This window comes from Bos indicus, chromosome 16 (assembly GCF_029378745.1).
Source record: "Bos indicus isolate NIAB-ARS_2022 breed Sahiwal x Tharparkar chromosome 16, NIAB-ARS_B.indTharparkar_mat_pri_1.0, whole genome shotgun sequence".
Taxonomy (NCBI): domain Eukaryota; kingdom Metazoa; phylum Chordata; class Mammalia; order Artiodactyla; family Bovidae; genus Bos; species Bos indicus.
The window spans coordinates 60,214,351-60,286,439 of NC_091775.1; the positions used below are offsets into that span (position 1 = coordinate 60,214,351).

Below are 72,089 nucleotides of genomic sequence, written 5' to 3' on the forward strand. Positions count from 1 at the left end.
GATTCCTAGAATGTCGACATTCACTCTTGCCATCTCTTGTTTGACTACTTCCAATTTGCCTTGATTCATGGACCTGACATTCCAGGTTCCTATGCAATATTGCTCTTTACAGCATCGGACCTTGCTTCTATCACCAGTCACATCCATAACTGGGTATTGTTTTTGCTTTGGCTCCATCCCTTCATTCTTTCTGGAGTTATTTCTCCACTGATCTCCAGTAGCATATTGGGCACCTACTGACCTGGGGAGTTCCTCTTTCAGTATCCTATCATTTTGCCTTTTCATACTGTTCATGGGGTTCTCAAGGCAAGAATACTGAAGTGGTTTGCCATTCCCTTCTCCAGTGGGCCACATTCTGCCAGACCTCTCCACCATGACCCGCCTGTCTTGGGTGGCCCCACAGGGCATGGCTTAGTTTCACTGAGTTAGACGAGAGTCTGTGGTCCATTTTTCTGTGATTATGGTTTCAGTGTGTCTGCCCTCTGATGCCCGCTTGCAACACCTACCATCTTACTTGGGTTTTTCTTACCTTGGACGTGGGGTATCTCTTCATGGCTGCTCAAGCAAAGTGCAGCCACTGCTCCTTACCTTGGACGAGGGGTATCTCCTCACCACTGCCCCTCCTGACCTTGAACGTGGAATAGCTTCTCTAGGCCCTCCTGCACCCGCGCAGCCACCACTCCTTGGATGTCGGGTAGCTCCTCGCGGCCGCCGCCCCTGACCTCAGACGTGGGGTAGCTCCTTTAGGCTGTGCTTGTCTATAGGGTCGCAAAAAGTCCGGACATGACAGAAGCGACCTGGCGCGCATAGACACCACTATTTTTGCCTGTGGCAGCTCTGCCCCAGTGAGAGTTGAGCATGAAGGTGACGCAGCTGCTTGGCTTGCGGGGACCCTGGCAGTTCCAAGTGTGAAGGGACACGGACTCCCTCCACCGCAGGAGTTATGGCCCTGTCAGAGTCTCTTTTTGAGCCTCTTGCAGCTGGCAATCAGAAGACCTCTTTGGTCAGTCTTTCTCTGTAGCTCCACCCATTCAGGCACTTAGAGGGCTCCCTTGCCTGGAGTCCTTCTCTCTTGTTCAGCACATCAGGCACCTAGAGGGCATCCCCTGGCTGGCACCCTACTCTGTAGTTCAGTGCGTCAGGCCTTTGATGGGCCAGCCTCTCTGTTGTTCAGCTGCCTGAAGCTAGCGTGTGGGGAGAGAGAGGCTATGGTGATAGCTCCACCCCCTACATGTGACACAGTAGTATCGCCTTGCTTCCATGGCTGCCTGGCTTTCCTCCACAGGCATTTCCCACCACAGTCTCCTCCCTCTCATCCTCTCGATCCATCTCTCTGCAGTCAACAGCAGCCCTCGACCTGGGATTGCTCCACAATCCCTAAACTCCAGCTCCCAGCCGCTGCGCCTTCCAAGGAACCTGCATACCTGTCCAGGGTATGCATGGCTGCAGCAGTGACTGTCTGATTCTCATTCTATTTAGGCTGCCACAGATCAGTTGTTTCACTCTCAGCCTTAAATATTTCTCCTCTGACTCAGACAATTGCCCTGATGTGGGGATCGGACGCCTGCTTCAGCTCCCCTACCCACTAAGGGCAGGTCCGGTCCTACGAACACTCCTGTTTTTCCCCCTAGTTCTTTAGTCCTACCGAGTTTTGCGTGGTTCTATATATTCTCTTCTGCTGGTCAGGTACTGCTGTCTGTTTTCAGCTGGTGTTCTGCATGTACTTCTGTGTCTGAAGGTATATTCCTGATGTATCCATGGAGAGAGATGTACTCCACGTCCACCTACTCCTCCACCATCTTGCTCTCCCCAATTCTCATTTGATGTCCCTCCTCTCAAAAAACCTCTCAGGAAACTAGGAGTCATCTCAACATTTCTCTCTTCCTCCTGCACAGCTCTCATCCTTTCCTTTCTCTCCTTCCCCATCATCACCAACGTAGTCCAAGGTTACCATCCCATCTCATTGGGACTTTCACAGACTCCTAATTGATCTCCTCCTCTCCAATCCTTTCTGCCCATTATAGACTATGCCATTCTGGGCATTCCATCCCTTCCCAACCCTTGCTTAGAACCCTTCAATGGAATCCCACTGGCTGTAGTGTGAAGGCAAAACACCCAGAACTGACCCACCAGCACTGCCTAACCTGGTCCCCCCTGAAGCCTCATCCCACAACACTCGCCTTCATTTCTTAGGCTCCAGTACCACTAGCTTTTGTTCAACCCCTTTCACTCACCATGCTTTCTTTCACCACAGGGTCCTAACATATTCTTGTCTTCCCTGATTTTTCTCATTATTGATTTATTTGGCTGCACCAGGTCTTAGTTGCAGCACTCACCAACTTCAACTTGCCGAGTTGACCTTCAGCTTGGCACATGGAATCTTTAGTTGCAGCATGTGGGATCTAGTTCCCTGACCAGAGATTGAACCCAAGCCCCCTGCACTTGGAGCATCTTAGCCACAAGATCATCAGGGAAGTCCCTGTCTCATTCTTTTCAATAACAGCTACCAGTCAATCCTAAAGGAAATCATCCCTGAACATCCATTAGAAGGACTGTTGCTGAAGCTCCAATAGTTTGGCCACATCATTCAAAGAGCCAACTCACTGGAAAAGACCTTGATAGTGGGAAAGATTGAAGGGGAAAGGAGAATGGGGCAGCAGAGGATGAAATGGTTAAATAGCATCACTGACTCAGTGGACATGAATGTGAGTAAATTCCAGGAGATAGTGAAGGGCAGAGGAGCCTAGCATGCTACAGTCCATGAGGTCCCAAAGAGTTGACCATGACATAGCAACTGAACAAGTGCATAATGAGGATGTACATCATATACAACCATTTCCTTCCCTTGCATGACCTGTATAAACAGTAAACATTTTGAAAAATCACTGCTCTTGATCCAGTTATACAATCTTGGAAGGCAAATAAGAGAAAGAAATAATAATGTGAATTTTTCTTAGTTTACTTAGTTTGGGTTTTAAATAAAAGTGATTTTGTCTAAATACTATTATTTTCCTTTACTTGCCAAAGAGCAAATCTTTTGTTGTCTTTACCATAGTTCCAGCATCAGTTCTTCAGTGCTCAGCCATCTTTACAGTCCAAAGAATTCCTAAAGGACTTCTGAATATTCATTGGAAGGACTGATGCTGAAGCTGAAGCTCTAATACTTTGGCCACCTGATGCTAAGAGCCAACTCATAGGAAAAGATCCTGATGCTGTGAAGGATTGAGGGCAGGAGAAGGGGGTGACAGAGCATGAGATGGTTGGATGGCATCACTGACTCAATAGACATGAATTTGAGCAAACTCCAGGAGAGAGTGAAGGTCAGGGAAACTGGTGTACTGCAGTCCCTGTGGTCGCAAGGAGTCAGACACGACTTAGCGACTGAACAACAACCACCATAGTTCCAACAGAAAAGATAGCTTTCTATAGCCAGGCAGACTGCAGAGGAAGGAGCAGGGACAAATACACGGGTGATATGCAGACAGGATTACCCCACAGCTAACAGCACAAAATCCCACTTCTGTTGTCGAAAGAAGTGTGTGCAGGTGGATAGACCCACAGTTAGAGAAAAAGAAGAGGGAGCTGTGTGGGAGTGATTTCTTCAGCAGCCAGCCTACAATGGGGAACTGGGAAAAGTCTGTGAATATAGAATAAATGCTGTCACTTGGAGCTGCACTGATTCTTTTTTCAGACTAACTAATGGCTCAGATGGTGGAACAACCAAACGATGACTAAAATGTGAGTCAAATGCTTTCAAATCAAATCATTCCAATGAAGCAGGAACACAGGCAAGCAGAGAACAGGTCATTAGAGGTTCTAACCAATACTTGTTAAACCTGAAGAAACTCACTCTCCTTAATGACTGCCTCTTTCAATCTAAGTCATTTTGACATTAGTGAGCTGGGGACAATCGATCTTTATTACTAGTGACATCTGATCAGCTCTGAACAGTGGGAAAGGGAGCTGCCTGGGGGAGGGGGAGAGGTTGTACAGTCTTCTCAATCTTAATTTGTCTTCCTTCTCTCCTGGGGTCTATCCAGCATGTCTTTCAATTATCCCAAAGGGTATCAGAAAATTTTAAAATAGGTGTCTTGATATTTTTGAAAACTAACTTTCATTTAAATACAAAATTAGCTCATGTTAAGAAGTAAGTGTGGGGAGAATGCAGGCGAAGAGAGCCTTGTCATTCAATGGAACCACAGAGCATGCAGCCCCCAGAGACTGAAATGGGCAGCCAGGCATGGAAGAAGTTTGAGCTCTGGCTCTCATGGCAGCTCCACATGGGCCCACAACAGACACATGGTGGGTCCCTGATCTCATCCCCCTCCCCCTTCCTTCTGCTAATTTCTCGGTTTTAAATTCTCTCCCTAAATGTTCACTTTCTATTTCATAATTCAGTTTTTCCAAAAGCTTTTTGGTGAGGAAACCCTGTGAAGATGGGTGTTTTTGAATGGCCTGGATATTTATCAGAAAACAAAGCCTCTTTCCAATTTTCTGTTTCTTGTGTTGAATTTCTTATTTTACATCTTTCAAGCAATTTGTCTGTTTCATCTAGTTGTCAATTCACTGCTTGGTTTAATGATCATATCATACCTGCTTGTAAGCGTACTTCAACAGCATCTTATATGGTTTTCTGTTTTCTTTAACTTCTGACAAATGGTTAGAAAAAGAAAACAAAGCTTCTTACCACGCGTATTGGAACTGGAGCTCATCAAAAACAAGTAGAAGTACTTCCATTCCAGTGGTATCGGGTGTGTGTTTTTGCCCCCATCTTACTTCCCTCCTTTTGAGTGGCAATAAGGAGGACTGGAGAACAATGTTTATAACCAAAAAAGAAAGGACCTCTCCACACAGACCAGGACTCAGGCAGAGACAGGAGCATCCTTCAACCTAAGCCAGTCACTCTCCTTACTCTCTGCTCTCTTCTCTGAATAAAGTCACTCAGTTGTGAGGGTAATATATTCTTTTATTTTTTATTTTGGTAAAATATATGCAATATGAAATTGGCCCTTTTAGCCATTTTTAAGTGAACAGGTCAGTAGCATTAACTATGTTTACATTGTTTTGCAGCCACTGTTCATCTCCAAAACTTTCTCATCTTCCCAAACTGGAACTTTAGACCCATTAAACAATAACTCCCCATTTCCTCCCCTCCACCCCAGGCCCTGGCAAGCACAATTTTACTTTCTGTTTCTAGGAATCTGACATTTCTAGGTACTTCACATAAGTGGAATTAAACAGTATTTGGCCTCTTGGGACTGGCTTACTTCAATTTGCACAATGTTCTCAGGGTTCATCCATGTTCTGAATGTGTCAGAATTTCCTTCTTTCTCAAGGTTGAATAGTACTCCACTGTATGTATATACATTGGTCTGTTGGTGAACATCTGGGCTGTTCCCAAGGTAACATGTTCTTAATCCCACAACTTAAGACTTTCAGATCATTCAAATTCAATTCAGTTCAAGGGTAACTCACTGTGCTAGGTGTGTGTGGTACAAAGGTGACTCAGACATGGTACCTGCTCTCTAGGAACTTATGCTATCTTGGGAAGGGAAGAAAGAAAGAACTCAAGTAACTAGCAAGTGCTAATCACCTACTGTGTGCCGGTGCTTTGCCCAATCACTGCATGTATTGCTCAGAATAACTTCGTGAGGTGGAGACTGTAACATCCACTTTTCAGGAGAAAATGAAAGCTTGAAGACCTTAACTAACCACCTCCAACGTGTTGAGACTGAGACTCAAACCCACCTCTTGAATTCAGAATCCTGTGTTCATTCCTTTAGACATGCCACTCCTGCTGGTACAAGGCAGAATGTGACACAGCCTGAGGGAGGTGCTATAGGAAAGTAGAGAAGAGATGGCCACGCACCTGAGGGGGCAAGCTCGTGGCAGAGGTAGGTCTCAGAGGCCAGGAAGGCTTATGTTTAACAAAGATAAGGGAGAAGAGGAAATAGCTTGAGAAGAGGAAGGTGGAGGAGACAAGCAATCTCAGTGTACACTGAGAGACCAACGCTGCTGTCCAATATGGGCAGAGAGGGGCAAAATCCTGGTCGTGGTGAAATGCTCGCTCAAGGAGTCCGAACACCACCATGGAGACAATGGTGAGCCATTGTAGGGTTCTGAGACAACACACAATTGTAGCTGCACTTTGGGAAGGTCACCAAGGCAGTAACATATAACAAGAATGGAGAGGGAGGGGGTAGATTAAAGGTAGGAAAGTTAGGAGGTCACTGGAATTAGCAGATATGACATGATTAGTCAGAATGGAAAACAGGATGTGGTGTGTAAGACTTCTTAGAGGTGGAGATGACAGAACTTGGCCATGGATGCGTTATGAATAGGTGATCATACATCTTGGGACACCTGTTCTCCTGGTGTAATTACTAACAGCATCCTTTCACTCTCAACTGTGTCCAAGTCTGGACAATAAAGTACATGATCACACTATCTAGGAATAAGAAAACAGAATAAAAGATGACTCTAAAAGATCTTGAAACTGGATTAATAAGGAAGGTGGTAATATGGGAAAAAAAACATGGATGGGAAATCAGGTTTCTTTGGAAAGATGATGAGTTTGGGTTTAGACATGCTGAGTTTGCTGAAGTGAAAATTTATTTAAGGGAGAGAAGCACCTTGCCTGTGGATTTACGCTGTGTGACATGAAGGAAGGCATCATTGACCTAAAAAGAAAATCCAAAAATATGTGGTCAGACTTGCAACTATGCATATTTCAACAAAGATTTGTTACTGGATCAATTCTTAAAATAGCTCAAGTATTATCATGTCTCCAACAAAATGTAGGTAACTATCTAATGCAATATTAACTAAGTAACTGATCACCACAAACTCAAAGGAAAACAATGAGGATAATCTAACCTCAGAATTTTTCTGTCTAAACTATAATTTTTAATATTATCAGATAAATAACATCAGGTTAAAACTCTTCAGGCCTGCCCATACTCTACTGTAATATTTCTGAATATTCTAGCTTTTGAAAAGAATGGAGCCACTGCCAGAAGGATCAATAATGTAATTTTTTACAATTTTTTTTCTTTTTCTTTTTCTTTTTAATTACCTTGTTTCCAGTGCAACTGAAATTACAATCTCTCTGAAATCCTTTTTTAGAAATACAAAGATATAAAACATAAATTAAAAATTAGCCACAGTAATCAAGATTGTGACAGTGGTGTAAGAATAAACAAACAGGTCAATGGAACTATTACAGAACCAAAAAATAGACCCACACAAATACAGTCAGCTGATCTTTGACAAAGGAGCAAAAGCGATTCAATGGAGAAAGAATATTCTTAAAAAAAAAAAAAAGGTGCTAGAACAAATGAACATCCAATGCAAAAAAAATTAATCAAGACACTGTCCTTATGTCTTTCACCAAATTAACTCACAGTGAATCTTACACATAAATGTAAAAAGCAAACCTATAAAACTTCCAGAAGAAAACAAGAAAAAAAATCTAAGGCACCTTATGCTTGGCAATGAGTTTTTTAATATAACATCAAAGCATAATCTAGGAAAATAAAAATTGGTAGGACTGCCCTGATGGTACAGTGGATTAGAATCTGCCTGCCCATGCAGGAGATTACAGGTTCAATCCCTGGTCTGGGAAGATTCCACACGCCGTGCAGCAACTAAGCCTGTGTGCCACAACTACTGAGCCCAAGCTCTAGAGCCCGTCAGCTCCAACTAGAGCTACTACAGCCCATACTCCAAAACAAGAGGAGCCACCACATGAGAAGTCCCTGCACTGCGACGAGAGAGTAGCTCCCCAGCCCTCTACAACCAGAGAAAGTCCTCAAACAGCGAAAAAGACCCAATAAATAAATAAAATGAATTAAGTTTTTAAAAATTGGTAAGTTGGACATCATTAAAACTAAAAACTGCTGTCTGCAAAAGACACTTCAAAGAATAAAAATATAAAACACAGCCTGGGATAAAAGTATTTGCAAAATGTATATCTGATAAAGAACTTTTATCTAAAATCCACAAAGAATTCTTAAACCTCAACAATAAGAAAACAAACAACCCCATTTAAGAATGTGCAAAAGGTCTAGGCAGACATTTTACTAAAGAAGACATACAGACAGTAAGTAAGCCTACGAAAGACATTCATCATATGTCATTAGAGAATTAAAACAACAGTGAGATCCTACTACACACCTGTTGGAACGTCTAAAATTCAAAACTAAGCATCAAATGCTGATAACAATGTGGAGCAATGGCAACTTTCATTCATCATTGGTGGGAATCGTAGTTGCAAAATGATATAGCTACTTTGGAAGATAGTTCAGCAGTTTCTTATAAAACTAAACATATTCTTACCATATGATCCAGTAATTGTGTTCCTAAGTATTTACCCAAATGAGTTGAAAACTTATATCTACACAAAAACCTACACAAGAGTGTTTATAGCAGCTTTGTTTATATTTGCCAAAACTTGAGAGCAACCAAGATGTCCCTCTGAAGGGGAATGGGCAAACAAGCTGTAGTATATCCATACCACGTAATATTATTCAGTGATAAGAAGAAATGAGCTATCAAGTCATGAAAAGTCATGGAGGAAACTTAACAAGATATAAGATGAACTTACAAAAATTATTAATATTTCTCTATATCAAAAATAATCAACTAGAAAACACAACAGAAAATATTGTTCTCAAGAGCAACAAAAACAAAAAGTACTTGTAATTAACATAACTCAGGCAATCCAGAAGACTTTAAGGAGAAAAACTTTAAATTCTATTTAAAAACAGGAATGATCTGAATAACTAGCAAAATGTCCCTGTTTACAAATTACAGAACTTAAAACTGTAAAACTATCACTTCTCCCCCAAATTAATCTGTAAAGTCAACACAGTTCCATTCAAAAGTTCAGCTAGAATTTTGAGGAACTTAAGAAATTTATTTCAAAATTTTTCTAAAAGGATAAAGATTCACAAATATCTAAGTCATATTTGAAAAAGAAGAACAGGTGGAAGAGTTACTCTTCCAGATACTGAAACATACTTCAAAGCTATAAATATAAAACAGTGAAATACTATTACAGGAATAAACATGTGAACCAGGAAACAGAATGGAAAGCAGAGTGCAGACACACACATGTGTACCTGGGAACTTAAAATAAGACAAAGGCAGTATCACAAATCAATAGAGAAACAATGAACTACTGAGTCTGATAAAGCAAGCTCATTATAAGGAGAAAAATTAAAATTGATTACCTAATTTATATCTAAATCAAAGGTAATTTCAGATGGATTTAAATCCTTAAATGTGAAATGAAAGTACAAAGTTAAAAAAGAAAAATAGAGAAGAAAATCACTGTGAACCAGGGATGACAAAGGACTTATGAAATAGCTCCAAATAGCACTAATCACAAGGCAAAACATTGATGTGTTTGCTTATATTAAATGCAAACAAAGGTGACACACACTTGACAACTCTGGAAGGACAGACTTTCTCAAAGCCTCAACATTGTCGTTTTAGTCAATTCTTTTGCAACTCTAGGGACTGTAGCCCGCCAGGCTCCTCTGTCCATGGGAATTCCCAGGCAAGAAAACTGGAGCGGGTTGCTACTTCCTTCTCCAGGGGATCTTCCTGACCCAAGAATTGAACCCACATCTCCTGCTTGGTAGGTGGATTCTTAACCACTGAGCCACCTGGGAAGCCCCCAAACTAACACGTAGAACCTTGTTAATCACATTGTGGTTCAGGACCACAGGCTTCTGCATCATCTGGGAGCTTATTAGAAATGCACAGCCTTAAGCCCCACCCCACTCTTATTGAATTATAATGTGTATCTTAACATGATTCCTGTGCACATTAAAGTTTGAGAACCATAGGTTATACAGGAACTTTTGCAAATTAGTAAGAAAGAGCAATCTCCCATAGAAAACTTCCAAAGGGCTAAATTACAGTTCAAAGAATTGAAGACCTGAAAGGCTTGCAAATATACAAAGAGATGCTAAAAATAATTAGAAACCAGGGAAATGCAAATTAAAATGGTAAAATACCACTTTATGCTTATAAATTTGAATAAGCCATCAGAAAGCTGGAAAGAAAGTGAAAGTCAAAGTTGCTCAGTCATGTTCGACTCTTCGCAACCCCGTGGACTATACAGTCCATGGAATTCTCCAGGCCATAATACTGGAGTGGGTAGCCATTCCCTTCTCCAGCGGATCTTCCCAACCCAGGGATCGAAATCAAGGTCTCCCGCATTGCGGGTGGATTCTTTACCAGCTGAGCCACCATGCTATATACCGACGGGTGGTAAATAAATAAAAACATTCTCATGCATTGCTGGTAGAGGCATAGACAGGGCAAGTCATTCTGGAGAACAGTTGGCAGTCAGATAAAATAGGCATACACCCTATGACCCAACTACTTTATTCCTGGGAGAATACTCCCCTAGCAACACTTGCACAAGTCCTAACAGTCACCCATGAGACTGTTCATTATAGCACCAATCACAGGGGCAGGCAATCACATCAATTTTATCTTTAGGAAAGGGATCTGTAAACCATGGTAGATGCAGAGACTACTATGCAGCAATGAAGGGTAATGAACTGGACATAGGAACAGCAATGTGAGGCGATCTTTAAAAGACAGCACTGGGACTTCCCTGGTGGTCCAGTGGCTAAGACTACACTTCCCCATGCAGGGGGCCCAGATTTGATTTCTGGTCAGGAAACTAGAGATCAAAGATCCCAAGGGCCACAACTCAGACCTGGAGCAGCCAAATAAATCAATATTTTTTTTAAAAGATGGCACTGCATGAAAAAATAAAAAACAGAATAAGATCTACCGCACATTTACATCACTTGAAAATAGATTAGCACACAAAATGATTCTGTGTGCTTTACAGAGAAATTTAAATCCAAAGATAAGCATCAAATACATTATAAAGACTGACTCTGAGGGGAGGAAAGGAAGATAAGGGAGTAAGTAAATAGAGACAGCCATAAATATACAGACATAAAAGCCAAAGAGGGGCCTTGTGTGGTCCAACAATGAAAATGTGCTTTGAAAGAGGATTTTGATTAACCAAGCCTTTCCCCTTGAAATCCTCCCCCAAAAGCATAAGAAAAATAACTAAATAAAAATAAGCACAGAAGCAAATCAATCGTGGCAATCTCCCCGCAGCATGAAATGCCTGGTTTCTCAGGAACATGTGTCTTTCAGGGCTTTGTGCCTTACAGAGACCTTCCCAATCTGTGCAGATTTAGATGTACTCAGAGGAGGTGGGAGATGTCTAAGACAGATGTCTGAAACACTCATCTTCACCCTGTCAATAACTCAAAGATACGTCTCCAGGTGACTCACAGCTGCATCACTCTCCCTGTCAGTTAGAAGTCGCTTGTTCCCGGAGATCTGTCACAGGCCAACAACAGAAAATACTTGGGGAAAAAAACATAACTGAAGAGAGTGGTATTTCTCTTCAGCTGGCATCCTAGACACATGAGGAATCCTCTGCAAATGAATGTTAACATAAAAAGAGAGCTGTCCCTTCAAATGTTAAAACTTACTTTCAATCTGTCTGCATATAAATCTTCATAAAAATGTAGCACATTTATCTAACTTCTTTAGAAGATAATATGGGGGATGGAAGAAAATAGAACCTTTTTGTTCCATGACTTGGGAATCTCGTAATTCTGAATATCCATTATTCTGCCTTTTGTTTTTTAGATGCTCTGTTAACTCTATGTCCAGATGCTACCTCTGTTGTGACAGCTGCTTCTAAAAATAACCCAGCTCTGTCCCTTTCTACCTTTCGATTTCTATCTGGGCTAGGAAAATAGACAACTGGTGGTGTTGAAACTAGATATTTAATGAGTGATAAGACTCTCAGTCAGAGACTAGGAAGTGAAGCACACGGCTTTAGACCAGAGTCTTTTGATAGATAATTCAGATAGCTGGGGACATCCCTGCCCCACCCCCCAACCTCTTCTGTATCCTACAGGCTGTGTCACAGAGAGAGAGGCTGCTCCATACTGATGCCTAGATAGACACACAGACTGTATCCAGCACCCTGGTTCTCTGCCCTGCCGTGGCTGAAGTCAATTACATTTGTCTCTGGAGATAAGCAACCTGGAATGTAGGGGCAGGGTGAGAACCTGTTTTAGGTTCTGCTGTTGGAATTTTTAATTAGCTCATTAGACAGGAGTAATCAGAGTAACCTGTGTGTGTGTGTTTGTGCTAAGTCACTTCAGTTGTGTCCAACTCTGTGTGACCTTATGGACTGTAGCCTGCCAGGCTTCTCTGTCCATGGGATTCTCCAGGGAGGAATACTGGAGTGGGCAGCCATGCCTTCCTTCAGGGGATCTTCCTGACTCAGGGATAGAACCCAGGTCTCTTAAGTCTCCTGCATTGGCAGGCGAGTTCTTTACCACTAGCACCACCTGGGAACCCCAGTCAGCGTAACCTACAGTTCCCTAAATATATTATGCTGATTCATGTTTCCCATTAGAAAGCAGCTCTTCCTCCCAACACAGCACTGTCCTGAGACTGTCCCAACTAAAAAAAAAAAATTCCTTAAGTCTTACAGAATGTACCCAGCAAACATTTGATGAATAAAACAAACTCATGAATGAATAAGTATATCGGGGACTGAGTGGGATTGTTTTTAAAAGGTAGAAATGTTTAGTCAATGATACACTGTCATAGTTGAATTATATTTATCAGACCACTGCTCTGATAGAAGCGAACCTGAATCTTCTTTTACAAGTCAGTCAGTGCATTTCACCAGAAAAGATACAGCTGGCAAAGGAGCATATGAAAAGATATTCAGGATCACTATTCATTAGAGAAATGCAAATTAAACCGAGAATCAAATACCACACTACGCACCCACTGAACGGATGGATTTAAAGACAACAGCTGACAACACTAAGTTCTGGCAGGGGCAAAGCAACGTTCCTGCATTGTTGGGGGACATGCAAAATATTACAACCACTTGGATAAACAGTTTTATAGTTATTAAAAGGTAAACATATCATATCAGACCAGTACAATGCTTGTACTGAAATGTCCACACAGACAGTCGTTGCCATTTCCTTCTCTAGGGGATCTTCCCAATCCAGGAGTTGAACCCAAGTCTCCTGCATTGGCAGGCGGATTCTCTACCACTGAGCCACCTGGGAAGGCCGTATATTGAAGCACCAGTTTCTAATCCAGAATATACGAAAAGAAAGAAAATCTATGTACTATGGGCTTTGAAAGAAATGCAATAGTAGCAACCTTGCCTTCAAAATCATGGGCTGTAGAGCCTGTAACAGAATTGCTTCTCAGCAGCTGAGGTATAGAGAGCAAAATACTGATTTGTCTAGCTTGCCCTTCCTTGAGGAGCATAAGCACATTATATTTAGAATTCTGCATAGATTGCTTTTAAACTGACGTTCTTTTTTTTTAATTGAGATATAGTTGATTTACAACATGTTAGTTTCTGATGTACAGCAAAGTGACTCAGTTATGAACGCGTGCTAAGTCGCTTCAGTCACGTCTGATTCTTTGCAACCCTGTGGACTATATAGCTCACAAGTCTCCTCTGTCCAAGGGATTCTCCAGGCAAGAATACCGGAGTGAGTTGCCATTTCCTTCTCCAGGGGATCTTCCCGACCCAGGGTCAAACCTGTGTCACTTATGTCTCCTGCATTGGCAGCCGGGTTCTATTAACACTAGCACCACCTGGGGAGCCCCCATTCAGTTAAAGATATATATTTTTTCATAGTCTTTTCCATTATGGTTTATTACAGAACATTGAATGTAGTTACCTGTACTATATACATATATATATATATATACACACACACATATATATCAGAACTTTGTTGTTTATCCATTTTACATATAACAGTTTGCATCTATTTATCTCAAACTCCCAATCCATTCCTCCTCACCCCTTCCCCAAATGGGGGGATGTTCTGTTCTCTATCAGAGAGTCTTAAATTGGTATTACTATTTAATGATGTTATCTAGCCACCACTGTAGACTGGGAGGGGCAGTCGGGGGATCTGCTGCTCAATAAATAAAGCCAATTAAATGTGTAAATTAAAAAAAAAAAAAAGGTTAAGCATAACACTTACCACATGACCTAGAAATCGCAGTCATAAAGTAAATAAAAATGTTCAGTTCAGTTCAGTTGTGTCTGACTCTTTGAGACCCCGTGGACTGCAGCATGCCAGGCCTCCCTGTCCATCCCCAACTCCCAGAGTTTACTCAAACTCTGTCCATCAAGTCGGTGATGTCATCCAACCATCTCATCCTCTGTTGTCCCCTTCTTCTCCACCTTCAATCTTTCCCAGCATCCAGGTCTTTTCAAATGAGTCAGTTCAGTTCAAAGGAACTTTCTGGAGTGACAGACATGATCTGCATCTTGACTGCAGGGCGGTGCTTACATGACTGTATGTTTGTCAAAGCTAGACAAAGTTTTACTATATGCTTCCCCGGTGGCTCAGCTGGTAAAAGAACCCACCTATAATGAGGGAGACCTGGCTTTGATCCCTGGGTTGGAAAGATCCCCTGCAGAAGGAGGATCCCCACTCCAGTACTCTGGCCTGGAGAATTCCACGGACTGTACAGTCCATGGGATCAAAAACAGTCGGACGTGACTGAGCGACTTTCACTACTACATGCAGTTCAGTTCGGTCGCTGAGTCATGTCCGACTCTTTGAGACCCCCGCACGCCAGGCTTCTCTGTCCATCACCAGCTCCCAGAGCTTACTCAAACTCATGTCCATTGAGTCGGTGATGCCATCCAACCATCTCATCCTCTGTCGTCCCCTTCTCCTTCCACCTTCAATCTTTCCCAGCATCAGGGTCTTTTCCAATGAGTCAGTTCTTTGCATCAGGTGACCAAAGTATTGGAGCTTCAGCATCAGTCCTTCCAATGAATATTCAGGACTGATTTCCTTTAAGATGGACTGGTTGGATCTCCTTGCAGTCCAGGCAACTCTCAGCACGACAGTTCAGAAGCATCAATTCTTCAGCACTCAGCTTTCTTTAGAGTCCAACTCTCACATCTATACATGACTACTGGAAAAAACCATAGCTTTGATGAGATGGACCTTTGTTGGCAAAGTAATGTCTCTGCTTTTTAATATGCTGTCTAGGTTGGTCATAGCTTTTCTTCCAAGGAGCAAGCATCTTTTAATTTCATGGCTGCAGTCACCATCTGCAGTGATTTTGGAGCCCAAAAAAGTAAAATCTCTGATTGTTTCCATTGTTTCCCCATCTATTTGCCATGAAGTGATGGGACCAGATGCCATGATCTTAATTTTTTGAATGTTGAGTTGTAAGCTAGCTTTTTCACTCTCCTCTTTCACTTTCATCAAGAGACTCTTTAGTTCTTCTTCGCTTTCTGCCATGAGGGCGATATCATCTGCATATCTGAGGTTACTGATATTTCTCCCGGCAACCTTGATTCCACCTTGTGCTTCATCCAGCCCGTCATTTCGCATGATATACTCTGCATGTAAATTAAATAAGCAAGGTGACAATATACAGCCTTGACATGCTTCTTTCCCAGTTTGGAATCAGTCCATTGTTCCAAGTATGGTTCTAACTGTTGCTTCTTGACCTGCATACAGATTTCTCAGGCAGCAGTTAAGGTGGTCTGGTATTCCTATCTCTTTCAGAATTTTCCACAGTTTGTTGTGATCTACATAGTCAAAGGCTTTGGCATAGTCAATAAAGCAGAAGTAGATGTTTTTATGGAACTCTCTTGCTTTTTCAATGATCCAACAGATGTTGGCAATTTGATCTCTGGTTCCTCTGCCTTTTCTAAAACCAGCTTGACTGTTGAAGCCTGACTTGGAGAATTTTGAATATGCAATTTTGGATTTTGAATATGCAACTATACCTCAATAAACCTGACTTTTAAAAAAAAAAGTCAAGCCATATATTATTAAACACAAAAATAAATAAATTTTCAATATCAAGTGTCAGCCTGGGTTCCCTAGAAAATCCAGCCTGATCAAAACATATGTTCTAATGCTGCACTGCAGTGCTGGCGGGGCAGGATGAGGGAAACGGGTGAATCAAGGAAGGAGGAAGAGGAAGCACAAGCTGAGTGTTACCAGTCCTGAACTGCTCAGAGCTTCAGGGGCAGATGCAGCTGGCTGTCGTCCACATGGGTCCTCTCCGGAGAGGCAGTATAAGACCCAAGGCACATAGAAACGGCCATCAGGAAAAGAGGAAAGGCAAGCGATTTATCTCCAGTCTCTTACTTGTCCCAGCTTGTCCAGTTGCGGGGGAGTCCCCACACACTTCTGGACGGTGTTACCCAGAGCCCCGCATCTGGTTTTTGGAGAAGCTAGAGCTTCAGCAGCTCCCTGATGAACAAAGCAGCGACCTTGCCTAGGATTAGCCCTATACTTAGGGAAAGTATGAGACAGTCAACAGCGTCAGGAGACAGACCCTAGGGATGGGCCCTGGGCTGCATTATTGCAGGGACAAGAGAAGTGTGATAAGTGGCCAAGGCCTAGGGCAGGGGGCTGGCTGATGTGAGGGGCCCATAAACTGGGTCTAGAGCAATGGACTAAAATAATACACATCCTATCAAAACAGAGTAATTTAATTCTTTAGAATATTCCACAGATACACTGAGGAAACCTCAAACAATTTCTAGCCATTAAATCTGTTCATGGAGTGATCTCACCCAACCTTCACAAAACAACAAGTTCAGATCCGTGAAGTATTGTGTCAGGTCGAGATGTGTGTGGGCGGCTCCCTACAGAAAAGAAATTCAGCACATCCAAATAATGCCACCCTCTGAGCAGATCACAGTGCTAATTCATGATCCACCCATCATGGTACAGACATAACAGTTCAGAAAACAACAAATTCTAGTAAAAATTCAAAATCTGAAGACTGTGTCTCTAATCCTGTCCTCTAAAGTGTCAACGGGCTTCCCAGGTGGCGCTAGTGGTAAAGAACCTGCCTGCCAATGCAGGAGACAAATAAGAGACGCTGGTTGGATCCCTGGGTTGGGAAGGTCCCCTGGAGAAGAGCATGGCAGTGTTCTTGCCTGGAGAATCCCATGGACCAGAGGGGCCGGAGGCCTACAGTCCACAGGGTCGCAAAGAGTCTGACATGACTGAAGCGACTTATGCACAAAGAGTCGATGCAAAGTGTTACAGTTTAGGGACTGAAAACGCTCAACTCAGTTATTTTACAATGACTACACGTTTTCCTTTAAACATGTTTGCTATGTGCTTTTATGTGTATTATCTTCTTTAATCGTCAACCCTAGGAGACTGTGTCAGGGGAAACACTGCCTGCAACCACCCACCCTGGCCAGGCAGTGCCAGATGTAGTAACCATTTGTGTGAGTTATTTTACAACAGGAAGTCCTGGTATGGAACACGGAACTAACAAGCCACCACCCACCAGAAGAATCCGGGAAAGGTCAAAAGGAGGTGTCCTACGACCTCCCAGAATCCTCTTCCCTGACATCCATCTTGGCTGAGCAATGTGTGCATCACCAGGAAAGACCTGAGTCAGAATGATTGGCCACAGATAACCGGGAAACTAAGCCCATCGCCAAAAAACCCAAGACTGCAAGCCATGAGGCAGAGCAGTTCTTCTGGGTTCCCTTATCCTCCTGCTCTCCATCTAAGCACCCTTTCCCAATAAAGTCTCTTGTTTTGTCAGCACCTGTATCTCCTCAGACAATTAATTTCTGAGTGTTAGGCAAGAGCCCACTTTTGGGGCCTGGAAGGGGCCCCCCTTCCTGCAACAGTTGGGTATGTTACTGCCCTCCCAACAGATGAGGGAACTAAATCACAAAGATGTAAATCACACAGCCAGTTAAGTTGCAGTGCCAGGGTGTGAGTTCTGGCAGTCTGACCCTAGAGCCCCATACTCTCAATCATTCATACTTGTACCTGATACTGTGTACCCGGCAGAATCCGGAGACACAGAGGTACAGCAGCACATGGTCCCTGCCTCCATGGAGTTTATGGACTACGGGAATGACAAACATGGAACCAGTAATTACAAGTAGGTAAAGGAGAAGCACAGAAGGTTACAGATGTTCATACCTCATGCCTACTAAAAAGGCTATGATACAAAATATGAGACCATGTTGAAACAGACTAGAAGCTGGGACCCTTTGCTGTGGTGCTTACAACCTGGACAAATGTCCCCTCAAGCAACAGAACACGAAGAAACTGGAAGGGACTAAAAATAACTGCATGGGCACTTCCCTGGTGCTCTAGTGGTTAAGACTCCATGCTCCCAGTGCAGGGGGTTCAGGCTCAATTCCTGGTCGAGGAACTAGATCTCACATACTGCAACTTAAAGATCCTGCGTGCTTCAACTAAGAATTTGCACACCACAATAAGAGTTCACATACCATAACGAAAGAACCTGCTTGCTGCAACAGACTGAAGATCCTGTGTGACACAACTAAGACACAGAGCGGGCAAATATTCTTTTAAAAAGTCAAATAACTGCACACACGTGCAGTTGGGGCAAATTATGAACAACATGATACAAAAAGACGAAAAACCTACTTCTGAGGTGTTGGGGGCAAAAGCCGGGGGCTGCGGCATGATCTCTGCAAACGGCACCACCAAGGAGGTGGGCACACCACCTAAGGCCCTCTCCAGCCCGACCCTACCCTCAGCCCATTTGAGGGCCCAGTTTGCCCCACTTCAGGGAGTGAGCAAGGGAAACTACTCCTTTTTTTGCTGTCTCTGCAAAGCCTTGCCTGATTTCTTCCTCTGGCCTCTTATCAACTTCTATTGATTAAGGAGTACAAGAACTCTGGTCAGGAACAATATTAATATCAACTATCAAGGTCAAACCAATAGTCTACATATTCAGGAGAAAATATAAGATGGGAAGCACCAATATCTCTGGTATTATAGAAATACAAGTACAACAGTCATGTTCCAAGCCCAAGCAGGTTCTGACAAATGTGTCCAATATGTTGACTGATTTACATGAAAAAAATATTATTACAAAAGCTTTAAAGTTCAGTGAAATTAATTATAATTTCATTTAATCTTCATTTTAAAAATTCACAACTCCTGGTCACTTTAACAGTAAGTTTGTTCACATAGATGCCTGCATGACAGATGGATAAACTTCATACTCTAGGATACGGTTTCTAAGAAGAAATTTTCTGATTTAAGGACAGAGTCTGACCTGACCTTAAGGAGCTCTGATTCAAGACTCAGAGACATACCTGAACTAGATTCCAGGTCTATCATTACTACATGTCATTGGACAGGTTTCTTACCATTTACAAGTTCTGATTTCTTCATCTGTAGCATGTGATAAAAGATTGTTCATATTTCAAAGGTTTGTTGTGAAGACTGATTAGAAAATGCCTGTAAAGTGCTTAGCACAGCTCTTGACCCATAATAAACACCTACTGTCTGTGAGCTGCCATTATTACTAGTATTCTAAATAGCTTGCATACTGAAAGAAGAAGAAAGGGAAGAAATAGTAAATGGACAGAGTGTGAATGAGATGCTTGAAATGTGTTAGGGAACATGGCCTCGGACAACAGTTAATCACAGAAAAGTCAGCAGAGTGGGAAGAACTAGAAAAATCCTACATGCAGAGTCCTCATTGCAGAGTAGGCAAATGGAAGCTGAGAACTGTTAATAATTAGGTAATCTATGTTTAAGAGAAGAGAGAACTTCAGTGTGGGTAATTAAAACAATAATCACCTCTAGCTTTCTTTCATGCCTGAGCAGTACCTAGAACATGTCAAAGCAGAGAAGAAACAGCTCAAACTAGCACATGTTTCCACTTGGCTACTGCCTAATTGTTCTTATCCTCTATCAGCAGGTGTATATGAGCCTCAGGTAAAGCAAACCTCAGTTTACGAGTCACATAATAAAAGAGGAAAGGGACACAGAAATTCTCTAAACTGATGGTTTTCAAGTTTTTAAGCCACAGAACCTTTTCCAAAAAGAAAAGCATGAACACAAGAAATAAAATATGCAGTACTGAGGTCCCGGGGCTTCCCTGATAGCTCAATGGGTAAAGAATCTGCGTTCAACACAGGAGACCCCATTTGATTCCTGGTTTGGGAAGATCCGCTGGAGAAGGGATAGCCTACACACTCCAGGATTCTTGGGCTTCCCTTGTGGTTCAGCTGGTAAAGAATCCGCCTACAGTGTGGGAGACGTGGGTTTGATCCCTGGGTTAGGAAAATCCCCTTGAGAAGGGAAAGGCTACCCACTCCAGTATTCTGGCCTGGAGAATTCCATAGACAGTATGGGGTCACAAAGAGTCGGACACAACTGAGCGACTTTCACTTTCACTTCACTTCACTGAGGTCCCAGCAGAGATGGAGCCCCAGAGCCGAGCAGCTCACTCTCATTCAGAATGTGGCTCAGAAGTATAAACTGAAAGCCATAGATACTAACCCTCAGCATTTTTTTGGCCATGACATGTGGCTCATGGGATCTTAGTTCCCCCACCAGGGATTGAACCTGGCCCCCAGCAGTGAAAGCACCGAATCCTAACCACTGGACCACAAGGGAATGCCTACTCCTCAACTTTACACATGTGGAAAGTAAAGATCAGAAAAGTGAGGGGACTTCCACAAAATTGCAAATAGATGGGGACAAAGCTGGAAACAGAATCCAATCAGTTTTCTGATGGCCAATAAGTTTCTCTTTTTACCACTGAAGATTACCTTCTTGACTGACATACCAAAAAGATGAGGAAGAAAGTAAACCACGTTTGAGAAGAATGTGTCTCATCTCATCTTAGGAAAACCATAAAAATGGAAGGTGGAGAGAATGAAACCTGGCACCTGGGGCTCCATTAATCTGCATATGAACAAACCATCGCCTCCACCAGTGGCTGACTAGAGTTACCAAAACAGTCGTTTGAAGAGTAAAACATATTAAGGGGAAAAAAAAGAAAAGAAAACTCCATGAATCCCCTAGTAGTCCAGTGGCTCAGCACTTGCACTGTCAGGGCCCAGGTTCGATCCCTGGCTGGGGAGCTAAAGTTCCACAAGTCATGCAGCACTGTCCAAAAAGAAAAACCCTGCACAGTGAATATCTAACAGATTTGCATTTACAACTACATTGCATATGCATGCACATAATTACACTTTGGAGGACGCTGAAGCCACATTAATGGGACTGTAATGTAGTGAAAAAAGGGCTTGAATAGCCAACAAAATTAACTACAGTGACTAATGGATGAATTACAGTCATTTGATACCGAGTATGATTTGCTGTTCTGTTCACAGAACTCCAGCTTAGATCATCTGGTTGTACTTTAAGAGTCTGCATTCTAAAACCAAAGGTCAAATGAAGGGCTTCCTTTTTAAACTCGTATGCTGTGCAGTTCAGAGTTCATATCAACACCAGTAAATCATTTTCTAAAGTACTATCACAACCCTCTGTTTAAGACACCAGCAATGTAGACAGAGCCCTCAAAATCCAGCTCCTTCATGGCCTTCACAGTTTCAGTTTCCCTCTGATTTACTAAGCCTGAGTATATAACTACACAACCTACAAGACAGAGAGAAATCCTATGATCCTGCAGCCTGTGAGACCCCATTGTGTTTTCATCCTTTAATTCCATATTAGGAAGATTTATAATTTCTAGAGAGAAACCGGGGCTTCCCAGGTGGCTCAGGTGGTAAAGAATCTGCCTGCAATGCAGAAGACCGGGGTTCAATCCCTCAGTTGGGAATATCCACCCCCTGGAGGAGGGCATGGCAACCTACTCCAGTATTCTTGCCTGGAGAATCCCATAGACAGAGGAGCCTGGTGGGTTACAGTCCATAGCGTCACAAAGAGTCAGACAGGACTAAAGTGACTTAGCACACACGCATGCAGAGAGAAACTATCCCATAGTTTGACACATATTTCCTGGCCTTAGCTATATCACTGGGAAAGATTGAAGGCAGGAGGAGAAGGGGATGACAGAGGATGAGATGGCTGGATGGTAACACCGACTTGATGGACATACATTTGAGCAAGCTCTGGGAGTTGGTGATGGACGGGGAAGCCTGGCGTGCTGCAGTCTATGGGGTCGCAAACAGTCGGACATGACTGAACAACTGAACTGACTGACTAGCTATATCATATTCCTTAAGAGTGTCTCAGGGGTTTCCCAGGTGGGGCAGTGGTAAAGAATCACCTGCCAATGCAGGAGACACAAGAGATGTGGGTTCAACTGTTGGATCAGGAAGATCCCCTGGAGGAGGAAATGGCACCCTACACCTGTATTCTTGCCTGGAAAATTTCATGGACAGAAGAGCCTGGTGGCCTACAGTCCAAGGGGGGTCGCAAAGTCAAACACGACTCAACAACTGAACACAAGAGCATCTCACCTCTTCCAGTTCAAAAACCTCTCCAATGTGTGGCTGGATGCGCCCTTCTTGGCAGTACTGAAGTGCTGAGGACAGGCTTCTGGAGAAGACGGGAAAGTTCTGCTGCCGGTATCTGCCCCAGTACAGCCCCATGGCACTAACATTCTTCAGCAGCAGCAGATTGGCTGGTACAGAAGCAATGGTTCCTCCAGCGAAACCTACCACTACGATCCTGCCCTCATACGCCAGGCTGAGGGGAAAAGGAGGAAAAAACAAAGATTATAAAAGACAATGCACATTCACAGCCACCAGGATGGCTACTATTAAAAATAAAAGAGAAAATAAGTGTTAGCAAGGATCTAGAGAAGTGGACCCCTCAAGGAACATTGCTGAGATTGTAAAATGGTGCAAATGTTATGGAAAACAGCATGGAGATTCCTCAAAAACTCAAAACCAGAACTACCATATAACCCAGCAATCTCACTTCTGAGTCTATATCCAAAAGAACTGAAAGCAGAGTCTTGAAGAGGTATTTGAAGAGCCAAGTTCACAGTAGCACTATCTATAAAAGCCAAGAGGTGGAAACAATCCAAATGTCTATCCACTGATGGACTGGTAAACAGAAGGTGTTATATACATACAGTAGAGTATTATTTAGCCTTAAAAAGGAAGGAAACTCTGTCCCATTTTAAGACACAGATGAGCCTTAAGGTCATTACGGTAAGTGAAACAAGCCACTTACAGAAAAATGAATATTGTATTATTCTGCTTATCTGGGGTATCTAAAGAGTCAGATTCACAGAAACAAAGTAGAATAGCGATTACCAAGGGCTGGGGAGAAGGGGAGAAGAGAGTTACTTAATGGGTACAGAATTTCAGGTTTGCAAGAAGAAAGTCATGAAGACCTGTTTCACAATGTAAATATATTTAACACCACTGAACTCTACATTTTATAGCAGTTAATATAGCAAGCCTTTTGTTATATACTTTTTACCACACTAAAAAACAGTATGAGGGAAGAAAAAGCAATGGACAGTAATTAAGAGAGGCAGAAAATAGAATAGAGCTTATGGGAGTTGGCGGGCAGTTGTTTAATGGGTACAGAGTTTGTATTGGAGATGGTTACACAATATTGGAGATGGTGAACCAGTTTAACTGTACACTTAAAATGGTTAAAATGTTAAATACTAGGTTACCTGTATTTTACCACAATTAACAAAAAAAAAGCAACATGCATTAAATTCCCAGTTGGGAATTCCTCTTGACCTTGCAAACTAGCAGGGGGGAACCATTCTGCACCAGTTTGGATTTCTCAGTAGGAAAAGATAAAAAATAAGCCATAAGCAAGAAAGACAGTAAGGAGCAGAGGAACTAACCAGTCTTGTAAGGGGACCACACGGATCCCTTCTGTGGGCAAGCTGCTCTCTTTGCTTCTTCTCCTTAAGCTAAGATAAAGCACAAAACTATGCTTGCCAGGATGACATGAGAAATGAAGCTAATACTATCAGAGCACTGCAGACTTCCTGGTTGAAACGGAATGAGAATTAGTATAGATACAACAGTCCCATGAACTCTCCAGTGATTTTTTTTTTTTTTAAATAAAACAAGTCAAGAAGACACCTACACTGGTGGTAGCTTCAGAAACCAGTAAGATCAAAAGAGACTCTCCCTTGGTGCATAGTGAACTGGGGGTCTGCCACCCCAGTAATTCTAACATCCAAACAATGATCTCCTCAAGAATTACCCAAAGAGGAGAGTTTGGGGGAGAATGGATACAGGTATATACATGGCTGAGTCCCTTTGCCATCTACCTGAAACTATCACATTGCTAATCAGCTATACTCCAATGCAAAATAAAAAGTTTAATTAAAAATAAAAAGAATTACCCATACCATGTATATAAAGTAGCTAGTGGGTGCAGGCAGAGCTGAATTTAACACATGTATAATTTCTAAAGCATTTGATATTGCCAACTAGAGAGTCTGCAGTTTTTTGTTTTTTGTTTTTTTTGGATATTTTCCAGTTGGCTATTTTGTTTTTGCTATATTTAAGCATTTCCTGATTTTCCCTCTGCTTCTATTCCTTTTCACCCACCCACTCAGCTGTTCCCGTTGATGCCAGTGCCTACAGGAAAAGTGAGCAGCAAAAACAAGAAAGCAGCAAGGCCGGAAGGAAGCCAGAGGTCTGGGAAGGTTTCAGCAGAGCCCCCGGTCTAGCCCACCCAGGAGGACCACCTCACCTACCTGCGGAGAGCCTCCAGGAAGATGTCTCCTCCCACCATGTCAATGACCACGTTCACCCCGCCACTGCCCACCAGCTTCCCCACAGCCTCCTTAAGGCTGCCCCGACTGTAGTTCACGCTGGACTGTGCCCCACTCTGCATCGCCAGCTGACACTTTTCATCACTTCCAGCTGCAGCTATTACCTACATGAAGAACACAACACTTCAGATGGTCCAGAATACATAGCAAGGGGCTCACCTGACCCGCCCAGCCTCCAAACAAAGGGTGCTGATCAAGGAAACCAATATGACCTCTGTCTTAGCACCAGCCTCAATCCAACACAGCAGGCCCATCACACAGCATCAATGTGCTGGCCTCTCCATGCCCCACTGACAACCGGGTCCACATTTCCAGGAACCCTGGAAGCTCAATGGGTCTAGCTAAGAAATAATTCAGGAGACACAACGTCTTCTTCAAATGAAAATTAAAACCACTATTTATTGCTGTGCATAGTCGTTCAGTCATGTCTGACTCTCTGCAACGCCATGGACTGTAGCCCACCAGGCTCTTCTGTCCATGGGAATTCTCCAGGCAAGAATACTGGAGTGGGCCGCCATGCCTCCTCCAGAGGATCTTCCCAACCCAGGGATTGAACCCAGGTCTCCCACATTGAAGGTGGATTCTTTACCATCTGAGCCACCAGGGGAAGCCCATCATTTACTGAGTACCCATTATGAGTCAAGTAGTAAGGATACAACCTAAATACCAAGCTTGGAGCCAAGAAAGCATGATCCAGCAGTATGATGGGGAAAGCACAGAGGGCTCTGAAGTGCAAGCTAGAGGCACCTAACCTAGAGCTAGAAGATCAGAAAGGGCTTCTCGGGGTAAAACATGATTCGGTGGAAACAGCTTAAACTCAGACAGACCTGAGTTCAAATCCTGGCTCTGTTACTAACTAGCTGTGTTACTTAAAGCAAATTACTTAGTAAGATCTAATATTTACATAGTGCTTACTCTGTGCCAGACACTATTCTAAATGCCTTACATATATTAATAACTCATTTCACTTTAATAGCCCAATAATATACACACTATTATCATCCCCATTTTGAAGATGAAGAGACAGGCCAAAGAAGTCAAGTATCTTGCCCAAGGTCACACAACTCATGGGAGGCAGAACTGGGATCCAAACTCAGGTAATTCATCTCTAGAGTTTATGCTTTCAACATCTGTCTGCATTACCTGCCAACTTCTCTAAGTTTCAGTTACCCCCATCCATAAACTAAGATATATTTTTAAAATTAAAAGGAATAAGCACTTGGGAAACAAAGTGTTAGATCAATTGAATCTATTGTTAAACACAGGCAATTATTTATTCTATTTAAACCTAATAAGAACATTATGGGGGACTTACAGTTAGTCCCATTCTGAAGATGGAGACATTGACCCAGAGAGGTTAAGTACTTAAGCCAGGATTATTCATGTAGCAGGTGGTAGAACAACTATTCAAATCCAATGCTACTGATACTGAAGCCCACTCCTTCGAGCTGGGAGAAAGCCATGCCTACGGCCTGCCAAAGAGGACATAAATGGCTGTGGGCCATACTGTGAGGAGGTCTGAGGTTTGGAAGTCTTCAGAAAAGCTTCAGACACTGAAGCACTGCCTCCATGAATGGAAGTTGCTCAGTCGTGTCCGACTCTTTGCAACCCCATGGACTGTAGCCCGCCAGATTCCTCCATCCATGGGATTTTCTAGGCAAGAATACTGGAGTGGGTTGCCATTTCCTTCTCCAGGGGATCTTCCAGACCCGGGGATCAAACTCAGGTCTCCCGCATTTCGGGCAGATGCTTTACCATCTGAGCCACCAGGGAATCCCTCAACATTGCCTAGAGGTGCCTGTTCACTGGGCAGCCCCCACCACCCCAAGTACTTTGGCTTCAAGGTGACATTCAGAATGTGCATTCAAACACCCAAGAACATCTGTGCCCTTAAAAGAGTCCAGACTCACCCTTAACTATTTGAAGCTAAAAGTTACCCTCAAATGCTCCCCAGTGGAACCCTCAAACGGCTGCCCTGCACAGCAGCACCCACACACAGTGGGCACACAGTGGACACACAGTGGGCACACAGTGGGCACACACCAGACTAGGGCTGGGCACCTGACTCCAACTCCAGGATTCCTTGTAAGTCCCAAGGAGGCTTGCTGTGAATCATTTCTTTCCAGGTGCCTCACTTTCTTTATCTGTGAAATAGGGATAATAAACACTTCCATTCCCCATCTCCCATGGGTTCTGTGAGGACTAGGGTAAGATAATTGCTGTGCAGGCAATGTGAAAGCAACCTGAGACACTGTGAATGGAAGGTGTTATCAAAATGACATGTTCTGAGCAGTGACATGATGACATTATTTTTTTGTTTGTTTGCTTTTGCTTAAAACCATTATTCCTGCTAAAGAAAATACAAGCATGCATGCTCAGTCACTAAGTCGAGCATGGCTGTTTTGCAGCCCCATGGACTGTAGCCCACCAGGCTCCTCTGTCCATGGGATTTTCCAGGCAAGAATACTGGAGTGGGTTGCCATTTCCTCCTCCAGGGGATCTTCCTGACCCAGAGATCGAATCCACATCTCCTGGGATTAAATATTGGAATTAAAGCAAAATTTTGTATTTAATTTCTTGTATCTATTTAAAACAAACAGTACAGTCTTGTCTTCCCAGAAATGTAAAATAGTCAGTGTTTCTAAACAATGAGACTAATTTTGGTCTCCCACTTAAGAGAGGTGCTATAAGCCCTTATTTTGAGTGTGAATGTGTTAATATCCCATGAGGAGCCTCCTGGTATCTGAGACTAGTTTCAGAACTCACATGTCCTTCCCAAAAGAGAGTCAATGTGAGAAGAGAGCTGCCACCTGGAGAAATTCCAGATCAGTCCAATTATCACCAAACCAGGACAGTATGTTTGTGCCTCTAGGCTCCAGAGGAAGCTCACACTCAGCACATCCAACACTGAGCTCACCACTTCCTCCGAGGCTCTCAGTCCCAGCAAATGGCAAATCTCTAAGTGCATCTAGTTTGCGCCTTCCCACTCAATGTCTGATAATACCAGGATCCCTTTGTAAAGGATCCTCCCCAACACACTATGCCTCAGACTGGTACATGACACATGTGATCTCAATATGCCCACAACCACACGATGAGAAAAGCACTATCATACAAATGAGGTGACTGAAGCTGTTAAGCTAGAGACAGAGCGAGAACTTGCACCTAGGTCAGGCTAACTCCAGGGCTTCCCTGGTGGCTCAGATGGTAAAGAATCTGCCTGCAATGTGGGGATCCCTGGGTTGGGAAGATTCCCTGGAGCAGGGCATGGCAACCCACTCCAGTCTTCTTGCCTGGAGAATCCCCAGAAACAGAGGAGCCTGGCAGGCTACAGTCCATGAGGTCAGACAGACCTCATGCAGAGTGAGACACGACTGAGCAACTAAACACAACGCAGCAGGCCAACTTCAAGGTCCTTGTTCCTTCAACTATTTTAGGATGCTCTCCCGTTACCAAATTCTCTATTTTCTTCTGCTTTGGTATCTTTCTGATCATCACCTCCAGTGCCCTCTTTCAAGGATCATCACCTCGGGCCTCAATTGCTTCAAGAATCTGCCCTACTGCCTCCAGACTACACCTGACCCCCTGACCTTGTCCCATCCCTCATCCCCATCATTACCAAAGTGAACTCTGCAAAAATGCAAAGATGATCATGTCATTCCTCTGCGAAATCTTCAATAGCTCCTGACAGCTTCCAAGAAGTGTTCAGATTCCTCAGTGCCTCATGATCCTATCCCTTCCACCTCTCTAGAGTCACCCCCCACCATTGCCCACATCCTTTGCTCCACAGATGCTATTTGCCATTCCCTGAAGGAATCATGTTAGTACCTGTGTCTCTGTCTTCCCATGGCTTAAATGGCTTTCCCTTCCCTTCTCTTCTTCCACTATTCAACTGTAAATGTCAGCATAAATGTCCACCTTCTCCAAGAAATTCTTCTTCTCTGCCACTTAACTGGGTCTTTCTTTCATGTATTTATTTATTCACTTAAGAAATAATTATTTAGGGAATTTTCTGATAGTCCAGTGGCTAAGACCACACACTCCCAAAGCAGAGAGCCCAGGTTTGATTCCTGGTCAAGGGACTAGACCCCACAAGCCACAACTAAGAGTTACTCATGTCACAACTATAGGATACAATGAAGACTGAAGAGCCCACATGCTGCAACTAAGACCCAGCATAGCCAAATAAATAAATAAATTTACAAAATAATAATAATAATTATTGAATGCCTACGATGGTCTCGGCACCATGCTAGGTGCTGCAATTATAATAATGGATCAAACCGATACTGGTCCTGCCTTGAGGGGGGATTACAGTCCAGTGGGAAGGAGACATTGATCCAACAGGGCTAATCACACTATGAAAGAGAGTTACAGGACGCTCAGAGACCACATAGAGATAGTCCCATGGAGGGGAGGGACAGAGAATACTCCCCTGAAAAAGCAACATCTGAGTTTAAATTTGAAGTTCAGGGGAAGACAGTTTAGAGCATTACAGGTAGAAGGAATAGAATCTTCAGAAGCTGTGAGGCGAGTTGAATCTTACCAAGGTCTAATAACTGGAAGCACAAGAGACTTACTCCTCAGTCCCCTCACTAGTCTGCAAGCAAATAGATGGCAAGACTCTACTCCAGGCTACTTAACGTTCCCAGTACCTCACACCTGATTTTTTTATAAATAAAGGAATATATTCCATGTTTGAAAGCAGGAGGTATGATATTTTTTAATGGAGACTCGAACTTGCAAATACCTTGGCCTGAAGAATGTTTGTTGCCACATCTATCACGGCGAGGCCTGTGGCTCCAGCTGCTGCCGTCACTAAAACAGTTTCTCTGTGCAGGGAAAGAGGAGTGTTACTCAAGAAACCAAAAGTCATCCAGCAATATGATTTCATGAACGTTCTGAAGATGGGACATTTTAAAGCAAGACGAGAACTGAGAGTTCATCACATGAGTTTAACCCCCTCGTGTCCAGGTACACGTCCATGAACGCTCTCCAGCCTCCTGGGCCGTGTCATATATGTAGATCAGTGCTAATCTGGTCCAGTCCTGAAGAATTCCCAGGTGAGGGTCCTTAATCTCTCTAGGTAGCCTCTTCCTCATTTCATTGGTAGCCTTCCTTTGCGCTACCACTCCAATTTCTGCTTCTTAAATTCTGTCCTAAAATCACTCCCATACTAAACATTGCCAACTTTCAGAAGTTGATGATCACGTAGCAGTCGCCGCTCTTCTAAGCCCATCTCCCTGGAGCAATTCTGAGCTCTCAGAAAAGAGCAAGAAGCTGTGGGAATGCTCCCGGTGAAGTGAGAAATTCAGCACCTCTGAGCTTGAAATACCTATTAAGTATACCCAGCCAAGCCTCACAGAGGCAAATACCACTGTGTGTGCGCTGGGCTCAGTCACTCAGTGCTCAGGCCTGTCTCACTCTTTGTGAGACACAAAGGGACTCCAGTCTACAGACCCCATGGACTGTAAACTGCCAGGCTCCTCTGTCCATGAGACTTTTCAGAATACTGGAGTGGACTGCCATTTCCTTCTCCAAGGGATCTTCCCCACCCCAAGATCAAACCCGTGTCCACTGCATTGGCAGGTGGATTCTTTACCAACACACCACCTGCCTATGGTATTTGTGATCTGTGATGCCCAGCCAAGCCTCACAGAAACAAATGCCACAGACTTCCACTAAAACCAGAGTGAAATGAGTTGAAATAAACCAGCTCTCTAAAATGTAAGGTTTTCTAGGAAGTGATCTCCAGAGGGGTCAGACTTGAGAGAAAGATTTCTCCAAATTCATATTGGCCAAGTCTACCGTCCCCTCTCAGGCAAAAGGGTATCCCCACTGTCACCAGGCTCCAATCTTGGGCCACTCGTTTCCTTTGGCTTTTCCTTAGATAGCTGTGAGGGTCAGGGAGGGCTTCCCACGTGGCCCTAGTGGTAAAGAACCTGCCTGCCAATGCAGGTGATGTAAGAGACTCCGGTGTGATCCCTGGGTTGGGAAGATCCCCTAGAGGAAGGCATGGCAATCCACTCCAGTATTCTTACCTGGAGGATCCCATGGACAGAGGAACCTGGTGGGCTATAGCCCATAGGGTCGCAAAGAGTCGGGCATGACCGAAGGGACTTAGAATGTACACAGGGTCAGGGAAGGAAACAGAGGGCCACGGTCTTGGTGGACATTTCTGGTACTAGAAGAGGTACCATCTATCCCTCTGTCGTTGACATAGTCCTCACCCAGGCTGGGTACAGGCCCGATGCTCCAGGGCGAAAATAGCAGTGCCATACGACACGGGCAGAGCAGCAGCTTCTCGGAGGGACACTTTTTCTGGAATCTGCCACAGGTTCTATAAAAGAGATAACAGTGACTTACAGATTAAGCACTGTACCTCTTCATAAAGGCTGCTCAATACATATTATGACTTGACTTGCAAAGGGCAACACATGTCAGGAACCAAGCCCAGTCAAGACCAAGCAAGTGATGGTCAATTTCAAGACTTGGGCACATCAGCTTTCAAAAATCCTAAAGCTGGCATCTGGATCAGGAAGGAACCAATATGCACAGGCTATAACACATGCCACTGCGGTATTAATATAATTAAGTGAACAACAAGGTACAAAAATTTTGCCTTAAATAAAGCTGTTTAAAAAAAAAAGTGTGTACTAGCCACCACTAGGGGGCACCATTCACATCCTGGACAGCCACACCCCTACACCAGCCTGCTACCTCCCAGGAGGATTGTCTTTCACAAGCTTGGTGCGGAGAAGAAGCTCATTACATCCAGGCTTCAAACCAGTTTTTCTACCAAAACCACCTAACTATGGTCCAGTTGGACAGCCAGTCGATTGTTCCAGGCCTCAGAAAACAAAACGCCCTTCTTCATTAAACCACTCAACACAAACAAAGCTCTATGCAATGGTTGTCACACCAAAACAAGCAAACCAAAAAAAAGGGTTTAGCATTTGAAAGAAAGAAGTGCTTGGCTGAGAAACAAGATATAACCAAAAGAATACAAAAAAAGAAAGGAGAAGGACTGAGGGATAGGTGAAAATGAAAGACAGCAGAAAAAGAATCTCCAAGGATGAATATTGAGGAGTAGGGCTACCTTGTGGTCAGTGATGCATTCTTCAGCCATACCACTAAAGCCAGGCAGGCCAATGACTCGATCTCCCTGGAGGGAAAATGCCATTAAGGGTATGTTCAAATGTACGCTCTTGCCATTCGACCCCTTCCCAAATTAATCCAAAAAAGAAAGAAAATTGTTCTTTCTGATCCAGTAAGACAGTGGAGAAGGCAATGGCAACCCACTCCAGTACTCTTGCCTGGAAAATCCCATGGATGGAGGAGCCTGGTAGGCTGCAGTCCATGGGGTCCCTAAGAGTCAGACAGGACTAAGCGACTTCACTTTCACTTTTCTCTTTCATGCATTGGAGGAGGAAATGGCAACCCACTCCAGTGTTCTTGCCTGGAGAACCCCAGGGACAGTGGGGCCTGGTGGGCTGCTGTCTATGGGGTCACACAGAGTCGGACATGACTGAAGTGACTTAGCAGCAGCAGCAGCAAGACACAGCTTCCCTTAATTATCTATTCAGTTTTACTACTTAGTAAATAATTCAGCTGTTTTCACACAACCCCCATCAGGCGGCCAAACCAGTTTGAGCACATTTTGGACGATGACTTAACCAAGAAAGGAAAAAACTGATATGAATTAGAATCCCAGTATTCATTTCTCTCACAAAATACTGAAACTTGAGAATTCTCTATCCTTTCAGTAACTAAAACCCAGGTGCTGCCTTTCATTAGTAATAAAAAGTTTAACTAAGCCAGGACAGGCTTCCTTCCCTCAATTCAAAATTCGTTTCTCCCCGCTCTGCCTTTGGTGTCTGCTGGCAAAGTCCAGGAAAAGCAAGACCCTCTGGCTACAAACTATTTCTCATAGTTACCCACACATCAGTTCCCTAGATTCAACTAATTTACCTCTTTCACCGTGCTGACATCTGTGCCTGTCTCCAGTACCATCCCAGAAAACTCCATTCCTAAAACAAATTTTAAAAATCAGGTTATCTGTAAAGCCCAGCACCAGAGAGATAAGAAAACTCTGATCGACAGGGTGTCCTATGAGCTTTCTGGAGCCAAAAGGGTTTGTGTTCTGCCCCCTACCCCATCCAGGAAGAAGAATAGGAGTGTTATACCCAACACACAGGAAAGTGAATTAAGATTTCATGATACAACTTGAAAAGCTATAGCAGTTCCATTCTTACCATGACACAAATGAAAATTTCAAGAATGGGCAAAAAAATAGAGAATCATGAGTATACAAGTACTTTTGACCATGATCTCTGGGGCCTTGGGCTCCTCCAGCACCCCCATGATAATATTCATCATATGGTATTTATCTGTTCCCAGGTCTCCTCTTCTGGACTATGAGGCCCCTCAAGGACATGAACTATATTCATGCATACAGCACTTGGTTCAGTTGGATGAACTGGTGTTGTCTGCTCTTTCCTCCTCCACCTCCAAAATTTCTGAGTTTAATGATCATACATTTCCCACTTGAGCTGCCAGAAGAAAAACTCAATTGAGTAAGACCTCTTCCCCCTCAACCAGCATGTCAGCAAATACAAACAGAGGGAACCGGTTCCAACTGTTGAGGCAAAACCAAATGCCCTAAGGCCAAAACACTGCAACTGTTTTGCAATCACTGTATCCTTAGTGGTGTCTATCTGTATAAAATATACATGTACTGTATATTTACAGTATATAACTGTATATTACTTATGTATATATATAGATACACACCAAACTATACTTATATCTCTTTTAATAAATTTCACCAACAAAAATGAGTCATTGGTCCACATACTCGGGATCTAAATGTAATCAGATTGAGTATAATGCAAGTCAGAGAGCAGCCCACTAAGAAATGGATAAACTCTATATCTTCTTTCTGATCCTTTGATATTAGGTTTCTTGGGGAATGCATTTGTGAGGACTGAGAGTTGTAGCTGCAACCAGATGTTTATGATCCTTCATTGAAAAATTAAAATTGAGGAACTATCAAGGAATGAAAGAGAATGACTATGGCCATTGATGATTCTGATCAGGATTCTGGTGAGCATAATAATACATAAAATTTTATTTGTTCATTTATGCCTTTTCAAAGTATTTATTAAGGGGTGGATGAAGTTAGTGAAGGGGATTAAGAGGTACAAGTCTCTAGTTAGAAAACAATAAAACCACAGAGATGTAATATACAGCAGAAGGAAATAGTAATATTGTAATAACTCTGTATGGGACACATGGTTACTAGACTTATTGTAGTGTCATTTCATAATGTATGCAAATGTCACGTCACTGGTACACCTGAAACTAACATAACATTGCTTGTCAACTGTATTTCAATCGATCAATCCATCAAGTATTTATTGAGTATTTAGTATGAGCCAGATACAAGAGTACTAATGGGGCCAGGGTGGGCAGGCAGGATAATGTTGAACAAGACAGTCATAGAACCTTCCCTCACAGCACTAGAATCACTAGAATCTAGTGATTCTAATTAGCAGTGAGGCTGAGATGTCTTTTTTTTTTTTTGGCCACACCACACAGCATGTGGGATCTTAGTTTCCCAACCAGGGATCAAACCTGCATTGGAAGCATGGAGTCTTAACCCCCGGACCACCAGGGAAGTACCGCAGCTGACATATCTGAATCACCACTGATAGCAGGCAAACACCACCATGGAACTACTCATGAAGCACATGGATCTTTTTTTTTTTTTTACCAATTATGATTTTTTTTGAACTTTTTGTTTTGTGGTATAGCTGATTAACAATGTTGTGAAAGCTTCAGGTGAACAGCAGAGCAACTCAGATACACCCATACATGTACCCATTCTCCCCCAAACCCCACTCCCATCCAGGCTGCCACATAACATTGAGCAGAGTTCCACATGCTGTAAAGTTGGTCCTCGTTGGTTATCCATTTTAAATATAGCAGTGTGTACATGCCTCATGCGAAGAGTTGACTCATTGGAAAAGACTCTGATGTTGGGAGGGATTGGGGGCAGGAGAAGGGGACGACAGAGGATGAGATGGCTGGATGGCATCACTGACTCGATGGATGTGAGTCTGAGTGAACTCTGGGAGTTGGTGATGGACAGGGAGGCCTGGCGTGCTGCGATTCATGGGGTCGCAAAGGGTCGGACACAACTGAGCAACTGATCTGATCTGATCTGATCTGACATGTCCATCAGGCAGCTCTTTTAAAAGTCTCTATATCTTCTCTTTTTGAAGCAATCACTTTGCCCTTTCATACTCACCGGGTGTGAAGGGAAGTTGATGCCTCTCCTGATACTGACCCTGACAGGCCAAAATATCAGCAAAGTTAATCCCACAGAAATGAACATTAACTCTGACCTGCAAAGGAAATAGAGCAACAAGGCAGATCAGTACACATCTTTGGAGACAAATTCATTCAATTATATGGTAATATTTACTGAATGTCCACTATATGCTAGGTACTGAACTAAGTACTGTGCACAATCACAAGACAAAATGGACAAGGAGCTAAGAGTATAGTACAGAAGACAGACATTAACCAGATAATTAGGAAAGTTTATGGGCTAAACTACAACTCCTACACGAAATGTTAGATAGAAATATATGGTGCTATGAAAGCACATAATGGGGAGATTTGACCTTTGAGGGAAGTAAGAACTGTGAGGAGTTAACTATTCAAAGTGGGGAGGGGGAGCCTGGCACAGACAAAAGCAGTGGCCTGTGCAAAGGCCCAGTGTATGCTTAGTTGCTCAGTCGTGTCCGACTCTTTGCGGCCCGGCAGACTGCAGCCCACCAGGCTCCTCTGTCCCTGGGACTTTTCAGGCTAGAATACTGGAGTGGGTTGCCACTTCCTTCTCCAGGGGATCTTCCCAACCCAAGGATAGATAGAACAATGGAAGCCATTAAAAGATTTTAAGCAGAGGGTAATATGATCAGCTGTTGTGGGATTCAGGAATTCTAGAAGCGAGAACTAGACTCCCCAGCTTATGTGTTTCATGACAGAGAGAGAGCAGAGGCAGCCCTGTAGCAGTTTCTGTAGCCCTTGTTAATCAGTGGTTCTCAAAGTGTGGTCCCCAGACTACCAGATTCAGTGTCACCTGGCAACTTGTTAGATGTTCAGATTCTCAGCCCCTGACCTACTGAATCAGAAACTTTAGAGGACCAGCAACCTGTTTTGACAAGATAAGTCTGATGCAGCCTGAAGTTAAAGAACTACTGTCACATACCAACCCAACTCAACAGGGCTTGGAATCATGGGAGGAAATGAAGGCTGAGACAGAATCGGTGACATTCATTTATCTGTTTACATTTCCTATATCATACAGAGGTGACCATATTGATGAGAAGATATTTTATGAACAAAATGCATTCATTCAACAATATTTTAAGCATCAGCCACATGCCAGGCACCATTCCAGACTATGGAGATTTAATGATGGATAAACTCACATAGTCCCAACTCTCATGAGCTAATTCCTGACACAACAGTCTGGGCAAATAACAGAACGAAGAAGCCCAGCTCTCAACCTGTTTGTGTGCTCTCTCAATGACTGTCTCAAACATTGTGTGCTGACACGCATAGCACATATAAATTCCTGAAGCCACTCTACCTTAACTCAACATGGATGTCTTTCAGCATGTGAATCCCAGGAAGCAGGGCTGGCTGCTAGCCTACAGTCACCCAAATTATCCATTTAGTCCCAGGGTCTGCATTAGTGATACTTTGGGACTGCAGCCACATTTCTTCCCCTCCCAGGGGTCTCCAACCCTGAGACTCACTGTCCGTTTCACCTTGTCAGACGGTCTCATTCTCCACACCAGATGAGTGTCACCAGGGTGATCGAAAGGCAAAGCCAAAGTGACCACCACATTTTCCACCTCCCTAAATGTGGGTAGATGCCCACAACACTAACATAATCCCACCCACCCCAAATCACTGCAGTACACCAGAGGAGGGCACAAGGCACATTATCATGGAAATAGGGCTGGCTGAGGGGAGGAGGGAGGGCAGATAATTAGATGCCGCAACTGAAGGAGGGGAAGCAAAGAATGGAGTCCATTTATCTGTGTTAAATCAATAACGTGCAGGCGGTTATGCAAAGTCGTGTGCAAATCAGAATTCTCTGTTTCTTTTTTTTTTAGAATTCTCTGTTTCTGAGGCAACAGCTCTGGGGCCTTCTACGTTTGTGTTTGGGGGAACAAGCTTCCCTTTGCATGGGCTTTTGTGACCCTGGAAAGGGCCCATCAAGAAGACCAGCAGAAAGTTGTGCTCCAGTCTCACGGGCGCCCCCTAGCTGAGCACTCGGGAACTCAGTCCGAAAGGGAACTAGCAGGTCATGAGTGGTGGCCTCAGGGAAGGGGTCGTCCAGGGGCCCGGCCAGTCACCTACCTCGTGCGGCTGGACAGGGCGAGGGGTCACCTCCTCAATGACCAGGGGCCGCTTCAACTCGGCGCACAGCGCGGCGCGGTAGTTTCGGCCGCAGCCCTGCCAGGCCGTTCTGCAAAGCGGAACAAGGGTCGGGTTACTGGGGCCGAAACTGGGGCCGCCCTTAGGGGTCTGGGGATGAGTCAGGTCGCACCTGCAGAGCCATGCCCGAGACAGGAACCGTCCCCACGCCGCCGCCATGGCCCAGAGCAAGTGTCGCCAGAGGGGAGAGGTCCGAGTGCGGCAGTAAGAGCCGGCCGCCGCCTGCCCCGCCCCGGTGACCGGAAGAGCGCGAGGGCGCCGGGCGATAGGCCCGGGGACGTGTGACATGAACTGACCCAGGCAGGCGGCAACAGCCCGGACCGCGCCACCGGCCAGCTTCTCCCGCGCGCCGGAGCCCCCTGGTCCCCCGGGGACCGCCCCCCCTCCCCGCCCCCCGAGGTGGAGCCCGCGGCGGGGCGTGTAGGGAGGGTGGAGGGAAAAAAAGAGTAGATAGAACTAGATTCCCGGAGATTAACGTTTGTTATCGTTTTTTGTCGCCAATTCGGGAGACTTTTAACCCACACTTGAGGTTCTTGTATAAAGAACAAACTCGTGGTTAATAGTGGAAGTGAGGGGAGGGGCAAGATAGGGGAAGGGGAATATGAGGCACAAACTACTAGGTATAAAATAAATGAGAACAAAGATGTAATGTACAGCACAGGGAATACCGCCAATATTTTATAACTTTGGGGTAATTATTGATTTTTATCAAAATACTCCTTTCCAAAAGTATTTTCTGTTCATAGACTATTTCTTGACTGCTTCAAAAGGACATTTGACGCTGTTGACCTCACATCTTTTGATATAAACTCTTCCCTTAACTTCTTATAATAACTCTAAAAAATATTGAATGATTATATTGTACACCTGTAACTGATATAACTTTGCAAATCCACTATACTTCAACAAAACAAGGTATAAATAAACAACTACGGTCCGTGAGGGTGAACCTCTGCATGTGCAAAATCCTAAATGCATAAAGGCTTTATGGCTGCCTTTAACATCTTACTAGGATTTGAGAGGGTAACAGGCAGGAAAGCTGGGGGTCTCCAAACGGAGGAAATAGGCTGCAAGTGTCAGACATTTTTTGTTTCTCTCTTAAGGTGCAGGAGGTAACCAACAAGTGTTAGATGTTTTCCCCTTCTCTACACAAATTTAAAAAGAGGTTTCTCTTAAAATTCTGTGTTGCCATGATGACACCTGGTTCCACCTGAACTTAACTTTTCTCAAACCTTGAGCTAACCAATGCATTTTTCTTATGGAAATGTTTGTCTTCAGTTCAGTCCCTTATGTTTGTCTTAAGCTATGTTAATGAATTATGTATTTACCCTCAGTTCAGTTCAGTTCAGTTGTTCAGTAGTGTTTGACTCTTTGCGGCCCCATGGACTGCAGCATGCCAGGCTTCCCTGTCCATCACCAACTCCCAGAGCTTGCTCAAAGTTATGTCCATCAAGTCAGTGATGCCATACAACCATCTCATCCTTTGTCGTCCCATTCCCCTCCTGCCTTCAATTTTTCCCAGCATCAGGGTCTTTTCAAATAAGCTGTCTAGGTTGGTCATAGCTTTTCTTTTAATTTCATGGCTGCAGTCACCATCTGCAGTGATTTTGGAGCCCAAGAAAATAAAGTCTCTCACTGTTTCCATTGTTTCCCCATCTATTTGCCATGAAATGGTGGGACCAGATGCCATGATCTTAGTTTTCTGAATGTTGAGTTTTAAGCCAACTTTTTCACTCTCCTCTTTCACTTTCACCAAGAGGCTCTCTAGTTCTTCTTTGCTTTCTGCCGTAAGGTTGGTGTTATCTGCATATCTGAGGTTATTGCTATTTCTCCCAGCAATATTGATTCCAGCTTGTGCTTCATCCAACCCAGCATTTTGCATGATGTACTCTGCATATAAGTTAAATAAGTAGGGTGACAATATATAGCTTTGACGTACTCCTTCCCAACTTGGAACCAGTCTATTGTTCCATGTCCAATTCTAACTGTTGCTTCTTGACCTGCACACAGATTTCTCAGGAGGCCAGGTAATCTGGTATTCCCATCTCTTTAAGAATTTTCCACAGCTCTTTGTAATCCACACAAAGGCTTTGGCATAGTGAATAAAGCAGATGTTTTTCTGGAACTCTCTTGCTTTTTTGATGATCCAACAGATGTTGGCAATTTGATCTCTGGTTCGTCTGCCTTTTCTAAATCCAGCTTGAACATCTGGAAGTTCACGGTTCACATACTGTTGAAGCCTGGCTTAGAGGATTTTGAGCATTACTTTGGTAGTCTGGTGAATTCTCTGGCAGTTCAAATGGTTAGGACTCTGTGCTTCTACTGCAGAAGGTCTAGATTGATCCCTGGTAGGAGAATTAATATCATGCAAGCCTAGAAGCCAAAAAACAAAAATAAACTCCTCAAAAAGGACATCTGGTCAAAGAGCATATAGCCTCTGAGGTTCAAGCCCAACTCTACCACCTATTTGTGTGTTTTTGGCAATTCTCAATTCTGTGGAGTCCAGTTCCTCCCCTCAAAAGTGAAAGCATCAGGCAAAATAATCCCTAAATTGCTCAATTCTCTATTTGACGGAAACAATAGTCCAAGGTAGCACAGAATTATGGAATGACCAGGAATGGAATAAAGGAAAACTAAAAAGCAAAAATGAAGTAGCAATGAACTTCTAAAATTATGGCCTAAAGAAAGGCTTTGGTAGGAAAAGAATTTAAGAAAAGTGAAGGTCACTGTTCTCTTAAGAGCACTGGCAAGGGGCGGGGCAGGGGTGGTGGTGAAATTGGTAGTCATTTTAGCCCCACCTCCCTCAGGGGCAAACTAAGCAGAAGAGGAACAAGGACTGGAGGGTGAGAAAGTGGAAGACATTATCTTCCACGAAATACTTTGTAAACTCTTAGTCATTATGTACATAAACCAAACCACAAGAAGTAGAGAATTACCAACATTATCATCATCATAATGGAATTCTGGGACTTCCCTGGTGGCTCAGTGGTAAAGAATCCACCTGCCAGTGCAGGAGACACAGGCTCCATCCCTGGGTCAGGAAGATCCCACATGCCCGCAGAGCAGCTAAGCCTGTGTGCCACAACTACTGCGCCTGTGCTCTAGAGCCGACGAGCCTGCAACTGCTGAAGCCCACACACCCTAGAGCCGGTGCTCTGCAACAAGAGATGTCACCACAGCGAGCACCGCTGCAAAGAGTAACCCCCCATCTCCGCAACTAGAGAAAAGCCCAAGCAGCAACAAAGATCCAGTTCAACCAGAAACAAAACAATTTTTTTAAGCAGTCAACATTCTGGTTACCAAATAACAGTGAGCAACAAGAAATCTCAAGTTCATGAAATGTAAAATGAGGATTGATTTGGGGATGAAATGAGTTTACATGTGGAAAATATTTTGTAAAATATTAACTATTTATCAAGTGAAGTAAGAGTCACTTAGTTGTGTCTGACTCTTTCCAACCCCATGGGCTGTAGCCTGCCAGGCTCTTCTGTCCATGGATTTCCCAGGCAAGAATACTGCAGTCGGTTGCCATTTCCTTCTCCAGGGGACTTTCCCGACCCAGGGATCAAACCAGGTCTCCTGCCTCGGAGGCAGATTCTTTACCATCTGAGCCACCAAGGAAGTTCCCGTAAGTATTTATACAAGATATAAAGTGAGCAATTTTGTATTGAATTATAGTTGATTTACATAAAGCAAGCAAAGTTTAATTGAGCTCCTTGAAAGAACACCCATTTCTTAATCTCCTTTATGTTTGTACTTTGCACAATGCAACTTTTAGGCACCTAATACACGCTTATCACTGAATTGTTGAATGAGTATTCCAGTTTAGTTCAGTTGCTCAGTTGCATCTGACTCTTTGCAACCCCACGGACTGCAGCACGCCAGGCTTCCCTGTCCATCAACAACTCCCGGAGCTTGCTCAAGCTCATGTCCGTTGAGTCAGTGATGCCATCCAACCATCTCATCCTCTGTCATCCCCTTCTCCTCCCACCTTCAATCTTTCCCAGCATCAGGGTCTTTTCAAATGAGAGTTCTTCAAATCAGGTGGCCAAAGTATTGGAGTTTCAGCTTCAGCATCAGTCCTTCCCATGAATATTCAGGACTGATTTCCTTTAGGATTGACAGGTTGGTTCTCCTTGCAGTCCAAGGGACTCTCAAGACTCTTCTCCAACACCACAGTTCAAAAGCATCAATGCTTCAGCACTCAGCTTTCTTTACAATCCAACTCTCACATCCATACATGACTACTGGAAAAACCATAGTTTTGACTAGATGGACCTTTGTTGGCAAAGTAATGTCTCTGCTTTCTAATAAGCTGTCTAGGTTTGTCATAACTTTTCTTTCAAGGAGCAAGCATCTTTTAATTTCATGGCCGCAGTCACCACCTGCAGTGATTTTGGAGCCCCCAAAAATAAAGTCTCTCACTGTTACATAGTATCAATTTTTCAGATAATTGGAAGTGTCTTTAAGCATCAGGTTTTTTATTTTTTATTAAGTATTCTTATGGAAATTTTTCTATTGTCATTTTCATAATATCCTTGTCATCCTCAGGGAAAATGAAAATCAGTGAGTTTGAAGAAATCTACCAATACTTCATTCTACATTCATAACAGTATCTGAAAAAAATAGCAGACATCCCTTTTAGAAGAGTCTTGGAAGGAAATGAAAGTATCTCAGGTAATTGAGGGGATTTTAAGCACTTATATGCAAAATAACTTTCATTTTTCCAAAGAACTTCAAAGGTAAGCGATAAGACATTTAATAGTAGTTGCTACAGTGGCAAAAGAAGTATTTCGTTTACCCATCAATGTGCTGCCACCACACAGTACTATCTAGTTTTTGTTATCATTTTTGGTCATTTTGTTTTCTGTGGGGGTAAGTTATGAAAGTGGAGAAGGAGATGGCAAGTCACTCCAGCATTCTTGCTTGGGAAATCCCATAGACAAAGGAGCCTGGTAGGCTACAGTTTATGGGGTCACAAGAGTCGGACACGACTTAGCCACCAAACCACCACCACCAAGGTAGGAAAGAGGGGAGGAAGAATAAAATTTGAGTCCTGGGGGAGAACAAGCAGCTAAATCTGGACTAATCAGTCCTCTGAGAAGAAAGAGAACGCATCTCTAATTGCCCTATAAACCAGTTTGAGGGCTCATTAGGAAGTAAAAGAGTAACAGATGACTCTTCCTTCTGGTACAACTCACTTGAAGAGATAATATTTAACACCCAGAAGCTGCTGGAAGGCTGAGGGTAGAGAGATGAATACACAAACAGCTATGCTTTCACAGAATAGTAGAAAAGCAATGTATAAACAACATTAACATCATACAGGACTACACTGAACATGTAAAAGAAGCTCACAGGGTTAAAAGGCTTTATCCAATAGTTTGTCAGCATCTTGAGAATAGTCTGTGTGTCTCAGTAACCCAGTTTACTACCGCATCTAACACAAAGTAGATACTCGGGACATGAGGAAGGAAAAAAGACTGATGCCCCACAAGCTGTGTAAGAGAGCTACCAGCACTTTACTGTTCAAAGCCACATCCAAAAATGTTAAAGGGTCTTACACATACTTTCCTGTTTAAGGACGCATCTGCCTGATACACATAATCTGATCCTTTTTTTCTGACTAGTGCAGTATTGCCGTTAGAGATACGTTATTATCTTCTACCAAAAAGATGTCTCCCAAGAGTCTTGAGCTTTGTTGTAGTTTGCCTTTTCACTGGATTCCCCCAGACTGCTCTTTCTGACTGTTGCAGTTGGGGTTAACTTTTATCAACCTCAGAGACGGACTTTGGTTATTGATATATGTGGGCCATATTAACCTTCTAGTCTATTCCAAGAATTCTGTAAGATTTGTGACATAATTTATCAGCTTCATGGAACCGAAATTCATGGAATAATAGAATTTCAGAGCTGGGGTGGCTCATCAAAATGATCTAAGCAATGGGGCCTCCCGTGGTCTAGTGGTTGAGAATCCACCTTGCAATGCATGGCACACGGGTTGGATCTATTGTCAAGGAAGATCCCACATGCCACAGAGCAACTAATCCCGTGTGCCACATCTACTGAGTCTGCGCTCTGGAGCCAGAGAGCCACAGCTACTGAAACCTGAGCACCACAGAGCCCATGCTCCACAAGAGAAGTCTCTGCAACAAGAAGCCCGCGCAAAACAAGGAAGAGTAGCCCTTGCTCACCGCAATTAGAGAAAGTCCAATCACAGTGAGGAAGACTCAGCACAGCTAAAAATAAACAAGTTTCTTAGAAAGATGATTTTAAAAACTGCTTCATCTACAAGTGAGAAAGTGAAGACTCGAAGAGGGACTGGCCCAAGGTCACACTGCACATCACTGGCTCAAGTAGCATTAGGATCTGTTAGGACCTGGCTTTCCTGATTTCTTATTCAATGCCCTTTCTATCAAGCTCTTTGGATTTAACACAATACAATACACATAATAATATTTCACATTTTCATAATACTTCATAGGTTTCAAATCACTGTCATCCAAATTGCTTTATCCTGCCAGTGATGCAAGTGATAATAGTGATTGCTACAACCAGCACTTACTGGTGACTTAGAACAAACCAGTCACTAAGTGCTTTTGCATTATTTTCTTAGTCCTCACAATAGTCCTGTTACTATTATTTTCACTCTTTTAAAGATCGGGAATGCAGAGTAAGAAACTTGCCTGAGACCACAGCTAGGAACCGGAGCAGTTTAGAAGCCTCCTAATTGCCTGATGCCAGAGGCCCGCCACCCACTGTTTCCTCCCTCACCGATCCGGGGCAGACAAAGGGGGTATTGTGCCATACATTACAGAGCCATGCTTTTTACTTGTAGTTTTAAGTTTAATTTTATAGGAATTTTACAGTAGTTCAAGCCTAGAAAATAGATGAATTTCCTGAAGAGGAGAATAGAGAGAAACCAGCCTCCAGGGATGCCTGCAGTTAAGACACAAGAGCAGGAAAAGGTAACACATAATTAGAAGTACTACCCTATTCCTTATAGCCAAGAGCTTGAAAATGTATTGATTTTATTTAAAGTGTAGTAAGGTTAAAAATGTGATTATGTAAAGTAGTTTTCACACACCACACACACACACACAAAAAGATTTTAATGAAACAGTGTGCTGACTGGTTGCCTGGTTACCACTTAAGCAGGTACCAGCAGGCATTTGGACTAAATTCCTGGCACCCAGAGGGACTCATTTGGAAGCAGTGGTGACCTAGGCTATGTCTGCCATGGGCCCCAAAACTAACCACCAACATTTGATGCAGGAATCTATTTTCCATCTTAAGCCATCATTATGGAATCAGTTTACAAGTTCCCAAGCAGTCTGGCAACTTTATGAAGCCTTTCCAACCTCACCTCCCCCAAAGAGGACAACTCCTTTCCTTCTACATGTTTCCCCCAAGAGCTTTATAAACTTGGATTAGCTCGCTAATCTCATTGTTCAGGTGGTATTTATCTGTTTATCCCAACAGTTAAGCTGTGAGCACTGTGGATGGTTCTGATGATAACATAAGAAAAAGAAAAGAATTTAGGCCTTGGAACCAGATGTACCTATGTTGGATTCCTGCCTTAGTCACTTAGCCATTGTGACCTTGGGAAAGTTATTTAACCTCTCTGAGCCTCCATCTTTGTTTTCATCGATAAAACAAATGTAATAATGGCCTCCTCAGGTGGTAGCTGTGAGAATTAAATCAAAAAAAGCCAGCACATGGCAGCCCTCAATGAATGGCAGCTCTTATTATGATGGCAGTCCTATCCTTGAACCTCTCACCATCTAGTGGAGAAAGGCACATGAAAATAGGCTTCTAAGAGACTTCCCTGGTGGTCCAGTTGTTAGCAATCTGTGCTTCCACTGCAGGAGGCATGAGTTCGATCCTTAGTCCGGGCAGTAAGATCCTGAAAACCATGCAGCTGAGGAAAAAAAAAAAAAAGATTTCTACAATGCCTGTGAAATGTCCTGACCTTGCACTGCAAAGGAGGCTGTGAGAGCACACAGAAGGTCAACCTACCCCACCTAGAGAGCATCATTTCAAGAAAGCCTCCTAGAAGAAGGATGAGGAAGAATTAGCCAGACAAAGAGCAGAATTAAACATGTCCCAGGCAAAGAAATGTATGAGAGAGAAGGTGGCACATTCAAGGAATTATAGGTGGTCAGCTGTGACTGAAGTTATGATTTGAGTCAGAGAATGGTGAGAGATGAGAATGGAGAAGCAGATGGTGGTGTAGAAAGAGCATGGGTTCAGGGAGGAATTCCAGCTTCACCACTTTCCAGCCATATATCCTCATCCAAGTGACCTCTTTCTGGGTCTTGTTTTCCCATTTGTAAAATGATTATAATCTAATATATGTAAAGTACCTGGCACAGAATGTACTTTTTAAAAAATGCTAGCAAGTATTATTTGTCTCTCTTTATCTAGGATGAGTTTAATGGTTGGTCCATTTCAACTGAGTAAATGGAAAGATGGATGAATGGATAAATTCATTCACTTATTAATGTTAGTACTTATTAGACACCACCCCTGTGCCAGACTGTTCTAATTGCTAGTGAACAAAACAGGCAAAAAATCCCTGCCCTAATGAGACTTACAGTTCATGAAACTGAGATGGAAAAGGGGCCACTGGTGTCTATGAGAGACAGTCTACTTCACAGCCCATGTGGCTCCAGACTTACCTGATAAAAAGTTAATAAACTGACAAAGCAAATTTCTAACAGAGCTGGATGCGAGTCCCACCTCCTGACAAAGCAGAGGCTCCTGTCCTCTCCCTTAATTGCTTCTCACTTATCAACCCCCAGCTTCCTGTTGTGATCCAGGAGAACTGGTGAGTTGTGTTGTTTGGCAGGAAGAAATGTCAAGGAAGGCTCAATTCATTCTTGGGCTCTAGGTCTAAAGTGGTGGTAAGAGGAAACAGGAAAGCAACTCACACAAAAAGGCTATGGAGAGGGAGATTTGCCTATCTCAGAGCCCAGTGATAAGTGAGCTCAAATGCCTTGTGATGCACTCAGGTTTTATTTCAATAGCAGGATAATCATATTCACATGTGTGTATCTCATTACAAAAAAGGTTCCCCAGGAGATTTAATTTAATCCTCAGAAAGACTCATTGTTTTTCAGTCACTAAGTCATGTGTGACACTCTTTCGACCCCATGGACTGCCGCACCCTAGGCTTCCCTGTCCTTCACCATTTCCTGAAGGACCCCATAAGGTAGGAATTAACCCCATTTAATCCCATCTCTCCCCTTGAAATTAACTTCTCCCTCTCCACAGCCTCCTGTGCTATAGTATATAACCATATACATGCTTTAATCATAAACAAAAACAACAAAAACCTTTGTTCATCTCTTTGTGATTCTAAAAAACTCGACATACACACACACACAAGTCCATTCAATGTTAAAAATATGCTTATTAGATAAAACTGTCATATGATCCAGCAATTCCACTCCTAAGTACCTGAAAAAAATTAAAATGCTAATTTGAAAAGATATACAGACCCCAATGTTCACAGCAGCTCTATTTATAATAGCCAACATACAGAGGCAACCCAAGTATCCATCAAAAGATGAATGGATAAAAAAGAAGATGTTGGATGTAAACACAATGGAATATTACTCAGCCATAAAAAAGAATGAAATTCTGCCATTTGCAGCAACATAGCTAAATCGAGAGACTATTATGCTTAGTGAAATAAGTCAGATAGAGAATGACAGATGCTGTATGATATCACTTACATGTGCAATCTGAAAAGTAAAACATACCAGTGAATATAACAAGAAACATTTAAGATACAGCAAACAAGCTAGCAGTTACCAGTGGCAGGAGGGAAGGAAGAAGGGGCACCATGGGGAAAGGGATTAAGAGGTACAAACTATTATGTATAACATAAATAACCTACAAAGATGTATTGTACAAGGAATTATAGTAACTTTTAATGGAGTACAATCTGTAAAAATACTGACTCACTATACTGTCCACCTGAAATCAATATAATATTGTAAACCAATTATACCTCAATAATAATGATAATAATAAAAGGCAGACGCTCATTAGCTCTGTTGCTCTCTTCCCATTTGCTCTCCACTCTATTCTTCCTCTAAATGCCACTGGCCTGATGGATGCTTGTCAGTCAGTCCCCATCACCGTTGGCCTCCCTCTTGCAGCATTTGAAGCCAGTCTCTGCTGGTTCTCCTCCTACTTCTCAACCCACCGCCCAGTTTTGTCCTTAAGGTTCCTTTCCTCTGCCACTTCTTTAATGTTGTTAGCCAGGGTTCTTTCTATCATCTTTCTCTCTCTCTTTCTCTTTAAGTGAACTCTCTGTTTTTTTAAAATCCTGCTCAAGCTCCTGATTTGGGAGCCCTTCCCTAACCACAGTCTCACCACTGCTCACCTTCTCACTCTTCTCCTACTTCCAGAACACACAGAGTCCCCACTCCTCTCACTTCCCTGGGAACTCCTCTGTAGCTTCCATAAAGCACATCCCACATTGTGTTGTAACTGTGTTTGCACCTGTCTCCCCAAGAGATTACACCGGACTGCAGGGTGGAGCCAGCAACTTCTCGATTTCTGCATTCTTGATGCCTGGCACAGGGCCTGGCATATGGTAAGCTTAGAGATTCAGAGGCATTTGGCAAGTTCTCAAGAGTCAAACAGCCAGGAAGCTTACAGGCAGGACCTCAACCTTAGTCTTCTGATTTTAAAGGATAGGAGCTCTCTACCTCAGTACAGAAAAGAACCAGGTAGCAAGCGTTTTATTGTAAGTGCTTCAACCCTAGCAATTTATATACATCAAGGGGCAAGGCAGTGCAAAGTTTTGCCCAAGTGCAAACATTGCCCAGCTACCAGGTGTGGAAGGAATTTTTGGCATTTGTAGCGTTCCTTTTGCAACCTCCAAGATGAAAAGAAGGAAGAAAACAATAAAACCCACCTCCCATGTCTTCCTCCCAGTGGACAATCACTACCATCACTTCCTTTTGAGCCAGGAGGCTGGAAGCCAATCCTAGCTCATGAAATTCCCCACTTGAGAGGAGTACACGGTGACTTAACAAGACACCCTGTAGCTGGATCAGCCCTGAATATGACTGTTGCCATCTTGAAGTCATACTCTGGAGAAAACCTTCCAAAGGTGGTCACAGATACACCTAGAAGGAAAGAAACTTCCCCTTTCCCCAGGAATAAACAAGCTTTCTAGGGAGAGGCTCTGAAATCTGACAATGTGCACATTCCCCAATTACAAGCTCAAGTTCCACCCAAATACACACAATCAAAGGCTTTACCAAGGCCATCATTACACACGCAGGGCCCTCCTGCTGTTTGGGCAACATTTCAGTGCTGCAGTGAAGCAAGATAAATGTCATCAAAGCGGCAAGGTAAAGACAGATCCATGCGACAGTGCCTTTTTCCAATCTGATGACTCACTTCGCCTTCTCATTTATAATGTCGCAGTCTGGGAAGGGGAGAAGGAAATGAAGAGGAAAAGAGTGGGCTGTGTTGTGCATATAATTTGTTTCCCCATTTCAGACGGCTTTTTAATGAGCTTTCTCATTAAGGGCTCTGTGAGCCTATGCTTAAAGTTTTCCAGACAAGCTAAGGAGCAGGACTGAAATCAGATGGTATCAGGCCAGCATCTTATGTTTTGTTTTAAAGATACAGTAAGGGAGGAGAGGGTAGTATGAAAGAAAATATTGTTATTTGCAAGAAGAGTGATTTGATCCAAAATAGTTTGGAAATGAATGATGGGGTTTTCCCCACTCCCCATGAAAATCCTAATGTTCGTCAATGTTTGGAATATTAGAGTATATCTGTGATAGCATTTCTCTATCCCATGGAGACAAGTAATTGTCCTGTGCTATCCTAACCCTGGGTTCATATTTCTGATAAGGTACTCACCACATCGCATCAGAGATAATGTCCTCTCTAGACTCTTATCCCCCGTGGGGTAGGCACTCAACCTCACCTAGTCTCCTTTACATTTCCACAGCCAATACAGTGTCCGGACACATCGACACTCAATAAATGTGATTTTTACCATTTAACTGAATTCATTAGGTGCTGTTAGCACAGGAGAAAGTACATAAAATAATTAGACCTAAGTACTAGACTGCAAATCAGCGTAATTTATCACCTTGCAAGGTTCAACAAATATTTTAATGTGCTGCTGCTGCTAAGTCGCTTCAGTCGTGTCCGACTCTGTGCAACCCCATAGACGGCAGCCCACCAGGCTTCCCCGTCCCTGGGATTCTCCAGGCAAGAACACTGGAGTGGGTTGCCATTTCCTTCTCCAATGCATGAAAGTGAAAAGTGAAAGTGAAGTCTCTCAGTCGTGTCCGATTCTAGCGACCCCATGGACTGCAGCCTACCAGGCTCCTCCATCCATGGGATTTTCTAGGCAAAAGTACTGGAGTGGGGTGCCATTGCCTTTTAATGTGCTAACAGCCCCTAATTAAAGAAGCAGACTTCAACTGAAATTATCAAGAGGAAGGAAGGAAAGTACAGTCAGCCCTCTGCATCCATGAGTGCCACATCTGTGGATATGGAAGCAGACTGTACTACACTTTTTTTTTTTTTTTTTCACTTTGGCTGTGTCACGTGGCCTGTGGGATCTTAATTCCCTGACTAGGGATCAAACCCATGCCCTCTGCATTGGAAGCGTGGAGTCTTAACCGCTGGACCAGCAGGGAAGTCCTTGTACTATACCATTTTATATAAGGCACTTAAGCATTTGTAGATTTTGGTATCCACTGGGGGTGTGGGAACAAAGTCTGCCCCCCCCCAACTCCCCCAGGTTATCAAGGGATGACTGTACAGATAGGAATTCAGAGACGAAAATATTTTTTTATCATTGATGGATGTTACTTGGTTTCAGAGTAGGAATTAGCTCCTTTACAATAGAGAAAAGGATGCGGTTTTTGCTCTATTTATCTTGCTAGTGAGTTTTCTTAACAGAACATAAGTACAGAATTCAGGAAAGTGGTTTCTAGCTGGTGCCTATGCTTGAACTAGCTGCCCTGCAATCTTTCCCCTTGCTTGTATGGCATAATGCATGCCTTACTTGGGATCATTCCAGGGACTTCCAGAGATAATATACTGATATATGTGAACAGTCTGACACAGTGTTCACCGTGGAGTGTGTGTGCAATAAGAACCCATTGCTAGGAAGGGCACAAAAAGAGGAGAGGGGCTCCCCTCCATTAGACTGGAGAACAGACCTCAAGAGACGGTATTAATAACACGATCTACCTAAAATGTTTGCTCGGTGTTCCAGCTAAAAATGCTGCTGACTCTTCTTGTGTATCCTGGATTGTATTTCATTCCAGAGGTCTAGGTTACCTCTGTGTCTCCTTCTTTCTCACTCACATCCACATCTGAAGAGTCAGCCAGCAGTCAGTGGTCCAGCCTGACAAGCAGAAAAATGAGACTGAGTGTTCTCAGACTATGTATTTGGCACATTTTCTCTGATGGGCATCACCTAGTCTGTATTCCACAAAGTATGACCTGTGGACCATGCATCAGAACCCTGAAGGTACTGATTAGAAGGACTGGTCTCTCAGCTGGCATCGCAATCTGGCATCTGTAGTTTTATTAGGCTTCCCCCTGGATCCTGCTTCCTGCTGAAGTTCAAGAGCCTCTGGCCCTGGCTTCTGACCTAGTGGTGCCTCAGATCACTAGAGGGCACCCTGGAACAACATTTTCCCCAGGCTGTGGGCTTTCTGCCAATGGACCAGGGCTGTGGCGCCCTAGTAGCTCTGGGCTACAGTTTCCAAGCCCATCCTGGAACCGCAGTTTCCTTTAAGAAACAGTCCAGTTGCCACATCACCAAATATATCGAGCAGGCATGTCCACAATGGAGCTGTAATAAATTCAATTCCTACAGAAAAGTTTCACTTTGTCATCCTACCTCTATTCATTGAACACAGATTGTGAACAACATTAGATACCAAAAGGATTGCTAAAAGAAGACAATCTTCCTATTTTCAAGAAAAATGTAGGGAAAGATTAAAGCATACGTATGAAACCATTTGGAAAATATAATTAAGTGTAAATTAAGTTTCAAAGTAAGGAAAAATAGAATAAATGACTAAATATGACACAAACAGGTGCCAGTATATGCACAAACAAGGAACTCCACCAGTGGCCCTGAGCTGACTGGGAAAATTACACATCAGATCTCGGGGAAGGCATCATGGAAAAGGAGAAAGGAGGTCCAGGGCAGTCCAACACAAGCCTTTTCTTTTTAAATATCAATTAATTTATTTATTTGGCTGCCTGGGGTCTTACTGGTAGCTTGTGAGATCTTTTAGTCATGGCATTTGAACTCTTAGTTGCAGCATGTGGGATCTAGTTCCCTGACCCAAGGATCAAACGCAGGCTCCCTGCATTAGGAGAATAAAATCTTAGCCACTGGGCCACCAGGGAAGTCCCAAAACATGTCTTTGTAATTCAGGGCTCTTCCTAGTGTCTCAGCAGACACTTAAATAAACATGCAAATACAAATCTGGGGAGGACCATAGGGACTTCTTTTGTCATGTTGGCATAATGCCCATTTATTCAACAAATCATTGCGGGGCACTGTGGCGTGCCAGGCACTGGCCAGCACACTGGGAAGAAAATGGTGGGCAAGACAGATGCCTTAGTCCTGCCCTGGGTGTTTACCATCCAGCAGGGCAGACAGACAAACGAACACGTAATTACAAAGTAGTGTGTAAGTGATAGGTTTAGTAGAAGGCTTGTGGGACCTCACAGAGGAGAAACCTAACTCCGAGTCATGGTGGTGAAGGAAAGCTTCATGAAATAGAAATAGTCAACGAAAGAATTTAAAGGATGAGTTAGGAGCAGAAAGGAAAGGCATGCTTGAAAGCTGGGGAAGAGAAGCTGCAGCTATTTAAGGATCTATAAAGAAATTCAGTAGAATTCAACTGGTGGAATTGGGCAGGGAGGGCGGGGGATGTGCAGCTACACAGTGTGTGTGTGTGTGTGTGTGTGTGTTGGCGGGGTGGGGGGTGGGGGAGAGCAAGACAAGCCAAGGCCAGCTCATGAGGAGCCTTCAGGGGGATATGGAGACATTATCCTAAGGGTACTGGGGAGTCATTGAAGGATTATGAGCAAGGGTAGTGCCACGATCAGATCTGTATTTTAGGAGGCTCTGCCTGAGCCAGGGTCACTGTTAATAAGTCAATAAGGAATTAGTCTCTGCCTTTAGCTGGACCTCTCCAGTTTCCTTCCTCCATCCCCAGTTACCAACTCCCCAGGAAACCCTTTAAAAGCAGAGGTTTCTTTTTAAGGTCAGCTTCACAGGGGAGATAGCAGAGGAGACAGGAATAGCCTGCGAGGTGTGGCTGTTGTAAGCTGGCCGCCCTTCGCAGTGTTCCCTGTGGTCCTCAGGAAAGGCAGAGTGGAGGCAAGGCCTTGTTGGATTGGAAGGGGGAGTGGTCTGAACCCCATTTCCTTGGTTGGATGTCCTAAGCACCACACTTGAACTGGGTAAAAGGTTGTACAGAGGAGAAACAACAAACTTGCAAATGGTGTAGACAGTTGAAGCAAAATGTACAAGGGGAGGCCTTATCTACCTAGGTGACTGCTGTTTTATTATGCTTGTTACTGACTTAGGACTTTGGCTTGGTCTACGTATCAAAACCCTTAATCAGGCTTCTCATTCTTATCTGCCTGGTAGCCAGGAGGCAGGCGAGAGCAATAAACCTGAACGACCCGAAGAAGCACAACACTGAGGCAACTGATTGAATTTTCCGGTTAAAATCTAGTGCCACGATTGTTTGCCTAGAGAACAGAGAAGTTTTTCTTTTTTTCTTTTTTTCTTTTACCAATACCACTCAGGCCAGCCCCAAAGCATCCTGTACTGTATCTTTATTTCCTAAAATGGAGGTTGTACGGGGACCAGGCCTTCGAGTAATACAAGCTCCTCAGTTCCGGCCTCTGTGACAGGGAGGCCTCACGCCCAGTTTCCTTTCCTTCAGGGTAAGGAAGAGTCTGTGTGCAGGGCCTGGAGCCTCTGGGCACAAAAATAGACTATTTGAGCCGTTTGGATTTTCCTTTCCTGACAGTGGACTTACTCAGGAAGAGGCACTTAAACAAGATTTTTTTTTTCTCAGTGTTTTTCAAAAAACACATTTAATGGGGGTGGGCGGGGGAGGGGGAGAAGGGCAAATTTGTTTTTGGAAAGAAGACTCACCCTCTCCTCTTTGCTCCCTAAACAGGCTCAGGTGAGGCAGTCCTTTTGCCGGTAGGTAATTGCCTTGTCTGCTTACACTCTCCCCCCCACCCATCCCCCATCTCCCCCCTCCCCCCACCTCCCCCTCCTCCCCTCCTCCCCTCCTCCCCCCTCAAGCTCCCAGACTCCTTTGCTGGGCCCCCACCAAGTCCTAAAAGCACCAACATCTCTTCCATTGTTAGGCTGGTAACTGAGACTTCCCACACAGTGATATGAAGAGACATATGATTCAAGCCTCCCCGTTCCAGAAATATTATTCTAGTCGCAGGAAAAAATAGGGGCCTGCTCTATGTCTGTCACCTGAAATAAACTCCCAGTTCCTTCCCTACTGCTCCCCAGATGCTCGATTCTGGAGATGGTTCCAACTGATTTTGCCACCCACCGCCAAGGTCCCTAACCCCCTCAAGGAGGAGCCAAGGGAGAGGGAGGAGAAAAGGGGGCCTCTGAAGTTGGTCACCTCAGGGCTTGTGAAGCACATGCTCGTCACGTGGAGAAAAAATGTGCCCGCTAACCTCTGTAGCTCCCGCGGGAATCCAGAGTTTGCGTCTCTTTGCAGAGCCCAGAACAGCCTGTCTGTTCTCCTCTCCCTGTTGTGTGCCTGGCGCTTCCCCAACGAGATATCTCCTGGAAAAGCTTTTCCTGTGAGGGGTGGGGAGCTTTTGTTCTCTGAGAAATATGGTGCGGCTAATTAAGAGCATTGTCCTGGGAGGGGGAAGGTTTCAGAGGCTGTTTCCAGTGAGGGTGAGTGCTACCGCTTCAGATCGCCGCCATGATGCTCTTGATCTCTCTGCCCTGCTGGGCGAACCATTTTGAGGGGAGATTAAAATAATATCCAATAAAATAAAAATAGATATTGAAGTGGAATCTCCCTCTCTTAAAAAAAAAAAAGTTCTCTGCAATGAATTGCATTTCTATTACTAACTTGTTTCAGAGAGGGACCCTCTCACAGTTTGGTATTTGACCCCTACCCATCAGGTAGAAACTGGAGGTCCTACGACTAAAGCCATATTCTGTTTCACTCCTTTTCCTCCGTAATAAAACATAACACACAAACATGCAGCTAAAGTAAAATTTCTAGCAACAATTTGATTTAGCTGTTGGTTGTCAGCATAGAAGAAGTTCAACAACTCTCAGCTCTTGATTTGAAAAACAGGGGTAACCTACTTCATGACATTTGTGGCAACAGGACCCGAAGGTCTTAAAATCTCAGACAGGCTCTGATTGTCCCCATAGCAGCAAACCCAGTTAGAATCGAACTTTGTGGAGGCAGCATTCAGCACTTAGTTTGCTCTCTCTGGATTCAGGAATTTGTATTCATTAAATGATATAAGTATTTATTGAGCATTTACTATGTGCTCTGGTATTCTGGTGTTCTGGTGGCTTGGGATACATTCATTCAGTTCAGTTGCTCAGTCGTGTCTGACTCTTTGCAACCCCTTGGACTGCAGCACGCCAGGCCTCCCTGTCCATCACCAACTCCCAGAGTTTACTCAAGCTCATGTCCATTGAGTCAATGATGCCATTGAACCGCCTCATCCTTTGTCGTCCCCTTCTCCTCCCACCTTCAATCTTTCCCAGCATCAGGGTCTTTTCAAATGAGTCAGTTCTTCGCATCAGGTGGCAAAAAGTATTGGAGTTTCAGCTTCAGCATTCCAGTAAATATTCAGGACTGATTTCCTTTAGGATGGACTGGTTGGATCTCCTTGCTGTCCAAGGGACTCTCAAGAGTCTTCTCCAAAACCACAGTTCGGGATACATTAGGAAACAAAACAAATACAGATTATGGCTCTATGGGGCTTATATTCCAGGAACAGAAGATCAAGAATAAACAAAACACAGTAAATACATTATCTATAGAAAGGTGATAAGTGCTTTGGGGGAGAAAGGAAAAGTAGATCAGAATAAGAGCAACTGGGAGAGTTGGGATACAGGAAATTGGGGTGGTCATGAGGTCATGACCTCATGTGGTCATGAGCTAGGTGCTCCCCTCCCCCAGAGTAAAGCAATTGGAGATTCAGTCTCTGTGGACTGAAACTCCAAGAAGAGAATAGCAGGACAATTAAGGGGGGAGACTGGGCCCTGCCCAGACCACATATTTCTCATTCTGGAAGTCAGGAGACCTCCCCAGCCACACAACAGCACAGAAAGTTTTCTTGGAGATCAAACAGTGAGTGATGTCAAGGGATGCTATACCCGTACACATTTTTGGTTGAATTCATCTTGGCTAGGAGATGGGTGTGCCTACATGGGAGAATCCTGAGATATACCAAATAGAGACTGTGAACCAGGCAAATCAAGATGATTGGCCAAAGGAAACCTGGAAGAAATGCCCCATAAAAGTAATTCAAACTGCCATGAGATTGCAACTCGGTGATTCTGTCCCAGAGTCCACCCGTGTGTCTATCCACACTGTACTCTTTTTTCTCCTAATAAACACTTGCTTCACTACTTTCTGTCTTTGTAGGAATGCTTTTCTGCAAAGCTGAAGGACCAGGGCCCTTGTCACTGACCACTGGTCTAGTGGCTAGGCTCTGGTGCACTCACCGCTGTGACCTAGCCTCTATCTCTGGCTGGGAACCCAAGCCCTGCTTTGAGCTCCTGCAGACTGAGACCACCCAAGATCAGTCAGAGTAACCATGAGGAGGTCACGGAAAAGGCCACATGAACAAAGACTTGTTGGAGGTGATGGAGTTAGCCATGTAGATGCCTGTGGAGGACAGATGTTTTCAAAGAGAGAAGAGCAAATGTGCAGGACCTGAGATAAGAATGTGCTAAAAGGAGCAAAGAGGCCACTGTGGCTGGAGAAGCAGAGCATAGGAGGAGAGGGCAGACAGGTGGCAGGGTCTAGGTCAGCAGGGCCCTGAATGCTAAGGTCAGGACTTTGTCTTTTACTGTCACTGAAAGGGGAACCACAGGAGGTTTTGGAGCAAAGAAACGAAATGATTAATTTTAAAGAATCACTATAGCTTCTTGATAGGAAAAAAGACTGTATTAGGGTATCAGCAAAAGTGATGAATCCTAAGTATATGAACACATTTATTTTTCTTAGAAGCATTTTGAAAGTAGACAGAGCCCACAAGATTTGTTGATGGATTGGATGTGAGGTGTGAGAATAAAAGTTAAGGATGATGCCAAGGCTCTTGGCCTGAGCAACTGGAAGGAAGAAATAAGCATCTCTTGAGAAAGAAAAGGCTCCACCAGGGTCACCTGGGGTCCATTTGATCTGAGTAACCTTTTCTGCGGTTCTCCAAGTGCAGGAATCAGAATCACATGGTAGCAAGTTTGCCAATTTCACTTGCCAAAGGACCCGAGATTTGGCTTTAGTAGATCTAGAGTGGGGTCCCAAAATATGTTCAGTGTGCACTTTGGTTGAGAACCACAGAATTGTAAAATAATATTTGGTGGGGTTTTCTGTTTAAAATTCTGGACTTTGTGACAATTGAAAGGATTTCTAGAAATTCTCCCACTCTCTGGGATGAACTGCAGGTCCTTCTTTTAAAATTAATTTTGAATGAACTACATCTAGCTTACAAAACAGTTAAAGCTACAGAAACATATAGAAACAGTTAAGCATACAGAAATGATAAATGAGATAGAATGAAGCAGTGAGATTAAATTCTGATCTTTTTCACTAGAAAACTAGTTATGAGACAATTCTGTTCTGAGTCTATTTAGGCTCCTTTGATACTTTTCTAGTGTGGGCTAAACATCGAGCCAGTGGCTATCCCTCCAGGCAGGGACCAGAAGAGAAGAGATGGAAAGGCAAACCCTTAGTGTGAAACAAACAAGAAGAGGGAATTCCCTGGTGGCCCAGTGGTTAGGACACCATGCTTTCACTGCTGTGGGCCTGAGTTTGACTCCTGGTCAGGGAAGATCCTACAAGCCACGCAGTGCAGCCCAAGTAAATAAGTATGTGTGTGTGCTTAGTCACTCAGTCATGTTCGATTCTCTGCAACCCCATGAACTGTAAACTGCCAGGTTCCTCTGTCTATGGGATTTCCCCGGCAAGAATATTAGAATAGGTACCATTCTCTTCTCCCGGGGATCTTCCCAACCCAGGGGTCGAACCCAGGTCTCTTGCATTGCAGGCGAATTCTTTACCATCGGAGGCACCAGGGAAGCCCCCAGATAAATAAATAAATAAAACAAAATGACAAAAAAGAGTACTCTTGGGGAAGTTTGGGGGATGGTGAAAAACTAACTTGATGGTATCCTCAACTTGGGCACCATGCATAAACATTAATCTAAGATAAAGCCTACAGATCCAGATTTTAAAAACTCAGACTCATGGAGGCCAAGTTCACTTGCCTAACTCGACTAACAATTCAGCGACAGGACTGGGCTTCAAAGCAACAAATCAAAGGCCCGCGTTACTGGTTCCCAGGGTTGTCAGCACTCCCTTGTCACAATTGGTTCCACCAAGAATCGGAATCCCTCCCTGAAAGGAAAAGCTGCATAACGAAGCAGTGTTCAGTGGGAACCGTCTATTCAGTCTGACTCCCAGCCGGACCATTCTTTTATCCCGGATCATTTTCTCCAGCTATTCATTTCTGTGCGGTGGTGGTGGGAACATTAATGACAAAATGGCACCTTCTTACTCCATTTGGCTGCTCCCTGTGTGTCTGACTCACACCTGCTGACAGGAACGAGCCTCAGCTTCTTCATTCCCTGTGGAGCCGGAGGTGGATTTTAACTTGCCCTGGCCCTCCCCATCTTCATGTAGACTGTCAGCTTAGCTCTGATTTAAAAACAAAAAGAAACAAAGCAACTCCACAAACCTTTATTACTCAGCGGGTCACTAGAGGCAGAGCTCCCCAGGCTCACGTGGAGGGCCCAGGGCTGGCAGCTGAAAAGCCAGCTTTTGACTTGTAAAGCAGCAGCTAAATTGGCCGCAGAGCCTCTTAGGCCAAAGGACCAAGGGCTTCTCTTTGTGTTCAACCTTTATGCTGAAAATATTCTTTTCACTAGGTGGAATGTCCACTTGATGAGGTTTATTTGGAGGATATTTAGAGGGCTGCTGTTGTTGAAATCAACCATTTATTTGACCTGAAAAATAATGCTCACCCAAAGAGAGTATAGGCTTCCCTGCTGGCTCAGATGCCTGCAACGCAGGAGATGAGGGTTCGATCCCTGGGTTGGGAAGATTCCCTGGAGGAGGGCATGGCAACACACTCCAGTATTCTTGCCTGGAGAATTCCATGGACAGAGGGACCTGACAGGCTACCGTCCATGGGGTCACAAAGAGTTGGACACAATTGAGCATTTAACACTAACAACAAAGAGTATACAACAAACAAAAGTAATGTGCTGTTTTATTATTACCAATAGGCTCTGAATATGAGTGGCTGTTTCCTTTACCCATTAATGACAATAGACCAATCCTCTTTCTTAGGCTTCTCCCCATCCCAGACATGCTGAAGGACGGACATTTGTAAGACGGCTGGTCTTGGATTCAGGGTTGTTTAGGGAGCAAACATGAATAGTTATATGTTATTTAAAACCCTAACCTTATTTTCCTGAGTATCTTGCTCTATGACACTGAGACAGAGACCCTTTGGCCCGGGGATCTATGGGATCTATTTAGATGTAGCCGATCTTGGGAAATTTTTCTCTGGAGGCAGGACTCAGGTTACCTTCCCACTGGGTTGAAAGCTTTGACCTTTACTTGCACACTCATTAAGTGGCTAGTGAATGTGCTTTTTTGCCTCTCTCATAGAGTTGCTTTGGGATAATGGGAAAGGGGGAACAATTCAAGAGCAAATTGCTCTGATTAACATTGTATTTATAGTTCAGTCTATCAAGGTCATTTCCCTAGATGCCAGCCTTCCTTTATGAAGACAAAAATACTGTGTCAGTGCCTCCCTATCCCTAGAAGAGGCAGGAGGCCAATGAGGGAGGCAATGAGTAATAATGAGTGGGATGCACATTTATTTATTTACATATGTATACACATACACAGGCTTCCCAGGTGGCGCTCGTAGTAAATAACCCAGCTGCCAATGAAGGAGATGTAAGAGACACAGGTTCAATCCCTGGGTCGGGAAGATCCCCCAGAGGAGGGCATGGCAACCCACTCCAGTATTCTTGCCATGGATAGAGAAGCCTGGCAGGCTACAGTCCATAAGGTTGCACAGAGTCAGACACAGCACGCATGCATGCGTACACACACACACATATTTGGCAGCTTGCTGCTGTGCATGTCTGGTGCAGTTTTTTCTCTTACTCTGATACTTGTCTTAGGCTCCTCAGTTCCCTTGTTGACTATTTCTTTGGGAAAAAAACCCTCCTTTGTTAAATAATTTTACTCTGCTTTATCTCTCCCCTGATCAAAGCCTCTAGTGGTGGTACTTTTGTTATTAAAAACTGACTTCTTTTTGGCTCTGCTGGGTCTTCCCTGCTGCACAGGGCGGGGCTTTCTCTAGTTGCGGTTAGTGGGCTTCTCATTGCAGTGGCTTCTCTTGTTGCGGAGAGGCTCAAGGGTTCTAGAGCACAGGCTCCGTAGTTGTGGTGCCCGGGCTTAGTTGCTCCAAGGCCTATGGGATCTTCCCAGACCAAGGATTGAATGTCTGTCCGCTACCTTGGCAGGCAGACCACTGGAACACCAGGTAAGTCCAAAACCTGACTTTTAAATCACAGAAGTTTGTGAAGTCTAAACTAAAGTCTAGCTTTTATGGGAGAGAAGGGAAAGCACCCTAAGAACACAGCCCCTCCCCTTGAGCAGGATGAGAGAGATGAAGGTGTCTGTGACACTGGCAGAATGGAAGGCCCAGTAGTCTTAAATTACTGGAAAACATGAAACAGTTACCTTAATGTTTCCTTGCTTTTAACAGTCACATTTATGTAAAGAAGACATTACCTCAGAGTCAGTCATGACGCCTTCAAGAACATTGAGGTGTCCTGTTTGATTCAGACCTCCCTCCTCTAGGGAGAATAATTCCCTGAGCGCTTGGGTAGAAATAGAATGACCTCATTTCCAAAAAGCTCCAAGTGACCAGTGACAGTATTGGTGTAATTTGTATGCATGATGCTTAGCTTATTTATTAATCACTTTTGGGTTAAGATTAAGAATTTTGATGACAAAGCTTAGATACAAACATTTCCTTCATATATTCATTTCATAAATATTTAGTGAGTAGCTCTATGGACATAAATGGTACAGTACCGGCCTTCAAAACTAATAACAAGTCTTCCCTGGTGGCTCAGCAGTATAGAATCCACCTGCCAATGCAGGAGACAAGCATCCCACCCCTGATCCAGGAAGATCCCACATGCTGCAGACCAACTAAGTCCGTGTGCCATGACTACTGAGCCTGTGCTCTAGAACCTGGGAGCCACAGCCACTGAAGCCCACATACCCGAAAGCCCATGCTCTGCAACAGGGAAGCCATCACAATGAGAAGCTCACAAATGGCAACTAGAGAGTAGTCCCCGCTTGCCACAACTAGAGAAAAGCCCTCGCAGCAATGAAGACCCAGCACAGCCAAAAGTAAAAAGTAAATAAAAGTATATTTAAAAAATAATAACAGCTCTCTTTTGAGTGCTTGCTATATGCCAGGCACCATGCAAAATGCTTTCTTTAGCTTCTGTCATTTGATCTTAACAGTAACTCTATAAGTACTTTATCACCTCCATTTTGCAGATGACAACACTAAGGCATAGATTAGCGAGTCATCTAATGTCACAAAATTAGGACATTGCAGAGTCTGATTCTGAATCCAGGCAATCTTTCTCCAGAGCCTAAATTCTTAACCAGTGTACTTGATGGTCATGGTCTTAAGTGCCTTAAGTCTAAAGAGAGAAATCAGACAAATGTTCTATGATTGAAGGAAATGAAGGAAATCAGAAAGTATTTAGGAGATATGTTGGCTCAAGCTACCCATCACTGTGATATACATTTTTAGCCAAATTCATGACTTTACATGAGACTCAAAAGCCTGCCTGGGAAAGTACTTTAGCCTAATCCACAATAAGTAGAAACATGCAGGCATATAAGTTAGTGGAGGAGCGATGTCCAAAAGGAGGAGTTACTTAAATTGATACAAAGGACAGACTGTGAAAAGGTTGGCTTAAAACTCAACATTCAGAAAACTAAGATCATGGCATCTGGTCCCATCACTTCATGGCAAATAGATGGGGAAGCAATGGAAACAGTGACGGACTTTATTTTTTTGTGTGACTGCAGCCATGAAATTAAAAGATGCTTGCTCCTTGGAAGAAAAGCTATGACCAACCTAGACAGCATATTAGAAAGCAGAGACATTACTTTGCCGACAAAAGTCTGTCTAGTCAAAGCTATGGTTTTTCCAGTAGTCATGTTTGGATGTGAGAGTTGGACTATAAAGAAAGCTGAGCGCCAAAGAATTGATGCTTTTGAACTGTGTTGTTGAAGAAGACTCTAGAGAGTTCCTTGGACTGCAAGGAGATCCAACCAGTCCATCTTAAAGGAAATCAGTCCTGAATATTCATGGGAAGGACTGATGCTGAAGCTGAAACTCCAATACTTTGGCCACCTGACACGAAGAACTGACTCATTTGAAAAGACCCTGATGCTGCGAAGATTGAAGGCAAAAGGAGAAGGGGACGACAAAGGATGAGATGGTTGGATGGCATCACCGACTCAATGGACATGAGTTTGAGCAAGCTCCAGGAGTTGGTGATGGACAGGGAAGCTTGGCATGCTGCAGTCCATGGGGTCACAAAGAGTCGGACACGACTGAGCGACTGAACTGAAGGACAGATTGCTAGCAGAGAATCCAGCATCCATTCACTGAAATCAGACAGGAGACTGTGTCAATGGAGAGGGCACAAAGGAGAGAGAGCTTTTGTGCCAGATGGCTAGGTCACAAGAGGTCACACATGCCATGCCAGGAAGTTAGGGTTTTATCTTGAAAATTTTGTACTCTAGAAAGATCACTTTGTCTGCAGGATAAAGAATGGATTAGGGAAGGACAAGACTGGAGGCAAGCAAACCAGTCAGGGGATGCTGGTGGTAATCCTGGTTAGAGGAGACAGGCTTGGCTTAGACAGTGGAGGAGGAAATGAAAATAAGTGAGTTGATTTCAGAGATAGTCAAAGGTGTGATCATCAGTTTTGACTGGAAATGGGGTACAGATTGAGAAATGAAAAGGACAGGGCTCCAAGGGAAAGTCAGTGGAAGAGGAGCTTTAAAGAAGTACAGCTAGAGAGGTAGAAAGACAGTCCAGCCAAGCAAAGAAAGCAGTTTAAGAGATGGTGAACAATAGTGTCAAACCCTGAGAGGGGAGGAAATGAATGGAGTGCGCAGTGTCCTAGGATTTTACAGTAAGGAGATCATTGGTGTCCTTGGTAATGTAGCTTGAGAAAAACGTTGATGGCATGAACTGAGATGTAGTGAGGGTGAGGAGTGTATGGGAGGTAAAGAATGAGGGACACCAGGCACAGGCAACTCTTAAGACAAGTGGCTGAGAAGGGGAAAAGAGCAGAGACCATGGGAGGATGCTTGTTTGTTTTGTTTTTATTAAGCTGAAACAAACATTTTTATTTATTGATGAAAGGATTTCACTGGGGAGGGTGAGGTGGGCAGTGAAGAGAGAAGAAGGAAACAATAGATTCCTGAGAAAGTGGAAGGGTTTGGGATGCAAAGGACAGGCAGGGGTTTCAGCTGCAGAGAGAAGGAGAGAGACTTCCATTGTAACCACAGAGGAGGAGGACGGGGTGTGTCTGGTGGGAGCCAGGCTGCAGGATGCTGGGAGGAATCCAAGGTTGTCTAGGGTGGCTTGTACTTTCCCTGTCAGTGGCTGTGGAGTCACTTGCTGAGAGTGAAGGGGAAGTGACATGTGTGGGTGGGAAGGATGGCTGCAGATTTGCTGAGAAAGAAGAACATGTGAGAGCCACGTTGGAGAATGGAAGGGAATGTGGAAGGGTTTCAGCTGGGTCTGGAGTGAAGTCGAAGAACCTCTCCCACTATTACGTCTGCTTTTAGCCAAATTGCCTGCTTCGTGTGAGATGGAGGAGATTGCCTGGGAAAGTGTTTTATCCTACTCCAGAAACAAGTTTGAAACATAGGTGGATATGTCAGCTACTTAACTGTACTTAGAATAAATAAATATTTCTTGGAACCAATACTCACTAATGATTCATTTTAGGTGCTGTACTTTACTGTGGATATGCAGACTCCACAAATCTCATCTTTTCATTAGATTCTAATATCACACATCAGAATAATTGGTGTAAGGAGGTGGTTTCTGGAGTCAGTCAAACTTGAGGTTCAATCCTGATTAGGCTACCTACCAGCTACATGACCTAAAGCAAGATAACTTTTTGTGAGAAAATGGGGATAATAAGAACACTCATCTCATAGGGTTATTAAAGGAGATAATGCATTTGGTAGAATAATATATTTGATATATTAATTTAAAGTTATTAGCAAATTCCCTTCCTTCAAAGTAGAGTAGGGGAGGGAGGACAAGAGAGAAAAAGGAGAAAAAAGTGTCTCCTTTTTGGGGAACCTCCAAATCCATTAAAGAGGCTTCCCCATTGGCTCAACAGTAAAGAATTTGTGTCCAGTGCAGGAGCTGCAAGAGACACCAGTTTGATCCCTGAGTGGGGAAGGTCCCCTGGAGGTGGGTATGGCAACCCACTCCAGTATTCTTGCCTGGAGAATCCCATGGACAGAGGAGCCTGGCAGGATACAGTCTGTAGGGTGGAAAAGAGCTGGCCATGACTGAAGCAACTAAGCATGCACGCACACAAACCCATTAAGAAGATTATGCCAGTCAATCAATACATCTGAATCCGATAGGAAGAGAAGCATTGTCTCTGGGCAGTTGATTTTCCCTAAAGAGTAGAAAAGATTCCCTCCTTCCTGGAGAGAAAGAAAAGAAGCTGAGGCTGTGCTCTGGTGATCCAATTGTTAGGACTTGGTGCTTTCACTGCCGTGCTCTTGATTGGGAATCTTAGTTCCCACAAGCCACATGTCCATGGTCAAAAAATAAAAGGAGTGGAGAGAGGAGGGTGTGTGTGTGTGTGTGTGTGCTGGTGATCTGTTGTTCTGTTAACAATTTACCTCCACACTTAGCATCAAAGAAAACAAACAAACATTGATTATTTCAGTTTCTGAATGTTAGGAATCTGGGAGTGGCTTGTGTGTATGCCAAGTCAAATCGGTTGAGTCCAACTCTTTGTCACCTCATGGACTGCAGCCCTCCAGGCTCCTCTGTCCATGGGATTCTCCAGGCAAGAATACTGGAGTGGGTTGCCATACACATCTCCAGGGGATCTTCCTGACCCAGGGATTGAACCCACTGGGAGTGGTTTAACTCGGTACTTTTCTGCTCAGGTTCTCGATTGCAATGAAGCAACTTTCTGGGGTGCCATCATCTGAAGACTTGATCGGAACTGGAGAATATAATACTTTCAAGTTCACTTAGATGGCTGTTAGCGTGAAGCCTCCATTTTTCACCATGTGAGCCTTTCCATCTGGATGCTCAAGATAGGGCAGCTGGCTTGTCCCAGAATGAGTGATCTGAAAAAGAGAAGAGAGAGACCAGGATAGAAGTCACAGTGTCTTTTATTACTTAATCTTGGGAGTGTCATAGGATCACTTCTGCCCTATTACATGGATCAACCCTGATGCCATGTGGGAGGGGAACTGTATGAGCAAGTGACTACTAAACAATGGGGACCACTGGGGATTATTTCAGAGTCTGGCTATCAGAGACACTGTGGGACCTTTGTTGGAGCAGCCAACCATGAGTGGGAGCAGACCACCTGACTTCCCTGAAACTGTGATCCACATTGGTGGTTCTGCCAGCTCAACTTCCCTTTGGCATCATATGAGGACCTTGCTTCTACCACAGACTTCCCCTTATTTTACAGTGCCTTCCGGCAGCCGTGATGACCACCGTGCTCTGACACTTGGCTCCATCCTGCTCACCCTGTGTACGTGACCCCCCACCTTGCAGTGAACCCCAAGGAAGGAGGCCTGGATTTATTGATGGGTGGATGTACTCAGGAAACTCACTCATGACCCAGGATAGTCATTAAACACACTCCAACTTCATCAGAATGGCTGATCTCACTAGATGTTTACTTATCAGACACTATGGAGTCTTTATAATGAGGAAATTAAGGCCCAGAGAAGTTAAGTAACTCAGTGAAGGTAATAGGCGACAGGTAGTGAAATCAAGATTTGAACCCTCTAAACCTGGTTCTAAATCCATGATCTCAATCTGTGATTCTGTATATTCAGCAGAGAGCCCAGCATTAGTGTGTATTCAATAAATGTTGATTATAATTATTATTTTTTCTCATTGGAGTAAAAAGTAAATTTCTACATTCAAGAAGCTAAAATGTTACTCAGTCATAAAAAAGAACAAAATAATGCCATTTGCAGCAACATGGATGGACCTAGAGATTGTCATGCTGAGTGAGGTAAGTCAGATAAAGACAAATATATATCACTTATCAGAGAAGGCAATGGCTCCCCACTCCAGTACTCTTGCCTGGAAAATCCCATGGATGGAGGAGCCTGGTAGGCTGCAGTCCATGGGGTCGCTAAGAGTTGGACACGACTGAGCGACTTCACTTTCACTTTTCACTTTCATGCATTGGAGAAGGAAATGGCAACCCACTCCAGTGTTCTTGCCTGGAGAATCCCAGGGACAGCGGGGCCTGGTGGGCTGCCGTCTATGGGGTCACACAGAGTCGGACACGACTGAAGTGACTTAGCAGCAGTAGCAGTATATCACTTATATGAAGAATCTAAAAAAAAGAGTACACATGAACTTATTTACAAAAAAGAAGTAGAATCACAGATGTAGAAAGAAACTTATGGTTACCAGGGGTTAAGGGCAGGAAAGGGATAAATTGGGAGATTAGGATTGACATATAGGCACTACTGTATATAAAATAGATAACTAATAAGGACCTACTGTATAGCACAGGGAACTCTACTCAATATTTCCATAATGACCTAGATGGGAAAAGAATCTAAAAAAAAAGAGTGGACATATTGTATACATATAACAGATTCACTTCGCCGTACACCTGAAACTAACACATCATTGCAAATCTATACTCCAAAAAAATTTTTTTAACATTTTTAAAAAAGAAGCTAAAGAATTGGTGTAGTCATTTTAAAAGGTAAACTTTATGTTTTTGTTACTTTTTTGTTACTCTCACTGACAGCCCAACAAAGCTTTTACCAAGTCATATTTACCAAGTCGTTTTGACTGAAGTGCCTGCAGAATTGCTCAGCGGTGGATCTAGATTGGCTATGACTACCGTGTGTTTTCCCTTCTATTTATATAGTTTTAATAACCCAAAGTCAGTGTTTCAAACATCAGTGTCAAGAGCTGCCAATCCTTCTCTTGACTCAACTGTAATTCACACTGCTGCCTTCCTTGAGGGGACTGGAAGGAGCACGGATTCCTCCAGGTTTAAATTAAGCCTCCAACACCAAACCTGAGCTGTGTGATCCTGGGCAAGGTACTTAATGTTGCCAAGTTGCTGTTTACTCCTTTGTAAAATAGGACTGTTCGAAGGATTAAATGAGATAAGATTCGTGAAACAACACGGTGCTTATCACCCAAGTAGGATATCCACAGTTAAATGCCATCTTCCCTTTCCTTCTCCCAATGGGGCTAAAATCTAGTCATTGTGGTCCCAAGTCATTCTAATTATGCCAGTTTATCAGATGATATTCAAATGCATGAGTGCCTGGTGACAACTCTATTTTTGTATTTTGTTTATAGACAAGTCTAATTTCCCCCAATATTTCTCTGAGAGCAGGCTATTTCTGATTCATATTTATATTTTTGTTCCCTAGCAAAATGTATTACCTAGCAAAATGACTGGCACATAGCAGAGTTAATACATTATCTACTGACCTCAATTGAAATCAGAGTATTTGGGAAGGATTGAAACTAAAATAAAATAGGAAATGCTTGCAGTAAAAGAAGTAAATGGGTTTGGGGAAGGGGGAAATTCATATTTTGAGAAAACAAATCATGTGCACTGCATAGATTTTCATATTACATTTCATTCAATACCCTCCAAGGACATCTTCAAATTCAATTAAATAACATTTCAAATCTTTAAAGAGATAATGGTGGCAGAAATAGACAGAGATTCATCTTTTGAAAATATTTAATATTTTATCTCATGTATGTTAATGATATGAACACCTAGTACTGGAGAAATTATACCATTAATCATATTAATAACTTAACTGGTTTCCCAGAGTGTTTCAGTTCTATTATTGCTTAAAGAGTGAGCTCTTGGAGAGAAAAAAGAATTTGCTCTAGAGAAAGTCATTTTATATTCTCCATTCAACTAATTGGACAATTGATAATAGATCCCTGATGGGTCCCTGATAATATAAGTGAGACCATGGGCCTAAGGCATTTTATTTTACTTTCCCTATCATCTAGTCACATCTGAATGGCAAAATATCAATCCTGGACCAACCCAACTATATGATTCTGCCACGTCCACTTCTGTTGCTTGGCAGCCTGGAGTTGCTGCTTCCAGTTTGAGTATGCAGGGCTGTAGCTCTTTCTAAGCTCCCTGCTTAAAAGTAGATGTTTCATTCAATTGTACATATCCTGCCAAAGAAATGCCTGCTTGGAGTTACTGTTTCTTGGGTATCTCCCATTCACACAGGAAGTATAGATGTTATTAAGCTTCTGTTTTGGAGAAGGCAATGGCACCCGACTCTAGTACTCTTGCCTGGAAAATCCCGTGGATGGAGGAGCCTGGTAGGCTGCAGTCCATGGGGTCGCTAAGAGTCAGACACGACTGAGCAACTTCACTTTCACTTTTCACTTTCATACATTGGAGAAGGAAATGGCAACCTACTCCAGTGTTCTTGCCTGGAGAATCCCAGGGACGGGGGAGCCTGGTGAATCCCAGGGATGGGGGAGCCTGGTGGGCTGCCGTCTATGGGGTTGCACAGAGTCGAACATGACTGAAGTGACTTAGCAGCAAGCTTCTGTTTAGTTTTCTTTTCTTTGGAAAAGAAAAGAAATGCCTGGTCATGGCACAGCTCTTGCAAGGTGAGGGGATGGGATTAAGGATGGGGGTTTCTCTTAGAGCAGAATTTATTCAGCCACTTGCCATTTTATGGAGATGAACTGACTTTTTTAAGGTGCGAAGACAGGGTGGGTTCAAGAGCAGTTACCTTTCTCTTCAGGTTGTATTGCTGAGCTGGGTCCACAGTTCCAGTCTCCTTCCTCCTTCATCATGATTTTCTCCTTTCAGGGGTCCTCCTGTCCACCTTTACAGTCCAGCATCTGTTGGAGGGAGGTGGGATTGAGATAGGGCTCAGGGAATGGCTGAGGAGGTCTGTCAATGTGCATTACTTGGCAATAAATTTTTTAGGCGAAAAGTTTATTGGTTTGTTTTTAAGCAGAATCAGAATGTTCCCATATCAAAACAGCCACTTCAAGGCAGCCACATCAAGATGTTCCTGGCATCAAAATGACTGTGTCAAAGCTGTGTGTCAGCAAATTGACTGTAATAAAACAGCCTGTATCGAAATGGCTGTATCCTGCATTGGCACAGGACTTGCCATCAAAGGCATGCTTTTTCGAATGTCAGTGCTGTTTATAGTAAGATAAGATGAAATGTTGGGTTTCTTTCCACTGATGCTCCTACTTTCAGCAGGGAGCTGGACTTAACCAAAGGAACTGGATGACAAAGAGGCACGGCTCTTTATTTCTAGCTATTCCTGCCTCCTGCAGAAAGGAATTAGGCACAGATTAACAAAGATGATCCAGCTTTTACCATGGAAATTGTGAAACTCCCATACTAATTTTATAATCATGCCTTTACACTTTGTTCTCATCACAAAGATCTTTTGGAATTATCCACCAAGAAGCAGCCAACAGATTCATGCCAACATGAAGGCAGCCTGGAGTCACTTGTTGACTACCTAGCACTACTGTGTTCAGTCACAGCCTTGGAAGAACCAGAACACATGCAAATACCTCTTCAGACACCCAGTTAGGTTGCAAAAGCTTTTCTGGAAGGTTTGATGTTAGAAACCTTTCTTCACCTCTACCTACAGGCTAAGAAAATGTACAGGTTGAGCAGAATCTTACACTGAAGTATGCAGCATAGAGTGGACATGGGTCTGTCCCTGGCTTAATTGTCCCATCTTTTCTTTGACCTCAAAGTACAATGTTTTTTTGGCTTTAGCTTGCCTCGTGGGCCACACTTGCTCAGTCATTTTCTGCCTCTCATTTCTCTGTACAACCTCTAAGTGTGCTCAGGCCTGAGTCCTCTTCTCCAGGGATAACTTTCTTGGAGAGCTCATCCAATCCTGTGACTTTAAATGGTATCTGTGTGCTGAATGACTCCAAATAGGTATTTCCTGCCCTAACCTTTCCCAGAACTTCAGATTCATAGATTCGATATCACCATCTGAATGTTCAAGAGGCATCTTAAATGTATAGATACAAAATGGAACACTAGATTTCCAAACCTAAACCTGTTCTTCTGATCTTCATCTTAGTGTCCAAATGAACTACATAGATGTCCAAGCCACAAACATAGAAATTATCCCTCATTTTCTCTCTCTCTCTCTTTGAATATATGGAATATCAGCCAATGTTACTATAGTTGTACCACCAAACTTATCTGGACTACCTCTTTCTTTTCTCTCCACTGCTACAACCCCAGCCTAAACCCCCATTAACTCTACCTGGGCTGCTACAACGGCCTCTTAACTGATCTCCCCATTTCTTTACATGACTTGTTCCTTCTCATCTTTTAGGTCTCAGATAACAGGTCAAAGCTCAAAGAGGACTTCCCAAACTACTCCTACCCACCACCTGTTCTCTATCAACTTGCCATGCTGACCTTCTTCTTAGAACTCACCACAGTGTGTGATTATCTGTTTCCTTTCTATTGACTGTGTTCCCTGCTAGAATATAAGCTCCAGTGAAGCAGGGAGTTCAACTCTTTTCTTTGCCACTCAGTCCCCAGGGTTCACCATACTGCCTGACCCACAGTAGGCTCTTCACAAATATTTGCTGGAAACAATGAATTAAAGTCTTTACAAAAGAGAAAAATCTCTTTGGGATTCCAGAAGCTAAGGAACCATCGATATTTGTTCTGTTGCTCTTCAGAAATATTCCATTCCAATTAGCCACACATACAGTATCAAGGGCTTCCCAAGTAGTGCTAGTGGTAAAGAACCCGCTTCCTAATGCAAGAGACATAAGGGATGCGGTTTCAATTCCTGGGTCGGGAAGATCCCCTGGAGGAGGGCATGGCAACCCACTCCAGCATTCTTGCCTGGAGAATCCCATGGACAGAGGAACCTGGCTGGCTATGGTCTGTAGGGTCATGAAGAGTCAGACATGACTGAAGTGACTTAGTACACACACCTCACATGTATCAAACATGAGGAATGTTTATTTAAAGGTATTGACTTGAGTTGAGACTATTTTAAGGCCCAGTTCAGACAAAATTCTATAACAACTACTTCTTGGTTGTCCCAACTTATAAGCCAGGATGGTGATTATATGTGTTGGTTGGTACCTCCTGGCACAGGCACCAATCATTAGTAAGAACTAAAGGTGTTCTTTTACATAAGATTTTATAAAAAAAAATTTAGTTGGGAAGAAGCAATCATATGAATTAAAATGAAGACTATTACATTTTTAGCTCTCTGACACATAAACATATATGTATCATAAGTAGAAACTAATCAAGTCATAAGAAAATATTATTTAATGAACTGGCATTACCTTCTTTATAGGTAAAACTTGTCTTTGTTTAGAATAATATCTTGAGAGATGCCTAAGGAGTGAAAGTACAAGCTCTGTATGTGTTGTAAAGTAACAACAAAAGATCACAAAATCATTCTTCATAAGAAATTGGAAAATACAAGAAGAGAAAAGAAGTAAATGAGGAGAAAGAGTGGGAGAGGAGGCTAGGCAAAATGTCAGGAGGCTGAACTTCTGGTTGGTAGAAAGAGCAAGAAGATCAAATTTGCAGTTGTAAATTGGCGGCTGAAGAGTACAGAGTATTTACCATTTAGCCACCTATCTGGCAAATGTTATCTCTGAATCTCCAGGAAGAGTCTACTGCACACAGCTGCCTCTCATGAATTTGGGGTGGGAGATCTAGGATGAGGGGCTATAACCTACCCTCGAGTCAGTGCCAAATGAAGATAAAGGAACAGCTGCAGGACAGACAGTGAAGAAGCAGAGTTCAGCAGAAGCCAGAAATCAAACCCTGATTATCAAGAGAATGGGGAGCCCAGAAAAACTTCAGGGAGTTTGGGGAGAGCATTGGTTTCCCCATAAGACATGGGATGGGGTTTCCAGATGAGTTTATGTAAACCTCAAGGTGATATCTGACTTCCCAGACAATCCAGGAGCCACTATCAGCGAAATTCTACTGATAAATATCCATCACTCGGCACCACGGTGTTAGTGAAAACCCTAGTTAGAGATGGCAGGCAGTATTCGTTCCAGCTTGTATCCTCTCCTTCCATCATTCTGTCCTGCTTTGTTTCTATTGTCCCGTGTGGTTCCATACTCCAGTCTAGACCATATTAGCTACACTCATAGGTCACTGTTTTTTACTATTAATACTCTTAGAGTTGGTTTGCCACAACAAAAACATTTAAATTTATGAAGTCTATATGGTAGGAAAAGCCCAGTGAAAGCTACATTTTAAGCAATGATAATCACAAAGACACAGAGCTTCTTCAAAGAGC

General features: G+C 43.5%; 1 protein-coding gene across 2 annotated transcripts; it reads right to left on the minus strand.

The window, feature by feature from the left end:
- Window positions 1-4,945: 4,945 nt before the first annotated feature.
- On the minus strand, window positions 4,946-37,495 carry LOC139176423 (quinone oxidoreductase-like protein 2). Of its 2 annotated transcripts, XM_070768494.1 has the most exons (11): window positions 37,259-37,495; window positions 37,069-37,177; window positions 34,940-35,036; window positions 32,599-32,657; window positions 31,727-31,792; window positions 30,858-30,967; window positions 29,378-29,459; window positions 24,550-24,731; window positions 22,328-22,556; window positions 17,895-17,973; window positions 4,946-6,680 (listed from the first exon to the last, which is right to left on the minus strand). In XM_070768494.1, the coding sequence occupies exons 1-11, from the start codon at window positions 37,432-37,434 to the stop codon at window positions 6,673-6,675; spliced, it is 1,197 nt and encodes a 398-aa protein (XP_070624595.1). In that variant the 5' UTR covers window positions 37,435-37,495; the 3' UTR covers window positions 4,946-6,672. The 2 variants fall into 2 exon arrangements, with proteins under 2 accessions (XP_070624595.1, XP_070624596.1); XM_070768495.1 differs by lacking the exon at window positions 17,895-17,973 and having other exon boundaries at window positions 37,259-37,491.
- Window positions 37,496-72,089: the final 34,594 nt, after the last annotated feature.

Bases quoted from the DNA above. Each gene is read 5' to 3' on its own strand.
- LOC139176423 (XM_070768494.1), bottom strand. From the start codon at position 37,434: ATGTCACACGTCCCCGGGCCTATCGCCCGGCGCCCTCGCGCTCTTCCG. The intron at 35,037-37,068 runs GTAGGTGACTGG...TTTCCTTTGCAG, and splicing joins GCCCTGTCCAGCCGCACGAG to GTCAGAGTTAATGTTCATTT. The intron at 22,557-24,549 runs GTAGGTGAGGTG...TTTTCCCCTCAG, and splicing joins TTCCTGGAGGCTCTCCGCAG to CCTGGCGTATGAGGGCAGGA.